The 72,089-nt window shown below is 40.8% G+C and overlaps 2 protein-coding genes across 4 annotated transcripts in view; both read left to right on the top strand.

The window, feature by feature from the left end:
• Positions 1-3,801: 3,801 nt before the first annotated feature.
• Positions 3,802-21,471, top strand: chrd (chordin). Of its 2 annotated transcripts, none has more exons than XM_038692254.1 (21): positions 3,802-4,241; positions 6,350-6,453; positions 6,650-6,776; positions 8,797-8,949; positions 9,164-9,281; positions 9,526-9,613; positions 10,692-10,833; positions 11,110-11,247; positions 11,458-11,540; positions 13,252-13,399; positions 14,790-14,896; positions 15,636-15,915; positions 16,081-16,322; positions 16,426-16,539; positions 17,465-17,656; positions 17,888-17,981; positions 18,152-18,208; positions 18,407-18,510; positions 18,729-18,992; positions 19,926-20,019; positions 20,341-21,471. In XM_038692254.1, exons 1-21 carry the CDS (start codon positions 4,100-4,102, stop codon positions 20,403-20,405), a joined length of 2,856 nt encoding a protein of 951 aa, XP_038548182.1. In that variant the 5' UTR covers positions 3,802-4,099; the 3' UTR covers positions 20,406-21,471. The 2 variants fall into 2 exon arrangements, with proteins under 2 accessions (XP_038548182.1, XP_038548183.1); XM_038692255.1 differs by lacking the exon at positions 3,802-4,241 and adding an exon at positions 4,913-4,980.
• A 39,331-nt stretch (positions 21,472-60,802) lies between these two features.
• The window catches only part of clcn2c (chloride channel 2c), a 174,517-nt gene continuing 163,230 nt past the window's right edge, over positions 60,803-72,089 (top strand). The window contains exon 1 of one of the 2 annotated variants that reach the window (XM_038693408.1): positions 60,803-61,084. In XM_038693408.1, coding sequence (XP_038549336.1) covers positions 61,034-61,084 — 51 coding nt within the window. In that variant the 5' untranslated portion in view covers positions 60,803-61,033. The remainder of the gene's footprint in view (positions 61,085-72,089) is intronic. The other variant, XM_038693409.1, reaches the window with a different exon arrangement.

Raw genomic sequence — 72,089 nt, forward strand, 5'->3', positions numbered from 1 at the left:
CGTTTAACTGATGTCCAATGACCCTGTTAGATGAAGATTACACCTCCTGTAGTGGTATAAAAAAAAAGAGGGATGCAGTTTAGTTCATTTCTCTTGATCTGATTATTTTTTGGCGTCAGAGATCATTTCCCAGCATATTTGAATGAGCTACCTTCTTTAGATGTCTGCCTATGATAGAATAACCTAACCCCAAAATACGCACGCGGAACGGGAAATGCACAATTACAACTAGAGTTTATATCATGGGGTATATAAACATGAGTCAGAAATAATTGGTTCATTAAGACGTATTTCCAGCTAATTAATGCAGGAGAAGGCGAGGGTCACACATACTCTTAACAGAATTTGTTCTATGAGCCATGTGGGAGCATTTCTGGTACCATAAATCCTATTTGAAAGGTTCTCGCACCAGGATTGATCTACCGTCATTTGTGCCACAGGTGTAGAAAATACAGGCAGTCTCTAAATAAGCAGCTGTTTTTTATTTACTTTTTAATAAACAATAAGGCAATGTTAGTCTCACTGCCATGCTCGTTAGTGCAGCAAGCGTCCAAGTTAAATGCAGAGAGAGAGAGAGTGAAAGAGAGAGCGAGAGACATCTGCCGGTCTATCATAGCTCATTGACTGAATATTCACACCTCCCAGTCCGACCAGCAAACAGGATGCGGTCCCCTGTGAGTGTGTGCTGTAGTCAGACAGACAAATTAAAGGGTGGGAGTGTGTGTGTGGGGGGGTTGATACTGTTTTAAACAACCCCCATTTGTGACCCGCAAGCCGGGGCGTCTGACAAACGAGCAAATACACAGCGCGGTGATGGAGAGTGAAGTACCCATGTGTGTATTCATCTAACTGCACCATTATACCATTATGGATGGTTTACAGCCGATACCCCTCTCCCACGCACACACACACACTTCCCAAAGATGCAGGAGAGCAAATTTCGATAATGTCCTTTTAATGATGTCACATTTTGGTCTGTACAAATCTGTTGCTCCATGTTCCTCCCATGCCAGCAGTGTTTCATATCGGGTTATTGCGTTCTCCTCAGAGAGGGTCCTGGACTGTGGAGCGCTGTTATTTAAAAAAAAAAAAGTGTCCTGGTCGGAATCGCACTTTTACTCAGCCAAAAAACGCCTACATGGTTAATCGATCTGTATTGTTTCTGGCATGTTAGACATGACTTCAGACCCTGGCTTACAACTGAAACAGCTACATTTATAAGGATAGGCTGCACCGGGCATGGATATTTTTTCCACGCTTTGAAAGTTCACCATTCTGTTTAGGAGAGGAAAAACAACAGAAAAATGATCAATTCAAGATTGTTTAATAAAGATAAAGCATTTGTTATTTCTAAAATACTATGAATGGAAGCTTACTAAAGTCCAGGACTCTGGGGCCAAATTATACTCCTGCATCAAAAAATGATTTATCTACAGTTCAATGCATTACAAACTCACTATCTTCAACAGGATATATTCATATTTATACGATATCACTATAAAGCATGGCCACTAATATGTAAATGTGTTTTTCTTGGCAATGCCTGATGATAAGATGCGCATGAAAAGTGTGCTATACATTTTGCTTTATTGGAATTGAAAAGTCTGAACTTGGTTAGGATATCTGTTTGCTCAGCAGAAAAGGTAAAACTGCATGACGCTACTACGTAAAACTTCAAAACGGCAAAGAATACTCTTGAATTCGGCATGGTCACACATCTTTAAGAATTACACAGTAACACCGTGTCCCTGTCGGTAAGCTTTAACCAAAAATTGGAGCAGTGTGAAATAACCAAAAGTGGTTCTCGATTGAATTACGGCCTCCTGTGCAGGAAGGATCTTGTATCACTTTTTTTTTTTTTTACAATGAAATAAAGTTTGGAGCCCTACCAGAGAGTCTGTTTCTAAACTGGACGCCTCCAATACACAAAAAGGCTGCCGTCCTTATTCCAGTGGGACTGGAAGTGTACTGGGGTTTGTTAGCTCCAATAGACAATTCACCATCCAGTCTGCCTAATGAATCACCGTGTGCAGCAGAAGAAAAGTGTCGCTTATCACCCTATGATGAAATGTAAACAGGCGATCATCGATTCCTATTGCTGCTGTGGGGTGGGGTGGGGCCGGGGAGAGAGGGCGCGTGAATCCACACACCCGGATGGAAGTGGCTCCCACAGGCCACATAATGTGACACATGCATACAAATAACACCTTGCGCTCGCACCTTGGACTGTACTTTTGGCACAAAACCGATTAGATTTGTGGACTATAGGAAATAGAAAAATATAAAGGAAAGAAAAAGGAGTATGCAGGTGTTGCTGTCCCTCAGTGGTTCTCTAGGTGGGATTTGTGGACTTTAGCAAAATGAGGAACATTTTATTCTCACATTTTGAGCATGATTTCTATTATATGTGACAAACCATAGATGGTGGTTCAACAGGACCACGTGTAGCTACAATGTTGGCAATATAATCATTACATATTATTACCATATAAAAAATCCCCAATAAAAATATTCCTTTATTCCAAACATCTCAGCCACATAATAAGCCTGACCTTTGCTGAACTCTCTGAAATAAATCACCCATGAGCAGCACTACAGTAATGTAAACTTGAACCGCAGAGCATTTGTTCTGGCCCCCAAGGGACCACCATGAGGAGCTGGACTGTTGCTCAACTGCTCCGTTTTGTTTGATGGGAACACTTCCCAGATCTAAATAGGCCCTTATAAATTTCACTTGTAGTTGATGTTGTGAAGCTCCACACAGGCCACAGTAAGTTTGAAAAGTTTTGAGGTTAAATAGCATTTGGCACCAATCCATGTGTGAAATTTAACTAGGCTATAATAAATAGGATTTTAAGTCATCCAGGTAGGCTTAAAGCTAAGCCAAAAGAAACACGTCTGAAAGAGGACAGAGGTCTGCAGAGGGCCAGGACTAATTCAAATGGGTTGCTTTGAGGTATTCCAACTATTTTCATTTGTTTCTGTTAAGTCACTTAGGTCTCAGCTCCAAACACACTTGAAAAAATAGACGGTTCAGCCAGCCACAGCAGCAGACACTTACACATTCCTTACTGTACATGATCTGGAGAGTCACACTTTCCCTCCACAGGAGCGCTGATGTAGTTCTACCTCATCAGTGGCAACTGACTAATGGCCATCTGACAAACAGCCAACCCAGCAAATGAATCAAGGAATCATTTGGTGCCAGTGACCACAACAACATCCAAAATATGATGATGATAATATAGACTAACATTTAGTTTGCATCTTACAGAACTTCTTAAGTTATCAAATAAACTTAATATGTCAAGTGCTACAACCAAGAAAACCCACAGCTGGCCAGAATATGTTAAAGTCAGTTCAGAATATATCTCTAGTGACTAATATCTGTCTAGTTAAGTCCTCACTTAACAAAGGTTTTGTAACTTTCATGGTAAATATTCCCCTCAGCCTATACTTTTTAATCAATGATAAAAAGGGAAAATTCCAACAAAATTACATTAACTAAGGAATAGTATGTGTCCTGCTAATCGTTAAAAGAACATCCTCCATTCTCTCTCTCTTTTTTTTTTTTTTTACCATAACAGACTCATATTTATTTAGCCTTGCTTGTCAGATTTATTTTATAAATCCGGTGTTGTGAAAGTTTCGGTACAAAATGTTTCAGACGCAGGGTCCTTTTCATATCTTCAGTTAATTAATTGATAGGGGCGTCAATTTCCCTTTCCATCACCCACCCACCCCCACCCATCATCATTCCCCCTCCTCCCTGCCGGTGGCTGCTTCAAGCTGTCAGGGAAGCAGGCTATAAAACAGAAAGGGACGGGACTCTGAGGAAGCTGCTGGTACCGGGGTAAGAAATACGGCACAGTCGTCTATGTCCTGTCTTCAGAAAACCTCTGTCTGACTGAAACTCGCATGATTTTTAAACACGGGACTTTCAAACTAAAACTTGGATGTAAGGAGCAAACTTACATTTTTGTCAGGGTGTGTAATTTGCCGCTTCAAGTCGACAGTGGCCTCATAAAGTAGGCCTGCTCGATATCGGAGGTTTGAGGGAAATATTTTGTGCAGAGACAGAAAGAGAGGGAGGATTGGGATGCTGCTTCCCCGCGCGCTCCGCTCCTTGCTGTGCGTACTGAGCTGCGCGTGGCTGCACACCGGAGCGGCCTCGCGGCTCAAGACTCCCGCTCTGCCCATCCAGTCAGAGAGAGAACCGCTGCCCTCCAAAGGCGTGTCAGGTAAGAAAAACCACCATCTTTATTTTAAAGTTCTTACAACTTTGTTTCCTAGAGTTCTAATCGTTTTATGTCAGGCTATATACAGAAGCATTTTAGGCTAGTACATAGAAGAGAACAAGACAGTAGCAAAAATCCGTCAAACTTTTAGGCTAGGCTATATGTGACTGTAAAGTATTTAATGAATTAAAAAGCCTTAACACCTAATACACAAGCAGTATTTATTTTAACAACAACTTTTAGCTATAAAATTAGTTAGCCTTCGTTTCCATATTGTTTTTTTTTTTTGACCCAACACATACCAAAAGGGGCAGTAGCGAGCACAAAAAGTCCTTTAAAAAAGAAAAAAATGAAGGCTGTAATTTGATATCACAATCGGGCCGAATTGCAGTCAGAACACCATTACTGTTACAAGCTGTAGTATAAGTATGACGTGTACCTATGTTTCTCTGAAAAAAAGCTACATAACTTGCCAGATGTTCCGTTGAAGTTTGGGGTGCTTGCGCGTAACGGTGCGAGGTTATGACCTGAGTTCGGCAGCCTGTAAGCTTGTCTTCCAAACTTCTCCCACTGTAATGGCAAATATACACAATTGTCGTGAACGTCCGTATTTTCTTGAAATGTTGCCTGGGTTGCTTCATGTGTAAACTAGCAACAAACATCTGAGTCATAACCGCAGTGAATGCCATTTGATTCATGTGTGAAAGCCCCTGCGTACAAAGCTCATTGCGGTTTTTCTAAGGTAACTACTCTGGAGTTCAAAACTGTGGGAACTCCACGATAACCACTGCCTTAACGTGTAATTCAGTGTTGGAAACTGTAATCAATCGACTTTCCATTACAAGCATTGGCTCCTCTGAGATGATTTATTTCAGCAGAGACAGAAGTGGCAGGCAAAGCGAGCTGCTCAGTTTGGCTCCCTTTAACTGGACTGGACTGTTTAAAGTGTGTTGTCACTTTAATGAAAGAATAATGTGAACCAGGTTGGTGGCAGTGAGCAAGGCTCGCCATCAGCTCCAGTGAAGTTGGCCAGGGGTGAGGTGTGTGTGTGTGTGTGTGTGTGTGTAGCTACACTCAGACAAGGGAGCTCACCACACACATTGCTTACAGGCAGTTATCCTAAACCAAAATCACTATAATATTCCTGTAGTAACACAGCGTGACTAACACTCAATTATGTTTTTAGTATGGTAATAATAACACTAAAAGCTATTTTTATCTCCTGTAACATCAATATGCACTGCAGTCCCTATATATTAGAACAGTGGTGTGTTTTTTATAGTTATGGCTCCACTCCAATCTCAAGTGAAGCAATGATTATAATGTGATGTCTTTCAGCTTTGAGGGTGTTCACTGTTCACATCCCCATTGGGTAAGGAATTGTAGTCCTCCTTATCTTTGGGGCTATTGTCAAAATCCACAGTCATTGTTTCATTTAAATTATTATATGCCGAAGTCCAAGACCAAATCTTTTTAATATGTATGTATACAATGTTAGGATGAGTTTATTGGAAACTGGATGCACTTTTGGTATTTCTTACCTCATATTGCTTACTTTGCTTACTGTCACTCTCACTTTATTCAATTACTCCCTACAAACTTTTTTTTAACAAGGTTTCATTCTCAATATATTTGGGAATCTGATCATCTTTCTGTGGAAAATTAAATGTCTCCCACGCCTGCTCATGGATCATTTAGATGAACAGCATGCAAGGTTGAGTTCCAAAACTCATGAGGCATCCGAACAGTTTCACTTGTCTCCAACATGCCTGGGCAATGAGCTATTCAAGATGTATTTGTTCCTAAATCTGAAAATGGGACTAATGGCTCAGTCTGAAAAGTTTGTCACTCTACATGTCTGACACTTAACACAAGCCTTGCAGATGCACTGTCTCTTAATTTTAAACATCAAGAACATTCTGAAAGTCAGCTCGGATCTTAAAATGCTTGTCATAATTACTTCTAGCAAAGTTAAAAAGGACAAGCCTCATATAGAAGCATATCATTTCTTCTGGTTTCAACACTGCCCTTGTTTTGGAAAAAAAACTTGTGATCATACCAACTTTGAACCTGAAGATAACCATGTATAATCAGCAGTGTTTGTGTTACAGGATGCTCATTCGGAGGTCAGTTCTATTCCCTGGAGGACACGTGGCACCCAGATCTGGGGGAGCCCTTCGGCGTCATGCACTGTGTCCAGTGTGACTGCGAACCTGTAAGTTTTGTCTCAGTGTGACCTCTCTAGATACGTGTTTCTCTCACTCAGTATCTGTGCAGGCTGAACTAGCTCTAACTCCAGATGAATTTGTAATCAACTGTTGCCCCAGAAAGGCAGAGTTATTTACTGTGTGTTCTCAGATGGGATTTCTTGAGCGACTGATGTGTCTGTTTCTCTGGTGTTTCTCTGGCAGCAAAAGAGCCGTCGTGGAAAGGTGTTTGGGAAAGTAAACTGTAAGAACATCAAAAAGGACTGCCCTGCTCTGGACTGTGATAATCCTGTGCTGCTGCCTGGGACTTGCTGTAAAACCTGCTCTAAAGGTAATAATCTGATGACCCATTCTCATCACACAGTCCTTTCTTTTGGTTCATGCAAGGCTTTTTCTTTCTTTCTTTTTTGTTCTTGTGATCCAAATTATAGCTATAGTCAGCTGAGAAAACAAGCAAGCACAGTTTAAATTAAAAACCTTATGGGGTAAAAAAAATGAAATGAGTTGCTGTCAGTTCCTCCTCTTTCTGACACAGACAGCTTCCTTTCCACTGTATTGTTTATTATTTGTTTGAGTCATACCCCTCTCTTTCTTCTCTGTTTCCCTCCCTCTCTATCTCCATCCCTGTTCCCAGTAACCCCCGCCTCCAACTCGGTTAACTGGTTAGTCTCTAGAACAAATGAGCAGGTCAATTGATTTTCCATTCAGCCGCATCAAATGGACATTTTCTCTAACCAGCCACAACCCACAAAAGTACTACCCATCTATTTAGCCTCAGTCACACATTGCCACTTACCTTGTCTACACACTGCTGTGCACACAATTCCACCTTATTAGAGAATTAGAGCTCCCCTGCATATGCTCACACAAACACACGCACGCACACACACACACGCGCGCACACACACGCGCACACACACACAGGTTGGGTCTTCATGCTGCGCTGTTATTCAGCAGATTGGGTGTTTTTCAACACTGTGTGTCTGGTAATGGAACGGAAAGTAAAGGTAAAGCGTCAGTGCGGACAACACTGAGCTGTGTGTGTGTGTGCGTGTGTGTGTGTGTGTGTGTGTGTGTGTGTTGTGGTCAAGTTTTAAGGAAAAGGTTGAGTGTGTTTGTCTTAGCATTGGCACCAAAGCAGCTAGTATGTTTGTTTAAGTGATGGAAAATGGTGAGTGTGTGTGTGTGTGTGTGTGTGTGTTTAGGTGTGCGTGTGTGTTTATATGTGTGTGAAATGACTGGTGCACCTGAGGATACAGTATTGCTAAGTGGGGAGAAGTGAGAGTGACACTACCCAGAAGCCCTCGAGCATGCCCAGTGGAGCAGAGGAGTGACGGAGTGGGAGAGGAATGATGAGATTTGAGATTTGTGTGTGTGTGTGTGTATGTGTGTGTGTGTGTGTGTGTGTGTGTGTGTGTGTGTGAATCAGACACCAAGAAAGAAAGCAGAGAGTCCAGCCGAGCGCCTCAGAAATCTGCCTTGGAGAAATAAAGTTTGGTTGATTAAGAGCCAAAGACTTTCTTTCTCAAGAGCTTGTCAGTGTGGCTGTATAATGGCTGGCTGAATGAGCACCGCTGCACATGTCACTGTGTGTGTATGCGTGTGCGCAAAGCAGTGAGGTCTACACATTAAATCAAGACACACAGCAGTATGTGTAGAACAGCGGGTCATTGTTGGGATCGCACGCCACTGTCACTCCCAATTCTCCTTAAGCTCTTCAGCTGCAGGAGACTACCCTGGTTAGTTACCCCTGGCCGAGAGAGAGAGGAAGTGAGCAAGACAGAGAGAATGCACTGTGTCCTTCAGCACTGGGTTGATGTCTGACGTCCTCTTAGTCGTTCTGTCCTCCCATCTCTTCTATATCTTCTGTAATTTCTACCTGTCTTTCGCCCTGGCTGTGTATGCCCACACATTGCACACCCTTCAACCATACTGAAAAACGTTGATGCATCTGTGCACCAGACTTTGAGAACGTGAATCTGTATTGAAATGTTTGGGTTCACTTGGTTTATCTTGCCGCATTCTGAAACAGTTTCAAAGGCAGACTCTAAAAGTCTTTATTAGAACCAGAATACAACTACTGCTAATAATCTATCAGGAAATAATAAAATAAGGCTCCTGTTTGAAGAAAATTTGATCACAATAAAAGTGATTTAGGCCAACATTCAAAGACTAATATTAGCCATGTATACAGGCAGACTGTGTACATATCTTTGTACATAAACGTATACAACTCTTCAGTATATACGTCTAACTATAACATTTACTGTACTTTTCAGTATTTGTTTTATAAGCTCCCCTGCAGTTTGTTTTATTAACTTTTAACTCTGTTTGTTTTTTTCCTTCTACAGGTGAGGATGACAAGAAACAGACAGACTCTGTGCTGGACAGCTTGGAGTATTTCCATGAGAAGGGCAAGGGGAAGGAGGGTGACCTCCACAAATCTTACAACGACAGATCCTACCTGAGCTCTGAGGAGGTGGGCCCCGGGGAGAGCCGAACTGGTGAGTGGAAGCACCCATAGACAGATGGACAGACCACCAAGCAAGTTGTTGGGCCTGCATAAACATGTATAATTTACCAAATATAGCTTGAAAAATATACATTGTACATGGCTCAGAGAGCACATCCATGCAGGACTCACGCATACACGCATGTAGTACAGTGCAGTAATGGCATGTGTTAGTAATACCAGTCTATCCCTCTCTCCTTCTACAGACTTTGTAGCAGTGTTGACAGGAGTGAAGGACTCGTGGCTGCCCACCTCCAGTGGTGTTGCCAGAGCTCGCTTCTCTCTGACCAGAACTAGCCTGGCCTTCTCCATCACATACCAGAGGTAAGACACACGGTCTGTCACAGCTGAAATGTCTACTTCCCATCTCGTAGCTGAAGGTAGTGCTTTCTTATTTTTCTCATCGACCTCAGAAGCATTACTGCTCATCCTTTCTCCTTTTCCACATCTTCTCCTATATATCCCAGATACACCGAAAGTATTTAGATTAGCAAATAGAAAACACGTGTGCCTGTTCTTTCAACCGTATATCAATATCTACATACATTGATGTTCCCTTACCTTTCAGAATGGGCCGCCCCAGTAAAATAATCTTCCTGGATTCAGATGGAGCCACTGCTTTTGAGTACAGAGTTCCCAAGGAAATGTCAGACATGGTAAGATGTCACATACATAGAAATTATTAAGTGTGTCTGTGTGTTTCCTGAGAAAGAGAGAGAGAGAGAGAGAAAAAGACAGAAATTAAGTACCGGTATGACAGATGCTCACACTCCATGACTGTATGCTCAAACTCTGGCTTTTCTCCCATAACTCACTCTGGAATAATAAACGATAAACACACTCACAGACACACACATACATACATGGTGACACTTCCTTTCTGCTTCAATGCCGCTTTGTAAACATCATAAACTCAGTCTGATTGCAGTAAACATCTGCATACACTCGCTTGCTCACCCACTCAAAAGGTAATATCAGGGAGAATCCACCTCCAGGTCAGAGGTGTACATGGCTGAGTTGGCCAATATTACCCTGATAAATCAGTAAACTGATATGTTGGTGTAACAGTAGTACCCATGCATGCATGTCCACGTACTCCCTAAGCTCGATCACAACACATCATTTCCTGCCAAGATACACACATCCCCTCATTCCATTTTACATCCAAACACTCTGTTCAGCTATGCAGGAGCCCCCTAAATACAGGTCCCACAAATTGGCCTATTATTATTTTTAGATAAATGTCAGTGTCAAGCACCAGAGGATCTTAGAGAAAACACTCCAGCACAAAAACGGAAAGGGGGGGGGGGGGGGGGGGGGTGAGGGAGTTTGCTGGAGCAAAACTTTTGGAAAGAATATTTCACATGTTACATCACTGCTTAGCAGGGGGACAGAGATGATCGCTAATTAAAATGGAGATTACCCCTGAACTTGAAGTTATGAGGTGCCGGCACACTGCCACATTTCTTCCCCCCGCTCTCAGGAAGAAGTAGTGGTTTTATGAAGGTTTGCAGCCCGGGGTTGAGAGTAAAATCACATGGTTTGATGTATTTAGCAGATGTGCGTGTGTTGTCTGTTTGTCTGTTTGCCTATGTGGCTTTTTCAAGACGGAGAGATATATGCAAATGTTTGGAGTATGGTTTGATATCCATATACAATTCTATCTTTACTGCAACGGTACTGTTGTGTGTTGTGCTTACCTGTGTGTGTGTGTGTGTGTGTGTGTGTGTGTAGATCTGTGGAGTATGGAAGAACCTGGCTAAGCCTCTAATGCGACAGCTGCAGTCTGAGCAGATGCGCATCAGCATTGCCACATCGACAAGCAGACGAGAAGAAGTAGCGGGGAAGATCATCAAACACCGGGCGCTGTTTGCTGGTGCGTGTGAGATATTATAGCATTCTGATGGGTCATTATTTTTTTGTAATGTTCCTTTGGACATGTGTATGCCTTGGTCTTTGTTTAGTAGTACACAATAAACCCAATATTTACAAAGTAGTGGAATTGTATACTTCTCGTGTAATCTTAAAAAGCCTTGTGTGGATTAACGTAGCTAAAATGCCTGGGCTTTGTTTACAGATAAGTATTTGTATAGGAGTCCTGTAAGAGAATGCAGACACTCAATATGGTAATGTGCATGTGTCTTGTGTACAGAGACATTCAGTTCAACGCTGACGTCGGAAGAGGAGAATTCAGGCATGGGAGGTATTGCCTTGTTGACGCTGAGTGACACAGAAAACAACCTCCACTTCATCCTCATCCTCCAAGGCCTCATCAAACACAAAAACAAAGGTGAGAAGCAAGACAGAGAAGGAAAACAGAGTCTGGAAACTAGAGGTTAAACAAAACCACGGAGACAAGGATCCTCTTTTGGGATCATTGTTGCCATTTTAGTCATCAGTTTCTACTCATTTTACTTCAGTGTGGCAATCATCCTAAATCTGGAGAACACTGTTGAATGGGTGACAGACATTAATGAGAACACTGTCTCTCTCTCCTCAGAGCCCCTTTTGGTGCCCCTCCGAGTCCAGCTTATGTACCGCCAACACATCCTGAGAGAGATCCGAGCCAACGTCACCTCTCACGTGAGTGATAACACACATTAAAATTAACACGGGCATTGGCTGAATATTTTGTACCAAATCTTCATGTTTGAAAAACAGAAAAAAGCAACTTTGGAAATATTGTCTCAAATATGATTTGGAAAACAATCTATCAAAAAACCCAACATTCAATGTGAAACAAGTAGGCGGTTTTAGGGAAAAGTGTTGAATTACTGGGGTGAGCAGTGTTGTTGTCAGTTAGGAACATATGACACAGCAACACAGTCCTGGTCCACCTCCACCCCTCTGCGCGGAGACGGATGTGGTGTGGTCACCACATCCTAGTGCTTTTGTCGCTGCCGCTCTGATCACAGCTAACTACCCTGAGACATGACAAGAAAAATAGATGGAGAGGAAGAGTTAGGGGAAAACAAGAGACGAGAGAAAGTGTGTGAGAGGAGCTTTTGCAGGAGACAGATGTGAGCAAGGGATGATAGACACAGGAGGTTGGGGGGCTGGGGATGTAGAGAGGATGGACTACACACTCCTCACACATGTCAGTGGTTAGTGGTCTGTGGGCTGAGATGGATGGAGCGAGGAAGGAGGGAGGAGGAGTGATGAAAGGCGGGTCTGTTTTGAATTCTGCCAGGAATTGCGTGAAGGGCCGATGCGCCTCTTTCGAGCCTAGCGCTGAGAAAGACTGTCCGTGAAAATATGTTCTCAGCAAATGCCACATGACCCCTCAGTGTCCTTGAGCTAGATGCTGAAACCCAAACTGCAATCTCAATTTGAGTCTAGCTGAGTAAGAGAGGCAGATAAACAACATAGGGTACATCCTTTTTAGCGGAACAGGATTCTTGCCTTTATTTTTTCGCCTCTAAATACACACACAGACAAGCAAACACATCTGATTTTTAAATGTATGAAGTCACTTTTTAATGGGCCAGTAATCCTGACAGTTTTATTGCCTGATTTACACAAGACACCCAATCTACCCTTTTGCACCTTACTTTCCCTCATTATTCTGGTCATTCAGGTTCCCTAATGTAAGTCCCCTTCCCTCTGTCCGGCACCTTCTCTGTTCCCACTGTGTTTTGGCTCCTCGCTGTGTGGATTTATGGTACATGTATATTTATATTGAACTGAGGCCCTGAGGTCATAAAAGTAACATTTCTTCAACACGCTCATACATCTGTCCTATTAATCTAACATTTCTCAACGTCCTGACCAACTCCCCCCGTCGTCCTGGAGTCTAGTCTGCCTGCTTGAAATTAAACTTCACTCAGAATGAAACATGTTAAGGCAAAGCAAGCCATATTTTTGCCTGGGGTTTCAGTGTGAGTGGGGTGATTTAAAATAATGTGTTCTTAAGTAATGTTTGTGTCCTTAATGGTTTCTAACTTTATGATTACTGGATTAAGGATTAAGGAGGGTTTTTTATTTTACTGCCTTAGGATCTGCTTTGCTCTGTGTGCTCATCTCATCTTTGGAAAGTATAAACTGAAAGGGATAAGTTCATTTTAAATTGGAAACATGTCACCACTCTGTCTTTTGTCTAAATAAGTTAAGGGTTTGGTTACTCCGGTAACATGTTAGTGTTGTACTAACATCATGTCAACAATATCTTAACTGTATAACTGCATTTTTATTCCTGGTATTAACACAGCATTTGTTTACATTGGAATATGGTTATATATTTATCCACTTTTTGACCACATATAGCAACTCAAGCAAACTGTTTCAATCTGTGCAGGATCCAGACTTTGCGGAGGTGCTGACAGACCTGAATAGCCGCGAGCTGTTCTGGTTATCTCGTGGTCAACTGGAGATCGCTGTGGCGACAGAGGGTCAGGATCCCCGACAAATCTCTGGCTTCATCACGGGCAGGAAATCTTGTGACAGTAAGTGTCCCCGCAATCATACAACGTTACACAGGGGAAATCAAAGCTTCCTTTTTTATTTCATGTCTCTCTTCACATTATTCCAGCGGGGTGGCAACAAACTCGGCAGATTCAACACGTACAGATGTTGTAAGAATGTGTTTTGTGTTCTAGATAGTTTGCTGTTTTTGTCATTCTCCTCTATAAATACTTGTTCTCTTTATTTCTGTCTCCATCCTTTCAAGTCTTATCGCTGGGGGGAAACCATGTTTATAGACCTTCTGTTTGACTTGGTGGCCCACCAAGACTGTGTATGCATGTCTGTCTATGTGTGTTTGTATCTATGTGTGTGAGAGACACAAAGAAAGAAGGACACACAACTTTTAGGAATGTCGTGGACGGCCCAGTTGCCTGAAACCATTAAAGCATACACACATGGTCTTTTCATGGGACGCACAATTGAACATGAGCATCGAACATCAAGGTGCCCAGCACTTTGGAACACTTACATTGTCTTGATGCACAAAGTCATGCGCACAAGCAGACACAAATATGCATAAAGACGTATATTTAGTCCAAGTTTTACACACTGACACACAGTGGTGCTGCCAAGGTCACAGTCTGCTGGACCTGACTCTGCACGCTGGTGTTCCAGTGCTGTGATTAACAGCTTGACGTTATGTGTGAAGAATTCAAACCCAACACACTCCTTTCCCTCACTCTCTTTCTCCTGCTTCTATTTCCCGCTCTCCTTCTCTTCGTCTCTCAGTCTCTCCCTTCGTGTCTCGATCCCGTCATTCAACTGTCCTCTTTGTGTATCTTTGTATCTATCCTCCTCGCTGGCTTTTTTCTGTCTCCGTGTCATTTTCAAAATTGTTCTCCACACTTTTCTCGCCCTTCTCTGTTACTCATTCCCTCCTGTTCTTTCAGCTTAACCTTTTTAAGCCTGCTACATTCAACCAGCGTTACCTCACTCTAAGGCTTAACCTTGGGTGGGTATTGTGTGTAGTGAGCGTGTGTGCACCAGACAGTGCAACAACATGTATGTTTCTGGCTGAAGTTGTTGCACACAATTACATGAGCAGACACGCCTCCAGATTAGTGGGTCAATTAGATCTGTCCCCTCAATGACTCTTGCAGGGATGACATTATGGGTATGTGGCTTCTATGTGTATGTGGTTGCAGAACGTGAGGGAATGTAATGCACCCCTCTTTCTCTCCCTCCTTAACACCAACCAGCAAAATTCGAACATAACAGAAATCATTGCCTCATCTCGCATGCTGTCAGGCTCTACTATGGTTTAAGGGAGGGATACTCAGAGGGGAAAAGTGATGGATTTAGATAAGAAATTTGAGCAGGAATGTGTGCAAATGTGGATTTTTGACATAAATCTGTCTTTGTCTGGCGCAGCTATTCAGAGTGTGATGTCCAGCGGTGATGCATTGACCCCGGGGAAGACAGGAGGAATGGGATCTGCTATCTTCAACCTCCATAATAATGGCACACTAGACTACCAGGTATTCATTTGTCCACTACGAGGGAGCTTGTTTTTTTATGATTACACATAACTTGAATCTGGGGATGTACTACATAACAAAAAATGTTACACAGTTACAGCAAAGCCCAATTAAACAAAATGAATGTATTCTTATATGTTGTTGATATGGTTGATTATAGTAAAACACCAAAACCGGCACTTGTACTGAGGTTGCAAACCTCGCTTACGCTGCTATTCTAACATGTTCATCTGCGTTCTGGGTTGTACCTGTCCAGTTTGGCGAAATTGAAATGTTTGTGATAGTGTAAATTGGATCAGAAAGGAAAGAAGTGACTGACCCACCAGCCGTACTTCCATCCAGTGTCAAGCTGAATTTCACCAGTCTTACTCAAATGAGATTAATTGACTCTTCTTCACACCAAACCACAACAAAAACAGCTATCTTTTACTTAACAATCCCCTCCAGAGATGTTCTAAAACATATAAAAATACTCTACTTTTAATAATAATGAGTGTCTGATGTGATTTTTCCACCAAAAATGTTATAATACCTCATTGAAAAATCTTAAAATGATATCCCTTCCTTCTCGTTGGAAAATCGAAAATAATAATAAACCCACATTTTATAAATTACAGTATTTTAATTGCTGGACGCAAGATGCTTCCTACTTAACTGACCAAGTGAAGTAAAAATAAGCAAAACATGTTTTAGTGTGGAATGGGATTTTAACCATTTCTCCCCGCTCCTCTTCCTCCAGGTTCAGGTCGCAGGTCTCACCAGTGACTTTGTTGGCCTCACTATTGAGCTGAAGCCGCGGCGGCGAAACAAGCGCTTTGTGCTGTATGACCTGACACCGGAGTACAACAAGGCCACAGGCCAGGCGCAGGGCAGCTGGAGTCGCCTGGAGGCTCGACACATCCACATGCTGCTGCAGAACGAGCTGTTCATCAACGTGGCCACGGCACACAGCCAGGAGGGGGAGCTGAGGGGGCAGATTAAGGCCCTGCCCTACAGTGGCCTGGAGGCACCCAGACATGGTACGGATCAGTGGAAGCAGAGGAGGGAGAAGGGAGGTGTGGCAGTGGTGATGTGGGGGGTCATAAAATTCATAATACATGGAAATACATGGTATTGCTTTTTATATCACCAGTGTTTTCAAGTCCCAGACGCACGCTTTACTGAAGCATTTTCCCTTCTTTCAGATTTGCCCACCCCTCTGGCCGGCCACTTTGTGTCTCCACCAGTAAGAACCGGTGCCGCTGGCCATGCCTGGGTGTCAGTGGACAAACAGTGTCACCTGCATTATGAGATTGTTGTTGCGGGCCTCAGCAAGGCCGATGACCTCATGGTGAGTGCCCACCTCCACGGACTGGCTGAGATTGGAGAAATAGATGAGAGCAGCACCCCTCACAAGAGGCTGCTGACCGGCTTCTACGGCTCACAGGTACATAAGTGGATACACTCAAATGAATGCACATATGTGCACACACAGGCAGAAGTATACACTCACACAGAAACACACTCAACCACACTCTCCTCTCCTCCAGGCTCAGGGAGTGTTAAAGGATATCAGTGTTGAATTACTGCAACACCTGGACCGAGGAACTGCCTTCATCCAGGTCGCCACCAAGATGAACCCCCGAGGAGAAATACGAGGATGGGTATGTAACGAAAAGCTACAACTTTACATTAATTTCTCATTTAGATTTTTTAAATTCAGTGTGAAGCAGTTTCCTCTGTCAAAAACAAAATGCCTCTCAGGCCTGGGAGTTACACATTTTTTATATATTTCTTTATATTAGACATGTTCAACCTTGAACTGAAAGACCTCTAAGAAGTAACGGCCTTGTCAAAAAATCATTTGGTAGCTGCAAAACCTAAGATGCATCAAGTAAATATGTTAGTTTATATTAAGTATATTAAGTTTCTATACTTTAGCTTTTTTAACAAAAACACAAGAACACAAGAACAGTGAGTAGTACAGTCCTTGGGGCCTCCTTTAACCATCTGAGTGTTTATGTGTCTGTGTGATTGCTCACTTAGCGCTCACTAGCTCACACAAACACACACTTTCACAGGCAGGTGTTGTCTGCCTGGAGGGACTTTATTAGAAAGTGAACATTTTATTGAGGTTCAGAAACACACAAACGCAGGCCACAGTTGCCCACAAACCTATTTGCAGCTTCGCAGGTGTAGTGGTTGATGAGTTTGCCTGCCAGGTACTTACAAAGAAAGTGATGACACACACACACACACACACATACACACAACAGCAGGGTCCAGCTATTTAATAGCAAACAGGTCCAACACATAAACAGCCATCTGCTTGGGAGCAGAGAAACGCTTCATTTAGGAACAATTAACAAGGCAGCTTGACACCAGCCCTGAGTCAGGTGTGGCCAACAAATCTCTGACCTAACATACTTTCTCTTTTCTGCCTCTCTTTCATTTCCCCTCATTTTATCTCAACACATTTCACCCACCTCTACATCTACCTCCTCTGTGCTGTATTCTTCTTTTGCTTTCATGCACCCCCACCTCCCTCTATCCTTTCTTTTTCGTTTCCCAAATGTTTCCGCTATTCAGGTCCATGTGCCAAACCAGTGTGAGTTTGGAGCCACGGGGGAGGTGGAGCAGGCTGAGTTTGACGACCTCTTTGTGAAGGACCCCGAGGAGCTGAGGAAAGACCCCCATACCTGCTTCTTTGAGAACCAGTACCACGCTCACGGCTCCCGCTGGACTCCAAACTACGACAAGTGTTTCTCCTGCAGCTGCCAGGTACAGACAACAAACACAGAGGCAGCAATTAAATGTCTTTGTTAAAATAGCTCATTGAATGTTTAATTATCCAGGAGGCATGTTTTGGCACTAAAATCTTAAAGCATTTGATGATAAGCTGGGAAATGAATTGGTTTGGAGTCTTTGGGAAGTGCATGTTAGGACTGAATGTGTATTATCATCTTGTGTCACAAATAAAACGTGCTCCTCGTCATCTTTCTGCCTCTGTAGAAGCGGACTGTGATCTGTGATCCAGTCATCTGTCCGGTGTTGACCTGCTCCCGCACTATTCAGCCAGAGGACAAGTGCTGCCCGATCTGTGATGGTGAGACAGACAGATTTTGGTTGTACATCAGATATATAAATGTATATGTAACATTGTGTTTAATAGTGGTTATGCTGCTTTGAGTCCCTGGTTGTGTGCAGATTGTTTTCTTTGCTTCCCAAAGAACAATAATTCAGTTTTTATTTCCCCATTTCCTTTTTCCTGTTTAGAGAGGAAGGAGCCAAAGGACATGAAAGCTCCAGAGAGGGTGGATGAACATCCTGAGGGTAGGTTCTACCTCTTCTGTCTCCAACGTATCTTCTCTCAAACTACTTTCCTTTATTTGATTTTTCTCTTGTATTGTGTATTTCTCTTTTTCTTTCCACGTGTACTGTATTTAAATGCCTCCAGTTAAAAGTTAACTCATTCTGGCGTGTTCTTGCTGACTGTCCTCAGTAACCTTGTTTCTCTTTCCTCTCTCTCAGGTTGTTACTTTGAAGGAGACCAGAAGATGCATGCACCAGGAACCACATGGCATCCCTTTGTACCTCCCTTTGGTTACATAAAATGTGCTGTCTGCACTTGCAAGGTAAATACACATCAATGAGCCCACTCACATCTGGCTGGTTTTACTCTCCAAAATCCCTTAATGGATCATTTATCTTGTATTGGACTCCAAAGAAGCTGAGCATAAATACATTTCTGTTCAGGCTTTTCAACAATTTATGTGGAAATAAAAGGCAATCAGTCAGCTGCATTTTGTGCTGGAAAGACAGAATGGCTGCTAATGCTACATTTTATCCACAGGGATCTTCAGGGGAAGTGCACTGCGAGAAGGTGACGTGTCCGGTGTTGACCTGCAGTCATCCCGTAAGACGTAATCCCTCTGACTGCTGTAAGGAGTGTCCAGAGGAGGAGAGGACACCTGCAGGCGTGGAGCAAAGCGATATGATGCAAGCAGATGGCCCGAGGCACTGCAAATTTGGCAAAAACTATTACCAGAACAGTGACAACTGGCATCCCTGGGTACCGCTGGTGGGGGAGATGAAATGCATCAACTGCTGGTGTGATGTAAGTATTGTGACTGCCAAGAAATACGACCCAAGGGAAAATATTGGTACTTTGCTGAAATTGTACTGAAATGTAAGTAAAGTTAGTGGTTATGAAAGGTAGCTCATTAAAACTGATTTATTCAACGTAAGTTAATTTGTGGAGTAGTATATTCAAAGAATCGTTTCATTGCAGTACTAAAATGATGAATCACAGTTTACAGAGTTCAAACTAAATTCTTTTAAAAAAATAAAGTGCTCTGATAATGATCTAAAACCAGTACTTTATCAAATGTGTTGTACTTTTGTATCTAATTAAAATTTAAAGCTGCTCTAATCAATAGTTTTATATGATAAATGGGAGAAATGAGTAATGTGAAAGGGTTTGCTTGTAATGGCGAACCCACAAAGAATTATCGGCCAACTCTACACTTCCCCTCAGCTCTGCGGAGCGCTTTAGTTTTCTTTCAGCTCGTTGTTTTGGTTTTACGGTCTGCAATTTTACTGTTCTGATTCACTCTTTACACTCTCATGGACAGTTTCCAGATGCTGCAGGCAGATTTTTGCCCACCAACAAACTGCAGACAGTTAGCAACTAGCGGTGAAGAAAGTTGAGCATTTAGCAACTAAAGAGCTCGGAGGAGTTGGAGACCACAAAAACTGAACTGAAATGACAGTTAACTAAAATGAGAGTGAATATTGGACTAACATTTATTAGGTGATCAGAAAAAGTATGCAGAGTCTAACAAAACCATAGTCTGTACTCCCTCCCATCTTGACATTCCTGCCATGGTGGTGGGAGCGTTGTGATCTTGCATTAGGATGCGTTGAGTATCCCTCCTCATCTCACGCTGTGATCTACATCCTTTCATACCTCCTTGACTCTCTTTCACCTGTAGCGCTACATTTTGCCTCTTTTCACCAACCCTCCATGTCCCTCTCTTATTCTCCACAGCATGGTGTGACCAAGTGTCAGAGGAAGCAATGTCCAGTACTGAGCTGCTCCAACATCACCCGCAAAGAGGGCTCATGCTGTCCTGAATGCCTCGGTGGGTAATGAAGACCCGCAACAGCAGGGACTAGACTGATATATGTGAACATAGCATTCTTTGCCTCCAATATGACAGAGACTCATGCCTGGCCAGAAACACATGCATGAAATCTCGTTTATACAGTGATTTAAAAAGTTGCCTTCAGGAGCCGCTCAGCTGGTTAAAAAACATGCTTGTGTTTTGCTTACTTATGATGATTGAAATGCTGCTTGACAGTTTTCTCCACCTTGTTAATATCAAACCTCAAGCCATATCAGTCAGCCGTACTTCAAAGATCCTACTTCTTGTGTGCTAAATATATGTTTCTGTTCTCCATAGATTCCATAGAGGAAGACGACCTGATGATGAAAGCTCCAGACAAAAGCCGGACCTGGAGACACTGACCTGTGGGGACCCACACAAACAACACCAGACCCTCCTCCAGTCGTTTAACCCATCCCCTCCCTGATGGACCCAAAACCCAGAGCTGCACACTGGGCCTCCCCACCTCCTCACCTCACGCCCACCCTGTTATCAGCTTCAGGATTGTAATAAACAGAGAAGAGCAGAGACGAAGGAATGATACAGTGGAAACAGAAATGTTCCAAAGACTCGATAAGTGACGGGATGAAGCTATGAAGAAGCCCAACCAGACTTTACAAACCTGCTGCCTTCCACTTCCTGCCTTCCATTTTTGCTGGAATTTCTTTTTTGCTCAGTCTTTCAAAACCGCTCAACAGGACAAAATGTATATATGTAGAAACACCGTAGCACAGCTGTTCGATGGGATTCTTTTGCTGCTGATCCAGCTTTGTTTTGAGTGGCAAGCTTTGGTAAGCTTGTGCAAGTTGTATTTCATTGACAGGGCTTCTTTTTGAAGTACAGCCGTTGTACTCTCACTGGAAAGACAGGGAAGTGTGGCTTAAATCAGCATGAATGTGAATACAAATGTGAATGTGTGTGAGTGTGGTTGTGGTTGTGTTTTTGTTGTTGTTTTGTTTTGTTTTTTACCAGTAAAGAGTCCGACTAATCAGCAATACAGAAGCGCAGTAAACTTCCTGGGTGGCAAGACAGGGTTAAAACACTGTTAAAAGAACACAGTGAAAACCTGGAAAAAGTGTTGTTCCTCATCTCTTGCCAGTCTGCAACTTGCATTTGTTGGAGGATTGTGTTTCCAGCCAGTATCCACCGTGTAGGCGTCCGAATCGGTGCTGTTTCACCAGGAGAGAAGCTCAGAGTGGCTCGGCCGGTTGTTATTTGAGCGTAACACTTCAACAGACCCGAGCTTTGCCTTCACCTCCTGTTGATCTCATTGCTTCTTTGCTTTGGTAGTTCCTATTTCTGTTTCGAATTAAGTAATATTTTATGAATTTTTCTACCATTGTCGTTCATGAAGATGAAGCTGGTTTGTATTTTGTATTTATTGAATGGTGTGGAGAAAAAATAAAGAATGTTTGTTGGTAACGGAGAGAATGTCTGTGGCTTTGTTTTGGACGCTGACACTAACCAGCTCCCCCCTAATAATCCCTCCCTTGTTCCCTTTTTGCATTTATATCTTCATTTTTCATCTCGAGTCCTTGGGATTTTAGTTTTCCACGAAGTTGGTTTCTTTCTCTCTCATTCCCTTTTGTTTCTTTTTCCTCACAGTTTTTCACATATGGAGCTGGAGGGATGAGAAGCCAGATTCACCCGACTTAATCCTTCGCTTTTTCTTTTTCTCTCTATGCTCTATATCTGCCTTTTTACACTCTATTGATTCCCTTCATCGTCTTCGACACTTCTCCCCCTTTTTCCGTTTGTAATTTTCTCCTCTGTTACTTTCTTTCTGTCCTTGTTAAATGGCTTCTCCTCTGAACTCCTCCTTTCTCGTCATTTCATTTCCTGTTGTCTTTTTCCTATTTCTCTCTTTTTACACCATATTTCCCTTCCTTTTTTCCCCTTTCCTTTCATTTCCTCGCTTGTTTTCCTTCTCTGACAGTCACCACATGTGCTCAGCGCTGTGTGTCCACTACATACCTCCCCGTGTACACACACACACACACACACACACACACACACACAAAAGGTGCTGCCAGGCAGAAACCTAAACACATATTCAAAGATGAACACATGTACAAACTGAATCAGGAACACACACAGACATTGCCAAAGGGCAAGCAGAATTCTTTCAAACACACTCACACCTAATACTGCACTCTGCTGGCCAAAACACATTATTACACCAAAGGTGCCTCTAACAGCCAGCTGGCTCACAGTGCTTCTGACAGCACCTGTTGGCCTCCTGGAGTCACAGAGCAGTGTGTGTGTGTGTGTGTGTGTGTACACAGTAAAGGCATGTTGGAAAGTCATCATCAGGCCAGCAGGGAGAGGTGATGTGGGGGATGTCAGAGCCGGATGGTAGAGGTCAAAGGTTAAGCATTCTGAGCTATAGTCTGTGGCAGCCTGTGAAGGAGCATGAGACGTGTACCAGCCTGAGCTCTGCATCTGCAGATGTACTGCTGTGTGTGTGTGTGTGTGTGGGAAGACATTACATCTGTGGCTGTCACATTGCATTCAGTCTGAATGAAACGAGTGTGTGTGTGTGTGTGTGTGTGTGTGAATGACCAGTCAGTCAGTCATTTGAAGAGTACCAAATACAAAAGAAACAGAAAGAAAAAAGTCAAAAAGAAACGACAGAGGCCCAACAACTAACATGAAACACGTAACGAGCCCTGAGCAATATTCTCTCCACTCTTGTAAAACAAAAAAAATTGACACGCGCTAACAGTTTTGTTACGATTTTCTTTCCATTGTGGCACATATACAAAATTATTGTTTTTTTTAACATGCCAGAGATGCAAAAAATATATACAGTACATATATCTTAATATACGATGACACAAAAGGTTTGCTGATAAAAACAGGCTGCGCTTTCCATGGCTTCTTCTTGGTCTCTCACTGACACCTCATCAGATATCTGTTTGGTCTGTTACTGATATCAAACATTTTACCAGCACCAAGAGTTATTCATCTTATTTATTGCTGTAATAACATTTAAATCAGAGCCACATGTAATGAACTGGACTCTGGTCCTTTTTCTTTTTTGTGGTTAAAGAAAACACTACACTGTTTTATTTAATATGGATGTCACTCTGTTTTTTTGTTTTTTTTAACTTTCATTATCATTTTGTTTTTTGCTCTCTGTTCTTACTCTAAATCTTTATTTATTTGTTGATTCAGTTATTGCAGAAGGACACAACTTCATAATTACTCTTTGGATCCAAAGCGCCTCATAAATCCTGGCGTCTCCGCTGGTTGCCTCAAGGTGGTAACAAAACTCCAGAAAGTCTCTGCGCCCAGCCAAGAAATGGTCCAGCTCATGACCCGTTTTGTGAAAAATTTAGCTTCAGATTTAGTGTGCAGAGTGTGGTATCGACCTTCTCATATAACTCTCAGCAAGAAGACTCGAAAGCACGTTACTCAACATATTGAACAAATTATTTTCAAAGCTTTACTTTGATGCCTTGACATGCTGACCTTTAACTGTAAGACCACTTACATGGGTGTGTTCAGTAAAGATGTTCAAAATTACACAGTAAAATAGAAAACAATATTATTATTGGAAGAGGAGGGAATTTTACTTCTCTTTCAGGGCTTGGTGATAGTATATTATCCTATTAGTCAGAAAATTGGAAACCTTAACACGTAAAACGTGGATTTCTAGGCTGCACCAACACATGAAATGAAGACTGTTTGCATTTTTGTGCATCGTTTACTGTAATGCAAATTTACCCAAACCGTGACCTGCCGTATTTGGCATATTTCCAACGCTTGGAGCTTCAAATAAAAGTTAAAATAACCTTCTGAATTAATGACTCCTCAGCTCATTAAAGGGGAAACTAGTTTGAATGAATACAGAAAAGTAGACTGTAAGAATAATGCAGATGGTGTCACGAGAGCGGTCCTTCAGAGGTGAGAGGAGGATGGTTTCAGAGAAAAGATAGAGGGTGGTATAGAAGATGAGGGAAATAATGAAGTGAGATGCGGAGGAGGAGAGAATGCTGGCCTGTTGTGTTGGTGTGACCAGGGTTATTTATCTTTATTTATGTTTCACACGGTTGAGAGAAACAGGGGAGTAAACTGTGTGTGGTGGTGGGGGGTGAGAGAGAGAGCGAGAGAGGGAGATAAATTAAACACAAATGAATTGCAGCACTTTTAAGTCTTGTTGCCATTTTTTTCCTTTTTATATGCCGAAGCAGCTACAATAATACATGTCAGCAAAACGAAAACTCAGCACGGTTTGAAATGCACTGAGGGCAGAGGATGCACTGTACACAGATACATCACGCTCACTCACAGACATCCTCATTTGTTATGTATTGACAGTAGAGGTATAGTGTGAAAACAGGTTTCAGTCATCAGAAGGTCTCATCTGTCTCACACACACACACACACACGCACACGGATTCAAGGATTCAATGTGTTCATTGTCAGATGTTCAAGTTTGCTTGTACACTGAAATTCTTAGTTTGCTGTCCACATCAAATGCCTACAATACAAATAAAATATATGTATAAATAAAAATACAATTAAAATTTGATAAATAGAGGTATAAAATAAGCTTCAAATGTAAAAATTGTAAACATCAGATGTAAAAAAACAAATATATACACCTTGCTGTTGTGCAGGCAGACAGATTATAAACAGTTGTGCACCTGATGAATTATATACATGTGGAAGTTGTGCATGTAGCAGTGTGCAGATGTGCAGTGCAATTAACAAGGGCTTGGTACAGTTTAGAGATGGGCATGATTATGGAATCCACACACCTATTAACTGTTTAGGACTCTGATGGCAGTGGGGAAGAAAGAGTTTGTCAGTCTTGTAGTCCCACATTTCACACTCCTCTGTGAACAGAGTGTGAACAGCTTGTGTTGGCGGTGAGTAGGTCTCCTTGATAATGGAAGGTAATGGAGTCCTGGTGATCTTCTCAGCTGTCTTCAGCACTCTCTGTAGGTGTTAGTGGTCCATAGCAGTAGTGCTGCCATGCCACACAGTGATTCGGCTGGTCAGAATGCTCTCGACAGTGCACCTGTAGGATCTTAGGTGACATACTCACACACACACACACACACACACACTATCTATATCTCTGACATTAAAAAACAACTTGTTTCTTTGGATCTGTTTTCACCATTTCTTTTGGTTTTATTCAGTGTTATTCGGTGATCACAGTGTTGGAAGAAGCTCATTTACTGAATTAAAAGTAGTAAAACCTGCATTCAAATTTTTTACTTAACGTGTGTCACTTTAACGTTGTAGCTGGTAAAGGTGGGGCTCGTTTTAATTACTTTGTACTGTGTGGCTTAATCTATAATAATATATCATTTTATTAGCTGATATTTGTTTTAAAAAATATACAGTAATTTGTAACAAGAAATGTCAAGAAAATGTAGTTGAGTAGCTGTACAAAGCAGTGTAAAATGTACCGTGTCTTGTGCTTCACATAAGACACATTTCCCTGAGTTCAGTAGGCAAAGTTTGAACAATGTTTGGCTTCCCTGCACGAGTTTGTAATGACAGACTCAACAGCAGGACCGTGGGATTGAAGAGGATACATTTTTGCCTTATTAAGTAGGAAGTAAAAGAAATGTTAAATCTTTTATAAAAAAATTTATACTGTATGTACTACTTTGAATGGCATCAAACACAGTTATTTGGGATTCCCTCAGACACGCTGCTCAAATTATACTACAGTAGAATGGGAGAGAGGGAAGCTTCATCATTATTTCATCTCTGCTGCCCTCTGCTGTGAACAAGATGAACTGACATTTTAAATCACCGTCAAAATGTCAAAATGTTTAACAGACCATGTACACACACAAGCTCTGTATAGCATCATAAAATGGTTCTTTAGGCTTGTACATTTGCTGCCGCAGCAGCCTTTATGGCGCCATAAAGAACCTTTTCAGAACAGCTCTGATGTTCAATCTGCCCTTCAGTCACTGAACTTTCACACATGCTCCACTGGTACAGCTGCAGGGGTAAATACCTTGCTCAAGGGCACTGTGGCGGAGACTGCTCAAGGAAAAAACGAAATTGCAGAAAAGTGCAGATTGTTTCATCCTGGCCAGCTGTCTAACCTTCAGGCTCCTTGGGCATGCACACATTTTTTTATCATATCAAAAGGAATCTGACTGTAATTTTCTTGGAAATTCTCCTTTTTGTTGAGCCTATGCCTGGGGCAACAAATCACTCTCGGGGGTTAAGGATGAAAGTAAAGCACTTTATGCTTTATACATGGCCAAATATTATATAAAACACTTTGTATTACAGAGAGTTTGCTTTTTGACTTTCTCCCTTTGTAAAACTTCTACTTGAGGATGAGTTTTATACTGCAGCAACAGCAGCCAAGGTCAAACCTGAAAAGGTCACTTCCGCACCATCATTTTGACAGATCTTCTCTGACATTTGAGATTTTGCGAGGTTATGTCTCTTTGCTATATAAATGCCGTATGATATAAAGTTACTTTTGAAATTAATTTTGGAAAACCAGGACTTCAAATCAAAGCAAAACAAGGCGAGTTTATTTGTATAGCACCCTTCAACAATGAGGTAATTTGTAAAGGGTTTGAATAAAACATAAAAAAGGCATTAACACAAAAGTAAAAGAAACACAAGACAATATTAAATACACATATAAATAAGATTTCGAGGGGGCAGAACAAAACAAAAGTTAAAGAAGCTTAAATTTAAGGAAATGGATCAAACAGGAGACAACTGCAGACATTACAGTGCCATTCCACATATAATTTAACAAAAAGATAAATAGAAATGTTTATTTAGTCTTGATTTAAAAGGAAAGGTATGTTGTGCATAAAAACCGATGCCCTGAGACCTGACTAAGTTTTGATCATATTTTTAGCCCTAAACCTTTCAGTTTTTGGCAAAGCAATAGTATTACTTCAAAATCAATTCCTCTACATGTAGTAAACCAATTTAAATATCTGAAAACTGGACTGACGTGGTCCACTTTCCTGATCCTGGTCAGTCATGTTCTGAGTCAGCTGCAGACGTCTGATCCACTAGAGGATTGGCCAGTGTTACAGTAATGCCATTTCATATTGAAAAAAGTAAATTATTTTAGCTAACTGTAACTCCTCTGCAGAAGCAGCAGTGATAGGTCATTAACCACAACATAATATGGTGCCAGCCAAGTTAGCATGCCCATAGTGTCTGCTGGGGATGGGAGACCAGCGGTTGATTAGGTTTTGACTGTGGTTTTCTGCTGACCTCTGACCTGTGTTGGGTATTTTTGTGGGATTTTTAAGCAAACATACAAAGACCAGCACTAATTTGCATAGAAATATTTTACAATATGTAATAAGTGAACCAACAGGAACAGTGTGTACTGAGCTGGTAAGTGGTAAAAACAAAAACCTATGCACTGTTTGAGCACTTTTCTTTGTCACATGCCTGGTTGTATGTATACAGCAGTAAAATGTGATTTCAACTACTACTGTGCAAATAGCAAAAGAAAAGTAAAACAAATAAAGCTACACACATGGCATAGTAATAGAATATCAACATAATTAAATAACATAAAGCTACGTACAGAATATCAGAATATCACAAACACTGTGATGTACACAATAAAAATTATTGTAAAAATACAATATTTAAAAATGAAGACAATAAGTGGCAAATTAAAAACTTGTAGTGTGCAGCCAATATGCTGTTTGCGCATTTGCAGTGAATAGACAATTTGCATTGAAGAGGTGCTGAGCTGCAAAAAGATGCAGAGTGCAAAGTATTATGGTCTGTATTGCCTGCCAGCACTGATGCTCAGTGTTTAGCTGTTACTTTTGATGCAGGCTTGAATCCAAGGGAAAAGCTAAAGGTTCAGTCTCTAACTCAAGGCCAAGCCAGGCAGCAGACATGTGGAGTGCTAGATTCTTCTCTCAGGTGGCCACTGGGTGAGATTTATGCGCTACACATCCTGTGATGTTTCTCTAGTTACATCAGCCAGCCTGTCAGAGGCACCCATCCAGGTTTTCCTTCATCTTGACCATCAAATGATCACAAATGTACTCCAAACACTAAATTCATTCTAAATCCTGCTTCAGTTTTAATCTTTTTACCTACATTATGTTCTTCTTCGCATTCTCTGCATCATTTCCCTCTTTCTGTGCATAAACTCCAAAAGAGTTCGCCCCCTAAATCTTTTATTCAAAAGAGCACAAATCATTAACTGTTTATCAGTGAGTACCTCTGAAAAGTAGATGAGGCTACCGTCTTTCATTCTTTAATCAGTGCATTGATGGGGATTATTACATTTGAGACTCTGAAGCATTGAAAGGTTTAATATTATCCAGCACCCACTGTTCTAAGACTATTATGTTATGTTGTGTCATGTCATACTGTTATGTTATTTCATGTCATGATATGTCATGTTATGTTGTGTTTTGCCGTGTTACATTACGTTATGTCATATTCCTGTGCCAAGCTAATTTCATGTCATGTCATGCTACATCATGCCATGTTGACATGTCAAGTAATGTTAAGTAATATACTGTGATTTAATGCGATTTAATGCGATATTATCATATTGTTATGTTATGTGGACTATTAAGATGAGACGGGGGATCTGGGGGGAGGGGGCAAGGAGAGGATGATTTACATACAATCTGCATCACCCCAGACCTACACCTTCCACGAGTTCACCAGGAACTCCCAAACCACAAGTAAGTCTGTTTCTCTCTGCCGTTGTTTTTCACAACGGCTGAGTTAAAGTTAACTTTTAACTGGTGTTATGCTGGTCCGGCAGAGGCCCACTGGAACAAGTGCTAACATTAGTTAATACGTGACAGCTAGCTATCCATAGGCTCTATGTGAACAAACAACCGCTGAGAGAAACAGAATAACCTCATCTCATATGTTATGTCATGTCACACTTCCAAGAACACTGTTCTGGACGAAACATACAAAGCTTAACAAAGACAGGTAAAAGTAAACATAGATTGACAATGACGAAAATGATATAATATTTAATAATAATTATTTAAACTGTAAAATATTGAATTTATAATTATTAGTTCCAGTGGATCTTTTGGTGTCACAGGGTTATTGACACTATAGAAATAATGTTAACTGTGCAACCTGTAACTACCCTGTATGTGGATGAATGATAATAAACAAACTTGAACTTGAGCCAGAACTGGACCAGCAGCTCCTGATGCAGGAGGCGCAGGATGTACATCCTCTGCTGGGCCTTTTTGATGATTGAGTCAATGTTGGATGCCCACTTTAGGTCCTAGGAGATTGTGGATCTCAGGCAGCGTTGGGGGGCCCCTTTCTGAAGTCCACTGTCATCTATACAGTTGTGTGCCTGAATATGTTACTTCTCACTTTGGGTTCTTGTGTGCACCTGATGGAATGTATACTTTTCCAGGAAGAAAAGAGCTCTCTTCCCACCTCAAACTCGATGCTGTTCCACTCTCACACAGGTCAGCGGCTTTGAACGGTACAGGGAGCAAAGAAATGCTAAATTTTCCCCACTCTAAGCAGGCTGTAGCAAGTAAATGTGCTGCAGCAGGAGGCAGGATTTACAGCTAGGTAGAATAACTCTCAATTCACTATGCGCAGGAAGCAGAACTAGTCACATTGGTGCAACAGACTGGGGCACATATGGTGTTCACTTCTCCCAAAACCCATGTGTTAATCTGCTGGTGGTCCCAAACCTGGGCAGCAGTGGAAGGTAAACACATCTGAACACACCTGTTGAAGCAGATTTACTCTATATATCATGAAAATTAAACGCTTGCTTTTTTACTTGTCAAATCCCAACTCAAACTACTGTCATGTGACTGTAAAGCTTGCGACAGAAATATCCCTTTTACTATCACCACAAATCATTCTTGTGGAATCAATGTCTTCTTTATTGATGGAAGAAGGATGTTTATGAGTAAGACCAGCAGTTATTGGACACGGTGGTGCAAATTCACAACGTTTCCTCTGCCAGCTGGATACGGCATCATTCATCATTTCCTGCGGGGGTTTATTGCAGCTTGTAACTCTGCTGCGCCCTCATCAGTGACAGCAGGGCCAGATATGGTAATGTCAGACTATCATTACTCCTACTACCTCTATTACCGACATGGCCATTATCTGCTGTCTGAGCAGAGAGGATGAGAAGGCCAGAGGCTGGACAGCTAGAATCGTCTTTTCCTCACGTCTCGCCAACATACTGCTGACATCTGCTGAGACAGAAGGAGGGGAACATTCATGGCAAGAATGATGAACACAAGGTGGTTAGAGATGCATTTCACTGATCTTAATGTTTCCTTATCCTGTGTCTCCCAACTGTTTTCTGATGGACAAAAGGGTTTTTGATACACCAAGAGACAAAATATATATTACATGAATTATAATGTCCAGGTTTAAGTGTGGTCTGCTCACAAAAATGAAAATAGACTGCAAGATTTGCACACACTCGCATAGACTTTATTAGGTACACCTTGCTAGTACCGGGTTGGAACCCTTTTGCCTTCAAAGCTGTCTTAATTCTTCGTGGCATACTCTCAACAAGGTGTTGGAAACATTCCTCAGAGACTTTGGTCCATTTTGACGTGATAGCATCACACAGTTGCTGCAGATTTGTCAGCTGCACATCCATGATGCAAATCTCCCGTTCCACAACATCCCAAAGAGGCTCTATTGGATTGAGATCTGGTGACTGTGGAGGCCACTGGAGTCCAGTGAACTCACTGTCATGTTCAAGAAACCAGTTTGAAATGATTCGAGCTTTTGACATGGAGCATTATCCTGCTGGAAGCAGCCATCAGAAGGTGGGAACACTGTGGTCATAAAGGGATGGACATGGTCAGCAACAATACTCATGTAGGCTGTCGCGTTTAAACAATGCTAAGTTGCTAAAATGTGTCCCTCACATCATTACACCACCACCACCAACCTGTCAAAGCACAATACCTGAAACCCAGGGGGAAGATTCCAGCCACCTTTTTTCACCACTTTCAATTTCTCTCCCTCTTTTCAAGAAGATTTTGGTATGATAGTTGGACACCCCGAGACCCTGGGAGGGACATCAAGCAACCCACCTTTAACAGCATGAAGACCCCCAGCCTCTATTTGATATCCACTTCACCTAATTATATCAGTAGCTCCTAGCCCAATTTACACCCTGTGTGTGTAAATTGAAAAACATCATGGGAAATATAAAATGATGGTTGGATGGGTTTAGATAGGAAGACCAATACTGACCAAACTAAACTAAAATAATTAAGAAAATAAATCTCAGTAAATACAAATACATTACAAATAAACACAATAATGATACTCTTATCATTATGAATACATTCTTTAAAAGCAATTGGTTACAGTGCACTAAAAGGAGAGGAACCAGACATCCAGTAAGCAACATTTGCATTGCAGACTCCATTTAGACCTACAGCGCATTAAGTCTGCTTCAGCAAAAATCAAAATCCACAGCAGGCTGCTTGCAAATAAACAGACCTCCTAAAGCCTAATGAGGGCACTAACATGTTAGCAGTTAGACACATAGTGAGACTAATTCAATTAAATAGTTTGATGCTGCTGCTTTATAACTGTGACTATACTTTACCCTGACCCATCTCGCTCATGAAAGGTGCTTCATTAGTGCAAGAGATCCAGTGATCTTTCCCAAGACACACACCCGTTTTCAGGCACTGTTAATACCCTATAGCAGACCACTTATGATTCAAGCTGTTCATCTCCAAAAGTCCAAACGAGTTGCACTCTATTATTGTGGAAGGGCTCAGTCCCTTCCACTGTGCTTATCGAACCGTGCAGACAGCGAAAATAAGGTCATATCTCCCTCTGGCAGAGGAGAAAAGTAGGAGAAGGCTGAAATATTTCTACCTCCAATATGTATCATGAATGCATGGTTGTATGGACGCAGTAAACAGTTTAAAAGTAGGAGGTGGGGAGCTTATTTTGGTGTTGTGAGAGGTGGCAAAGACAGAGCAAACAGAAAATTAGCATTTTAGTGCCAGAATGTGCCTGTAAAGTTTGTTATAGACTTGGATTTGGATAGTTATTAGTGTAATATGCATTCCTTCTATTTCTTACAGCAATGGGTACAATTATCCCCTACAGCGCTGCTGTATATGTTAATATTGATAATCAAAGCTTTAAAATAGATGCAAAGAAGCCTAGAAAATATTATGCACAAGCAGTTAGCTGAATATAGAGTCAACAGGCTGAAGAAAAGTCAGGTGAGTAAAAGACAAAGAGCTTCTCAAGCAGACTCAGGTGCCATAAATGAGACATGAGAGAGAAGCACAACAGAGAAGCGTACTGTTCATTTGTCTCACCTTTTAACCTTAGACACCCAACACTCTGGGATATTCAGGCTCTAATTAGTGCTTCTAGTGATTCCAGATTCCAATATACCTGTGTGTCCTGATAAATTTTGCAACAGCGTTTCTCTGACTTCTAAAGTGTACAGAGGAATGTCGCTGTGGGATTGCGGCAACTGGGTCGCGGGACAATACAGTTGTGTCGCAAATGACTTTATTGAGTTTTTTACGCTCTCTGCTTCACATCTGAAGAATGGCTGTAGAAGAAGAGCCTGGTATCACAGTGTAGAGAGCCCAGAAACAATCCGTGCCTCAGCTTCACACGCTTATTGGTTGGAAATTCTGCAGCCCGTTCAATGCAACACAGCACACCATGAGATCAGACTCACTGACACATCATTTGTCAGCTGTTCCCACTGGAGGTGTTCATCCTGCTCGTTGGCTAAGTCCTGCCCTACGCTTGCTTTTACTACGCCTGTCAAGCTTTCCATTCTCGCATGGCACAAATGCAGTTTACCGTCATAATGGTGGCAGATAGACTGCTCAAAATTTCACACTGCAGAAAACAAAAACAGGCTTCTCATTTCCCGCCAACAACAGCAGATTTTGTCAGCTGAAATGAATGTTGATAGCAGATTACCTGTAGCTTGCTAATGTAAGCTAATGCTAACACTAAAACTGTAAAACTTGGCCGAAACTCTGTCTGTAGCCAACTTTTAATGTTTCCAAGTGATTTATTTCAAAACGAGAATCCTGTAAAAGCTTTTTTATACAGGACATCATGCTAAATGACTAAGGCTAAAGCTACATGTCCCAGACTAAAAGTCAACATTGTCACCACCCAACGATCCATTTGGAAGAATTGGAAATAAAGGAGCAGCACTGTTGGCATATTGAAGTTATCCCTAGTCTTATGGTACAGTATTATAAATAAAATGTAATTAAAAGGTTATTTATATTTTTTCTAACGTACTATCACGTTTATGGTTTGAAAGTATTATGGAGAAAAACATACAATTAAGCAACACAGTGGATAGATTGAAGCTTTACTGCATGTATTTTCAAACTGCTTCACTTTTGCGAGAGAAAAGGATGTCGCATGTGAGTTTGGGAGTCACATAAAACCTAATGCTTTCTTATTAGGGGACATGTGCAGTTCAGTGGCCTCTAGCTGTGAGGTTCAGATTGCAACCACTACCTTTCCCAGCGTGTGCTCTTGCACATGCTCAAACTAATTAGCAAGTACTTGGCTTCGGCTAAAACAGATACCATGACAAGAGACGGCATCACACAAAATCCTGGAGACTCAGGTAAACTCCCACTGCAACGTTACAGTAATATTTTTATCAGTTTGACGTTGAACTACTCCATGCTGGTCAGTGCTCAGTTTATGATACATGATACATCGGCATTGTGTATCTTTCACAAGAGAGGCTCAGCAATGTCAGCGATGCTAAAATTTATTGGATGATAGTTGATAGTGGATTGGGTAGTTTGTGGAGAATCCGACCTAACTTCTTCAGATAGGAAGCAGCATATCGGCTGTCAGAGGTAACTGAAAAAGCCAGTGAAAGGTTCATCGGGTTACAACCCGTTCACAAATAGGCAATAAAAAAATGATTCATTTCATTAAAGAACTACTTATAGCCAGTTTAATCGCAGTTTAACAAAAAAAGGACCGTATGAACTTTTTGTCAAAATAAAAAGTCAGCCCCCTGCAGTTTCAGTGTTCTCTCCTTGGGAAAAGGAGAAGCAACCCGGCCTGCAGACTCTCTGGGTATTATATCCCCTTTAGGCCACCATCACATTCATTTTCGTTTTCTTGCAGTTTCCAAACGCTCTGCTGAGGTGTTACTTTTGACCAGACTGCCTTTAGCAGAGTGTCACATTTTAAAAGTATAAAACCACTGTAGTGTGCTGATTTTAAACTATGCTCTCATAAGCTTTTTGATGTTCCCTTATACTTTAGATATGTTCAGCCATTAAATAAAGGCTTTATTTTAGAGAACTAGATTATGTTCTGCAAGAGGGTTATAACACCAGGCTTAAACAATTTGATATGGACCTGTTATGCCGCTGTAGTGAACTGTTTAAGAATGGATGAAATGCAAAAACATGTCAAAGCTATTATGGTGCTTTTGAAAGTGTCATTTTTTCAGAAACATTTTCATGTAAGTTTAAACAGTTTATAAACTGCAGCTAATGGCTTTATTAATGTTGCCTGATGTTCTACAGATCAGTTACAAGTTCTACAGATCAGTTACAACCAGGTTGAACAAAATCCTTACAGCAGGTGATTATATCCATTTCGCAATAAGGCACTAATGACGGCTGATAATCCATGTGCTGGTAGGCTGATGGTTATGGCACATACCACATACCAGATGCAACATCCCCAGTTTACTTTCCTATGTAATCCATCACATCTGCAGATGCAAATGTGAAGTTCTTAATAAATAGATTTTGGTCCAGGTAAGTTAAAAGACTTTGGGAAAGCCACACACTCGTAGCTCTTCTTTATTTCAGTTTGTAAAGACCAAAGTTTCGGTGTGATGTAGCCTACTCCACCATTCCAACCAGTCAGATAACAACAGCTGGCCGTGCGCTTCGCCAGTCACTGCTTTATGGGAGCATTGCAAAGAGAAAGACACTCTTGAAAAGTCTCTGAAGTCAGCTGGAGAGCAAAATTGAGCTTTTTGGTCATCGAACAAAGCACCATGCACATCCTCATAAACACAGCGTGAATCATATAGGGCCAATGGGAGCATCTTTCTCTGGAGATTTGTCTCTGCAGCCGGCGCTGGAAGGCTTGTGAGGGTGAAATGAACGCAGCGAAATACAGGGAAATCCTGGAGCAAAAGCTGATGCAGTATGCAAGACACATGCCACTTGGGAGACGATTTGTTTTCCAGCGAGACAATGAGCCCAAGCAAAAAGCCAAAGCATCACAGGAATGGCTTCCAACCAACAGTGTTTATGTCCTGGAGTGTCTGAGCTGGAGCCCAAATGTGGAAAAAAAGGGTGTTCACTAATGATCCCTGTGTAGCCTGACAGAACTTGAGCCGTTTTGCAAAGAACAACAGTAAGTGTCCTGCTATGCAAAGCGGATATTATTCAGAGACTAAAGGTCATAATTGCAGCCAACTACTAAATACTGACTTGAAGGGGGTGAAGAATCATGCAAATCTGGGTTTTGTATTTTATGTTTGTAATTAATTATCTCTGTGGAGTATCTGTTTTCACTTTTTCTGTTCAGCTGTGTCAAAAAGGGACTTTAAATGTACTTAGATTCCATGTTGTAAAACAATAAAACATGAATAATTCCATGGGGGGTAAATTCTTTTTATAGGCACCATAACTGATAAAGCATCAGTAACTCATGTATTAAAGATGAATAAAGCCATTCTTGTATGATTTGTTTTTCTTCCCAGATCACTAAATCAGGAGACAAGACAAAGAAAACGCATCCAAATTTATGTAATGCAATTTCTGAAAGACTCATTTTTCGTTCTTAAATGGGAGAATTGGTATTTAAATTGGCTTTAAAAAACTCAATGGTACAATGCGCAGTATGTGTAACAGTCTATATCCAGCTGTATCAACCCACAGCACTTCTTCAATGATTTAACTATTGTGGACAAGCTGGTGTGATTAACCAGAAGGAAATTAGATTGGATTCAAATTCTATTGTTTCTTGGATTTACTCTATTAATCCAAAAAACAACTGGTGCCGCACCTTGGCGCGCCTATGAGACAGATGTTCCTCGTGTGTTTGTGACTCCCTGTCTATCTATGAATTCACAAAAACCTCCTACAGGTAGCCACCTCTCCCATCCAGCTCCCCGCGTCGCCTGCCTCCCTCAGAAGTGCGCACTCCGCTCCATCCCCACCGCATCCGAGTCTGTCCAGTCCGCTCCAGTCGCTGGCAGCCCAACAGCTCTGCACATCTGGAACAGCAACGGGGAACCGGGGGATGAGACGGGAGCACGCGTGTTTTTTTTGCAGCGGTAGCACCCGCATTGCAACACGGGAGCGATGCTGAGGACCGGCTGTTGAATGTCTGAGTAGCATCTCTCACCTCTTTTCATTGTTTTATTTGTTTATTTGATCACAGCCAGCAGTGAATAGACAGACCAACAGCGTGTGCTGGTGTCAGCTGCTACATTTCTCTTGACAGAGAGGGTGTGATTACTGGATATTAAATGCGTCTTGGAAGTTGGGCTGTTGCAACCAATAGGATTTGCATCCAGCCTGGCTGGGGTGGCAGCGTGAAACCACAGGATCCGGACTGGGCTAGTTGGTAACATCAGAAATCTTTGCAGCAGCAGTCAAGTTCGCGTGGAGGATAAACTGTTCCAAATCCAACTTTGTATTTGAACTTGCGGGATTTTGACTTCCCAGACGCCTCCTCCTGAATCCCCCCTCCTCGGCCCTCTGCGCTCGGAGGGTGAGAGATGGAGAGCTGCAGGTGACTGACCGCTCACCGCCGCTTCAGGACGCCTGCTGGGGATTTACTGGACATAGTGGGGAAACCCAGGGGCTCCGGGCAGGATGGTGGGTAGGCTGCGCACTGCGCCTGATGAATGTTTGTTTTTGTGTGTGTGTGTGTGTGTGTGTGTGTGTGTGTGTGTGTGTGTGTGTGTGTGTGTGTGTGGAACAGCAACAGCATCAACTGCCTTTCATCTGGCCTTAGCGGCTTCGAGTCGACTCAACTTCCTCACCTTACCCTCACCGCCACAATTCCTCACACACGCGCACCCCCGCATGCATGCACGCACACACATGTGTTTCGGTTTTGTCACAAGACAGATAACGATATCTGCACATCAGCTGCGGGCTCCCAAATCACAAGACGGGCTCTTTGAGTGGCCCGGCGCGTCACACACATTATCTGTGTTTTAATGGGCGAGTGATCATGTGCCTTCTTTCGGGAAATGGCAAAAACTCCTCTGATTTGTGAGGCTTGCATCTTCGGTCATGCCTCCCCCATACACACTCAACCGCACGCACAGTTGGCACAACGCTGACTTAGCCAGAGGGGACCAAGTGTCTTTGACTTCCTTTAAGTAGAATCAAAGGCAACGCGCTGGCCTGCAGCAGAGAGCATGAGCACTCCACAGGTCCTGGTACTGAGTAAAAATTATGTCTGGATGGTCCCACTAGGGGGCCCAGAGCAACCGTGTTGCGGGGCCTCCCAGGGTGAACATGCACTGAAGCTATGCCAGGGATCACCAATCTGTGGTGCTCTGTGAACTTTTTGAGGTTAGCCTTTTTCTTCAATGGTACTTTACCTCTTGGTTTCCTTTACTGTATTTCTCACAGTGAGATAGGGCATCCAGCAGTATGCATATGGTGTAGTATGACAATGAATGACAGTGGTTGTGACATTAAGAGGGTGAGAATTTTGTCAATTGAGAGTTGTGTCCCTCTTCTCAACAGGTATTGAAATTGCTAGTTTGTCAGTACCTCTTCTATTTTTGTGGCAAAGCTTTTGGTCCTTAATGTCTAAGTTTTGACAACAAAATCTGATTTGTCAAAGAAACATTTTGTACTGAGAAAATCCCGCTGGATGTTCTGGATATACTTAGACATAGATGTAATTTCAAGCTGCCTTTTGATTAACTCAGTAACCGTGGGGTTAGGAAAATATCACAAACATTGCTTTGAAAAGTCAGATGTTGACCCACACTCTAAAAAATAAAACATTGGGTCAACAAAAAAAAAAAATGTTAACGTTTTCCACTAGAATTTTTAAGTTAAGACTGCTGGCAGAATTACATTAATTCAAAGCAATGTTTTGAGTATGGTGAATTACCTTTTAGGCCACAATAAAACTAATTTCTAAGTAACATGAACTTAATAATTGTTAGCATGAATGCAAGTATTTAAGTTGATCCAACATAATGTTTTAAATTAGGTCAAGAAGCTTTTTGGCCACAATAAAACACCTTTCTAAGTAACATGAACTTAATAATTAAGTTGATCTCTGCAAGAGTTAAGATGTGTGTTAGCGAGTTATCATTAGCATTTCTTCTCATCTGAACATAGTCTAATCATGTCTAGCTACTTGTAGTTTATAAACGTAGCTAGCCCACATGCTAACCAGAGCGGTGGCTAATGGGTAATCCCATATTAAGTTAGCTTGCCAAGACGTTTTCCCTGGCTGCCTGGCCAGCTATTACACCCGTGTTTAAGCCTACTCAATCAGTGACAGGCTACAGCTACTAGCTAACTTTACCTCGGCACACAGACTGTACTATCAACACTGCTCAAATTTCAGAGTAAGGACTTGCAGATTTCGGTATTTGGTTACAGTAGGCTATCACCAACAAAATCCTGAGCGAATATGTATAATTAAGCATAAAATTACTTACCATTCAACACATTACGCTTCAATGAGTTTAAACTGTGGCCCTGTGGTCACTCGTCTGCCTTGAACATGCCCGCACATGCCAAGACAAGACAGGTTCGGAATTATTTAAATAAATAAAAAATGACTAAGAGCTACTCTAACAGAAAAGAGCAGCTTCATGCCCTCAGCCTTTTATGTTGTAAAGGACCAGTCTAGTGTCATTTTGTGTAAAGGTGACACAAAGTCCCAGTTCCCATTCTATATTTTCTATAAATTTCCATAAACTAAAACAGTTTGCCACTTTGTTTTGCAGGTTACATCTTATCGATTGATATCCAAATATCTTTTTGGTAATGAGATGCAAAGCGCAGTATGAAGTCAAAAAGTACTCATCACAACTGTGGCACTGATGGTCCAGCCAGCATGTTGCCAGGTACCATTACTGTAAACAGCTTTTATTATCTCATCTTAGACTTTTAGGAAATAAAGTAGGCTAAGTGATAAAAAATTTGCTGCCTAGTTCTGTTCCAGTGGCACATATTAACTGTAGACCAGGGCTGCAACTAACGATAATTTTCATTATTGATTAATCTGGCGAATTTTTTATCCATTAATTGATTGTTAGGTCCAGAAAATTATGAAAAATGTCGATCAGTGTTTCCTGAAGCCCACAGTGACGTCCTCAAATGGCTTCTTTTGTCCACATCCCAAATATGTTGAGTTTGCTGTCATTGTGGAGTAAAGAAACTAGAAAATATATTTCACATTTGTGAAGCTCAAATCAGAGAATTTGGAAATTTTTTCTTTTAAAAAAGGACTCAAAGTGATAGATGAATTATCAAAAAAGTTGGCGAATTAATTTAATAGTTGACAGCTAATCGATTAATCGACTTATTGTTGCGACCCCACTGTAAGCCATGTTGTTTTAGTCTCATCAACATCATCATCATCATGTCATCAATTGATTTGCTAACCACCAACTGTTTTTCCAGCAGCCACAATATAGCTGCCACACGAAAGATGCTTCATCCATGATTCCCTATAGACAATTTAAAAGAACAAATATTTAGGAAAATGTTATTGTTAGTGTGTTTTATTTTTAACAAGCATGAATGTTTCCATCATTTTTAATGAGAATGAGCGTAGCTGCTGCTGTTTGTCATGTGTTGACATCCCAAACTGTAGTCCTGTTTATTGAAATTAAGCCATTTCATAAAAATAAACGACAACATTTACCCTCAAAGAAAATTACTGCCTCAAAATTACTAACATGGGGCAGGAGAGGGAGGCAAGTCCTTACTCTTGAGGGGCTACAACTAGGAAATATCTGTGTAGTCTTGGGGTCTGGATTATTCTAGGACACTTTGAGAGGTCACTGATGTTGTTAATCTTTGCTTTGCTATTCTTCTCTTTTTCATGTTTGATGTCTGAAGTGATCAGGATCAGATTTTACTTTAGAGGGAGGAAAATGAGACTAAAAAAACAAAGTAAATCTCCTTGGAAATAATTCATAATTCATTGTCTGTAAGACAGTGATCTGGGTGGGTGACATTTTTTTTTACCTGCAGTTGGATTGCGATTTTAGTGTTTTGTTCTTACAAACTGATGACTGATGCAGTGCTCTGACATATCTGCATGTATGAATAAAAAAAATCTCTCTTTTATGAAACTTTTCGTGCTTACATTTCAGTTCTCAGACATGATGATGATTCTAATCTGATCACCTAGGGAACCTGTGCTGAGGAACAATGTCTTTGTCCTGTCTTGTGCTTCAGTTACTGACTGAGACTAGGTTCATATTGGGAATACACTGCTCTTGTTCTGTACAGTAAAACGTCTACATTTACTCATCTCCACCATGGGGCTATTTAGACCCATACCGTTAATGCTGTCGTTGACGTTTTTAAGTGTGAAACAATTAGGCGAGGGAGCAACCAAGTTGGCAAAGAGCTACATATCTGCAGGCCAGAGGATTTTTCTTTGAGTATGAATCAGTCCAACGTGTCCACGAGACTAATAGAGGTGTCAACCACCAAATAAACACCAAATGTTTCAGCAGACGTGCGGCCCAAGGCGTGATGGATTTTTCTTTTAAGTTAACCCCTCGACAGTACCCGACTTGTTGAGACAGAAGGAGAGGAAGGCGTGAGGTAGGGGTGGAGGCAAAAGGAGGCAGTTGGGGGATGGAGTGTCGGAGAGCGGTTGGATTGCACCCAGTGTTTAATATTGATCTTTGAATCTTGCTTCCACTTTGATGGCATGAGAGGGAGCCAGATCAAGTGTTGGAAGATGCGACGTGGGGAGGAGATCAAATAGCCTGTTTTGTTTTCAACTCTTGTCCAAATAAAACTACTTTTGCTGAAAACGGAAAAGCAATTTTAATGAATTTAATCCATTTCATTCTGTGGGTGGAGCTTTAGAAACAACGGCTTAATTGAGATCGCCTTCATTTCCATGTTGCTCTCTAAAAAACTCAGTCAACCAACAAAGTTTGTGTGTGTATCTGCACATTCATGCATGTGGGTGTGTGTTGTGCATCGCTACTGACATTTTTGTTCAATTTGTGCTGGATAATCGTTTCCCTTGATTGTACACTCACTGGGGGACAACTTGGATGGGTCGCAATGTAGAGAAAATTAGTTTTTCTGTTGATGGGACACTGATGGTAATGTAACGACATGCAGCAGAGAGACACAAACAGAACGGCAACTGTGTGTGGCCCATCATAATTAGCACTTTTACATGCAGCATGTGGTGCCCACAGACTGAAACAAATTCATGTTAAAACTGTTTTGGAAACGGTGTTGAATTGATTCCTGAAAGATTTCACAAAATGTACAAATGTACAGGTAGCAGCTGTGAGTGACTATGCCACTCATCTCATGATTTCTAGTGTTGTATCACATGTAAGACCACCTAAAAACCCTGTAAGCTCTTGTGCAGCGGCAGTGAAAAAGTTCTTGTGCCAGATTCAGACTACAAGATATCGGCAACAACATCGGTGGGGTGTCAGGAATGAAAATTACAGTTAAGATCATTTAATCTCATGTAATCTGTCATAGTGGGAGAAAGCTGACACAGCATCTGGGACACTTCATGGCATTCAGATAAAACAATATTTTGGTCTCCACCAATACTTGAAGAAAATATCTGGCTCTTAGCTGCTAAATGTATTGTAAATATAAAAATATTGCTGTTATTGTACTGTCCAGCGTACTGTTATTCACTGTGTCCTGGTCCTGTTGTGTGTTAAGAACACTGGACTTTACACAATACTCAAGCTAGCTTTGGACCACGGTCTGGATACATTATTTACCTATTTTAGCCAATTCTGGCTAGTGTTCGGCAAACAGGAATGCTGGATTTAGGCCCTTGATAGTCACCTGGATGATTCACGTAAATCCTGAAAATTACATGCAGGTTCTGTAAATGATTCATGGAAAATCTCAAGTACTTACAGTCTTCTTAAACCAAGACTATGTCAAAACAGAGGAAAATATCAGGTGAGACATACACTAAATTGTAGACGACCAGACATTAGTCCAGGCAGTCTCATCAGCATTTCACTGTCAAAGCAAATAAGCAGAGTACTTGTAAGAGATCCAGACAGATCGTGACCACATCCAGACAGAGTGTTCACAGTCTGGCCAGAGAGGAAGGACACTACAACAAGTCCTTTCTTGTAAATAGAAGGAAGATGTTTTTACAGCAAGAAATATGACATAATGGCTTGTGTTAAAATGTGATAAATATCAAAATAACAAACTAGTTAAATTCATCCGTCAGACACAGTGGGCAACTGTAATAAAAACAACAATTTCTGCTAAATACTTGGCTGCACAAAATGTGAATGTGCATCCCAAACTGAAGGACAGGAGGGATAGGAGAGGATAGGAATAATAATTTCTTATCTGATGAATGATTGGGTGGTTATATTATCTGGCTTTGCCTTTATTGAACATTTTTACAGTCATAGTGTAAGTATGTGGAATTTGAATTACAAAAAAACGGGTCAGCTGGTCAATGATATCTGATATGATTGACATGAGACAATTTGTTTTTATCGAGTTATATATATTTTTTGTGCATGTAATCGGTTTGCAAAGTGAAAAAACCCAAAGTCCAGCCCAGAGGGAGTTCCCATCTCACACAGAAAAGCTCTGAACTGCCTGAAAACAGCTTGTTTGTAGTCCAGCTGCTTCCCTTTCATCCCTGTGACGTCACAAGTAAATACGTGTCATAATGCTTGCCAAGCAGCTAGTCCGACACGCCCTCAAAAACACCAGTGGAAAAACAGTGAGCTGCAGCACACCTCTCCTCTCCCTTCCAAACACTAGCTCCCCTCCAGGCAGTCAATGGACATAAAGTTGTTACTGTGATGTAGAGACAGAGCTCGGTTAAAACTTTATGGATGAAAGATACTTTTGTTACAGATTAACTCACCACTCTGAAACTCTTGCTCCAGTTCATGTAGCTAAGCTGGTAAGGGGATATAAAGCTAAACCAAAGCAGTATTTACCGGCTTCTCACGACCCGCCCTTCTCTGCTTCTGATTGACTAATAGTCATTAACTAGGAACTACACATGTGCAACTCCCAACAAATATCTTGTAGAGGTAAGATGTATCACTCTATAGCTAAAACGAAGCCTTCAACACAGGGTGAAAAGAGGAGCTGCAGCAATGGGCAGTATGACAAAAAATATGGTGTTTTTTGAAAATTAAACCATGTAAACCTTTTCTGGTACAACCCCTGAATAAGATTTTGAACCTGAAAATGAACATAATATGACCTCTTTAAAAGTTGTATGTCCCTCTCCTTTTACCATAATACAAAAATTCCCTCCCCAGTGTTTAATAAATAATTTGCATTGCAATTCATAATAAAACAGAAATCTCTCCAGGCCACTAATACATAAATATTGACATTCATCTGGTTCCTGTGTCATAATATGTGTAATGTCGATCAGACAACACCTCCTTCATCCTATAAAACATATTAAATTTAAAGCTGCCACTGATGAAATATAAAATAAAGGTTTTGCTGCTGCAGCACATCCTAATTAAGCCCAGCGTTATCGTGACATCATTTTGTGCCAGAATCTTCTCCCCATCACCTTAGGCATCTTCAGACCTGTGGCTTCCCACCACTGGCGCTCCAAACCCGTCTGTTCTTTAAAAAATGAGCCAGTGCTTGTGGCCTTTCTTTTTCTCCTCATTCCCTGCCTCAAGGCGAAAATCGAAAAGAGGCGCCTCCACCAACTCAGCACTGAGACGGTGTGTGGAAGAAAGACACAATGAGAGGCACAGGAAAAAAGAGAGAAGTGAGACTTGGTAGAAAAAAGTGCCCAGGCTGCCACATTTTATGGAGCATTTTTAATATTTAAACGCTACTGACACCTGAATCACCTAGATACCAGTCGAATGTGCTCCCTGTGAATGGTTGTAATTAGGTCCATAGTGTGAGGTACGACGATCAGGCTGTTTTTGTACTTCATCAATTCCTGACTTTAAGGAAGTTAGTTCCCAGGTGCAACAGTCATTACTCCGATGGGGTTTAGGGGAAAGTGCAAGAATTTATGGGTAGAACTTACCTCCCAGCATATGAATGACTTCCTTGTAAACATCAGTGCAGGCGTTGCAGAGAAATTAAGCTTTTTTTCATCTGGAGAGGAACCTTTTCATAAACTGAGCATTTGCAGGTAGACGTGCACACAATTCAGATAATATACACACAAGGCAGTAACACCTGAGAGGGTGCTTCTCTGACTAATGACAGTGTATTCTTGCATATATACACACACACACACAAACACACACACACAGACACACCTAGAGAAACACACACACTTACTGATAGCTCAGAGAGTCTTTATTTCTTATAATTGAATCATCTCAAGCCTTTTAATCCCGCCAGAGACCAGTCAGCACGTACACTCAAGGTCACTATGAGATGCACACACACACACACACACACACAAACAGATGCATAAAAATACAATGAATGCATACAGTCTCCTGGAAGCATGTTCACATGCTCATTAGTCACCTGTTTGCCCTGCCAGCGCTGCACTCACACTGAAACAGGTGCTGAGAATGACAAGACATATTTTTTTGCAGATTGAAGTCTTTGTTCCAGCCTTTGTCTTTGTAAATGACTTAGACCCAGATTCTGCTGACACACATTTTTGACTGTTTAACTGATTAAATGGCTTAAGTACTTTACTCCAAAAAACAAACAGAAGTGCTGTGAGGAGAGAGGACATCCTGCTGCATGCAGTGAAAAGGTTTACATTCCTGTTTTTGGAAGCCAGTGACATCCAACAGAGGAGCAATTTGAATGGAAAATTTACATGAAGGTGTTTTTACATTTGATTTAAATGGAAAAGTTTTTGTTGATGTGAAATGATGCCAAAACTAGGGGCTGAAAAGCAGACCTGGCCAGATGAACAGCGTAATTATAGTGGGTGGAAGTGATTTTGGACAACCTGAGAAGCTTGTAAAACATTATTCCCACCAAAACCTCAAAATGTAATTTCTGCTTTTACACCATGTGTAAGATAAGCATGAAAACATGAATTACTGTTTTAGTCTTAAAGAAGTTCTTAAAGATGTGTAACATTTCCCTCACTGTGAGAAATTTACAATATCAACAGGGGGATTTCTGGGGAATTTGCAAACATGAAATGAAATGTGATGCTAAAAAAACTAATCAATCATAAAACTAGCAAGAATGACAACGATGTTCATAATACTCTTGATAAAAAAATGTGCAGAATGATCAACAAAATGTTTTTGTTAACCAAAATATTAGGGATAATGTTGAGTAAATCTGAAACAAAAATCACATGAACTTTCTAAACATTAGTATAGTTCTTAACATTAGTATCTTGTATAGGTACCTTTAAAATGTTTTTGTTTTCGTTGGATTAGTGAGTTAAAGGTACCATGAGCAGGTTTTGGCCATTATTAATGCTATAGAGGTTTTTTCTGCCACCACTTTCATTACTATTCATATGATATACTGTTTGTTGTAGGAAATACACCAAGGAAAGTAAAAATGTGCCAACAAAATCCAACTAGTTAGTAGCTTTAGCAAACGTGGACGTAAAATGACATAAAATTTAAATCTCTCTATGAAGGAAATGCATCCAAAGCCTTTGTTTGACCTCAGGGTTGCGCACACCAATTTTACACATCAGTCTGTTGTGGAGTACATCTGTATGTGTGAAAAAGAGTTGTATAAAGCCCTTTGTGGCTACATTAGCCACTACTAGCATAACACACCCAAATCCCAAAACTGTCAGTGGTTGCATTGTGGGTAATGTAGGCGCCATGCTTTGACAAATAAGAAGAATGCATGGAATAAAAAGGATGACATCTCTTGTTCTCTGGTTCCTTTTTTTTCTAACTGTGCATCGTGACTGCAACAATGTTACAGGAGTGCAATGCTAAATAACGGTGTTTGTTTATTATAAAACTCCACAGGGCACCTTTAGTGAGAACAGCAAAGGCTCAATGTCAAGGAGTCACTTCATTCACAGAAGACAAAAGACAAAACGTTTTCTGCCATCTGACCTTCATTAACTCACATAGACATGACACAGGTGAACCCATTTAAGGTCATTAGAAGTGGACCAAGGCAAGACAATCCAATCAAACCCAATAGCAAATGTACTACATATAACACCTTCATATGTAGGATATTGACATCCATACAACAGAACATACTGTACAACAGATAATATGTAATGTGCAACATAGTTCCACCTACATGACTGGTCTCACTGAGGATGTCTCCTTATGTTTCTGTTGATGAAGATTCTTCATCTTCTAAACTACGTCAATAACTGTCTGACCTTTCCATACAATGCAACACGTAGGAGCATCCCTGTGACATGGCAGTGCGGCCCCGTGGAGCTTTGCTTATAAGCGTGTGTGTGTTTATGTCCTCAGGATGTTGAGCATGACTGACAGAATAAGACTGATACCAATTATCAATACTTGTCATAACGTACTGCAGATGGACAGCTACCTGCCGTTTGTGTGTGTACTTGCATGTATTAATCACATTGTAGACTGTTCACAGAGTTACATAACAGTGACTCACCTCCCATTGGGGAGCACAGATGGTCTCCTTAACGTTATCCATCTAATTTTAGGGTTCTGAAGTTGGTTGGTAGATGTTAGGGTTAAAGCTAGTGCAGACTTAACAATAGTTCTGAAATGTTAGAGTGCTTAGTATTGCAAAATACTTTTTTGTCCACCCAGTAGACTAAAGATGACATCCATATCTCACAATTTACTTCCAATGCCAACTATCAGTGCCAATGCAGGCCATAGTGTGTCTTATATGTAGTGAAGAGGGTGTGGAGAATACTACAAAAACGGTGTACATTTAGGATGATTAAATATTAATATACTGAGAATAATAGAGGTGTCACAAGTTCACTGATTGACCCTCGCTGTTCACTGTCCCTACAGTTATCTAGCTAGCTCAGTGTTTCATTGTTCAGTAGTGTTTCACACAACTCTGCTGTGAAGAACACTGGACACTGTAGTAATGTTGCACGATCAGGGACTTCTTATTTCTCTAATGCGAACTTTCAGTAACAATAATGCTTATCTAGCCATGTTACGGCTGACTAAAGTAACTTCACTAGTGTTATTCATTATAGCATGCACTTTGCTGTGACTGCAGCAACATGCTGGCACCAGGAAAGACCCCCTGCTCACGACCCACATCAACCTGCTATGTCACATATCAGGGCTCAGGTGACCGACAAGGCCGCCTTCCTTAAAGGGGTGCTGGTGGCGTTTTGCAGGAGAGAAAAGTCAAGCTGTTGTTGTAAATTACCTTCTGCCACCTAATGACTCTTCTTGTTGTTTAACTGTTTGTTCCCAATTTACTGGTGAAATAAGTTATTGTTGTTACATTTTAAATAAATGATCTAAATTTGACTACATGGCTTTAGAATGGTACATTCTCCCTGAAAATATGGCGGTTATGTCACCATGTAGCCTGTCTAAAGAAGCATTTGAAAATGAATGGACAGTTGTCAGGACATAAAACAAATGATCTTTGCAAATCAACACTCAACAGTCCAACAATGCCATAGCCTGGGAACCAGACAAATCTGCCACCTCAGGTTTTACGTGATTGATCTGATGTGGACACTGAGCAGTAAGTAAGTCTTGAAGAAGAATAGTGGATTTATCCTGTCTGAAAGATATATAAAATAGGTTTTATTTTATTCTGTTTGAAAACAGAAATTTATTTAAATTAGCCAGTAACTTGGAGAAAACCTGGGAAATGAGAAAAGAGGCTCTCATAGATTTCAATCTAGTAACTGTTCTTTGTTTTATTCAAAAGCATGTAGTGTGGTCATCCTCTTATTGTCCCTCACCTTAACCATACTGTTGTTACTATTTGAGATATTGAGAGATATTTAGTGAATGAATGAAAGAATGAATGAATGAATTCCAGCGTTTTGCAAAATCACTGTCAGTATTTACATTCTTGTCTCGCAATAAGGTTGAACTGTTTTCGTGTTTACATGGGGATGAAAACCTAGAGAACTGATCCCAGACAAGGTGTACTGATTTCCAGTTTTTTATTGGACATAGTACAAATGAAGAAGCGTAAGAAGTCACTATATGCCTCCTTCCCTCCCCGCCTTTGTTTGTCTTGAGTGAAGAGATGTAGATGCAGACATGATGAGAATAGAAGGAAACTGAGACAGATGTGACAGAGAGACAGCATTTTCATTGTTTTATCTCTAAGCAGTCCACAATTGATTTTCAAGGTTCTTGGAAAGACAGTGGCCCTCATTCATCAAACTATCAGACTCTGCTTGTTACACTGCCAAACTCCATATTTATCAATTCAATCTCTGTTGGAGCCGTAAACAAAGATCTGACTCATATCTGCTGAGGACATGGCTCTTCTCATTTCAAACTGTATTTGTGCTGCACATAGAAGACTATTGGAATTGCATAATGATAAAGATCACCTCCATGCGTTGTGACAATGTTTATGGCCATATTTCTGAGTGTGCATATTTTGCTGTGCCAGGACTTTCTTTAAAGAGGTAAAGTATCACATAATTAGTGTTGATCATATCTAAATGAACTCTCAAAAATTGATTTGTGCTTATTTTAGTTCTGTTACAACGTTTTATTAATCTTTCCATAGTACATCTGGCTCTTTTTCTACTATACCTTGATGAATAAGGGCTTGTGTCCTTAAATGAATGCAAAGTTTTGCTGAGATTTAGTCGGCACAATTGTAATGGATTATATGGTCAATGTGTTTCAATATTCAGCATCCTTTAGAGGGTTTATATATGTGATTTTGATGTTTGGGTGAAGACTGAAAAAGTGAATAAAGTCTGGAGGTCAGATCTTTATATTATGAATTGCCATGACCTCTACATTTATGAAGTACTGATAAAAACACAACACACCACGAATGCGAAGTGTATATGAAATGTGTTTCATTATAAAAGCACATCACAGTAAAAATTAAATGTACTTGGTGTGAAGTTTCTCACCACCTCATAACGAACTAGCACTGAAAAATGAAGACATGGAAGCAGTAAGGCACTCACTCTGTCAGCTGGAGCTGGAAGTGCAGGTCAAATATTTAAAGTAGGATACATAGCAATAATCAAATTTGCTGAGTGTAATGGGATCCTGCCGGAACAAGATCCGGGACCTTCTAGGCTGGTTCCCGCACCGATTTGATTGGAGCAACCTCCTTTGTCAGTATCAAATCTACAAGCCCCACATATAGCCTACCTGCATTGTATCCTGGCAAGTGGTTTAATGCTTTTTGGTGTCTAATATTTTTTGCATATGACTACTGTAAACCCCAAGGCTGAGCAAGTGGGCGTTTGTGTTGTGAAATGGTGAAATTGAGTTTGGCTAAATTAGGGGGTGCGTGTGTAGGCGCGGAGCTGTCCACAGTGCTGAAACGAAGCGGAGGGGACAGGGAACTGGGACACGTCACATATTCGATGCTACGTTGCGCCGTTTTTTCAGTGAGAGGCGTCTTTTTCCACCTGTTTTCTGACAGCAGCGCTGCTGATGCGCTCCGGGCGCCTCCACACTCGGAGATACTGCGCGTGTGCGGGAGCTCTCTGAATGCCCAGAGCTGCAAAAAAACAAACAAACAAAAAAAAAAACCTACTCAGAGCAGAAAAGCGCCCGACGTGCTTTGCGTTTTCCTTCTTTGCTTTGGTGGTTGTAAGGGAGTGTTCGTTATCGGGGGATATATTTTTTATTTGGCAAAAGAGGAGAGCTATGGGCCTACTTCAGATGGCTGTATTTAGTATTTATTTAAAATACGCTTTTTCTTTTCAAAATATATGTTTTAAACTTGTATACCTAAACCTCATTGAACCTCACGCACCACTTTTACCGCCATATGCGGGTGGACACTTCCCTCTCTATCAAATCTGTTGTGTCTGATAATAATGTCAGAGACTATGCACAGCATATCGATCACCTCCAATTGGTGAAGAGGACGCGATCTGCACGGTGAGAGGACAAAAAGGCGCTTACTGGGGGCTAGTCTTAAGGAAACTCCCCACAGTCTACACAGGAAAGACACCAGCGTCTTATTTTTGTTTCAGAGCTGGACTTGTCATCGGTGACTTTTATAGCACTATAGGAGATGACACAGCAAAGTTGGGCTGGTATGGTTGCTTCCTGCAATCTTTCCACCTGTTCATACCGCCATTAAGAGATCTCTCCAGGGACATAATCCACTGTCTGTGCAAAAAGATAGCCTATTTGAAAGTGTATCTGAAGTTAATGTGAACTTCAATGGATCAAGATATTGATATAGTTAATTTATTATTATACAATACAGGTTGTACAGTGAAAATGAAAGTTTGTAGTCCCTTCAATCTACACACATAGAACTTAAGATAATTAAATGTATATTAGGTAATATGTAAGATTTAATAAAATATATATAGCCTGCATTAATACACTCAAGTACCCAGAAATAATTCTGCTGTGCATTTTTTAATTTGCATTTGGTGGAATGTAAACAGCAGTAACAAGATAGTGATGATTATATGGTTTTCATCTTCACATAAAAAGTCTGACATTTGGGAAATAGTGTCTATTAACTTTGACTGTGTTTGAGCACCAAGCACCATCGTTGATGATTCATAAAACACAGTGTCCACCTCCTCTCATCTTGCCAGAGTCTTGCGCGTTGACAGTTCAGAACGCCCTCTGCCCATCGAGTCAGTCAAATCAAATGGATATTTTCCAAAGTTGCAGCATTTCTTATCACCAAGCTCTCATTTTTCCCCTGTTGAGCTGCAGTGAAAGGCTGGTAAAGAGTCTACAGCCACGCTAGCCGCTCTGTGAGGCTGTAGCACAGTGGTGCTTTGAGTTAAATACGAATGTCAGCATGCTAACTTGTTCATAATGACAATGCTATTAATCAGGTATGGAGAGCCTAAGTATCCCTTTGGACCACCATGGGACAACCTTATATTGGGAAAAAATTGTATGGTAGTAAACAATGAGAGACAACTAAATGTTAATCCCATTTGAATTGTCCACTGTCAAAGTAAACAACAACAAAGATAATTCAAGTCAAGAAAGTTGCAGTTTGTCGTAAAATGTTGAAGTATAAGACTGTGAAAATATGTAATTAGAAAGACCACAAACCCAAAACTACAAATGCCATCCTCACTGTGGCATTGGAGGACAAGTCAGTGAATCATTAATCATGTCTGCATGACTAAAAAGAAGGAATATTGTAGAAAAAAAGACCAAATTTGGAAGATACCCACTTGATTTATCTGATTTGAGTTTGGAGTTTGTTCCCTATAATACATTGCTTTAATTGCTCTCAGGATTTATATACTCAATATGTTTTATTTAGATTTCTTCGGATTCTGCACTGTTAAATGTCTTTGTGTTCTGAGTTGACAAAATGATTAAATATAAAATGTTACAAAAATAACACTTCCTGGCTTTGGTCTGAGATTCCAACAATGTGTATCGCTGAATGAGCCAAGGCTGGAGCTTGTAGTCGATGGGCTGCAGTTTTCTCGAGCTTCCAGATGGTCAGTCTGCTGCTGCTTCTACTGGCTTATCATGGTCTGAATTATTAATTTCCTCCAGGATGGAGGTAGTGCTGTTTTTCCCGTGGGTCCTGTTACACAAAACGTCTTAAACATAACTAAATTAGAAAATCTAAATCTTGTGTAGTACTCTGTAGATATCCTGTGAATTCACAAAAAAGTAAAACAAAAAAGAAAAGACATAACCAATATAAAGTAGTTACTTTTTTTTACTTTATAATTCTTATTGTTTTATTTTACAAGAATCACAAGTGCTTTCAAACAACATATAGTTTGCCAAGTTTGAGTGAGAATTCAACCAGATGCCATCCAAATTAGATAGCAACCGCCCATCCCAGACTGCTGCTAGTTAAGGTGTTTAAAATGAAACAAAGCGCCACGCATCGCAAGTCTCACTACTATTTTCCAACCGCCGCAATTGTCATTTTCACACCCATGTTGTGTAAGTAGCAAATGTACTTGTGCCCATCTGCGTGCCCATGGCAGTGTTGGTCTTAAAATGAGTTATGGTCATGCATGTTGCTATCATGAGACAGCAGAAAGTGATTTTGCCATTTACCAATTTTTTTATTTTTATCAATTGATGGGTTTTATAATTGAAAATTCATGGAATTCATCCGCCATTTAAATAGCAGTGCAGCAGGGGATGACACTCTCAAAACATATGATTAATTTAGAGACTAAATACCACCCCTTTCCACCCTGTACCTTACTTTGTGCCCAGACTGAGCACCGTTTAACTAGCAAAAGGGGAGTTGGACACACCCTAAATGCACTTGTGCCATGCACGCTAGAGATCATTTAAGTAGGGCCCACAGTCTCCAGTATCCCACCACTTTCATTTCCTGTGGAAATATAAAACTTACTGTGGTCCCTGCTGGCTCAAAATATCCCCATTTGTTTTTGTTGTTCAAATGCATATTTAATGTGAAGCGCCAGATTTAGCAATTTAACTCCATCTTTTGAAGTATTACACGCCATCACTCAAAACTGAGGTATGTTAATGCGTTGCATGGCAGACTGGAGTCAAAAAATCTTCCAGTGACACATGAATGTTTTTTATGTCTGTGTTATCATCTCATTACAGGATGTTCATCTCCCACCTGAAAACATGTCAGGGAGTTTTTACTTTCAGCCATTTTCAGTCATTTCAAGTCAGTTGTAATTGTTGCCCAACAGCATCACATCACACCACTGTAAAACTGTTTAAATGAATTGCAGAAGTGAAAATCTAAAGACAAGACACGGTTGAGAACATTGGGGGAAAAAAGTCTCCGTGTGTGTGTGTGTGTGTGTGTGTGTGTGTGTGTATCATGGTCTTTCATCTCTATTTCCACACGGTCCATTGGCCAACCTCAAAGCTGCAGCCCGATGTCAGGTAGGATTCACATATCAGATCCCGAACCCCCCCTGAGAAAACTTTTTATTCTTTTATTTCAGCTTCCATCACTGTGTGAATAGAAATGGAATGCGCACACACACACGCTGACATTATGTATGTGTGTAAGTATGCCGATATACACAGAAACAAGACACACACGTGTACACACAAATATGCATATAGAAAATATACACGCACAGCTATATAAATACAAATCTATAAAACGGCAGTCATGTGGACACAGGCGGCCCAGAGGAAGATATGTGAGATTCTGGATGTCCATAGTTGATGATAAGGCTGTTAATGTGTAATGGCCTCAGTGTATAGTAGCGTGTGTTAGATCTATCTATGCTGACACTGTCCGGACTCACACTATTCTTCATTTGAGTTTACCCTGGGGACTCAGACTGCCAATACACATTCCTCATTCAGACATCCATCCCAGGGCACTGTTAATTCTCTCCATTAACTTTTTTTGTGTCCATATATGTAATACTATGCCATTTGAATGAATGAATGAATGAATGAATGAAACCTTTATTTGTCCCACAGTGGGGAAATTTGTAGATTTGATGTGATCATGAGAAATGATTCTGATGACGTAATTTTTTGTTTGCAGAGAAATAATTAGCACAGTCCATGTGTTGCTGTAAACCAAAGGATTCTGTGTGCTTGGATTGCATCTGTGTGGTAGCAGCGGGCATTGCTCTTACCATGTCTTCTCTGATGTTACCACTGCATGACAACTAAGTCAGACATTTTCAGTATTCTACACATTGTATAGTAGTTGTAATAGACAAAGAAGATGTACTATACAATAGAAGACAAAGTAGAATATAGCTTTTATGTGTCAGGGAAATAATATAATAATTCACGAGTCCCTAATAGATTCTCAATAGTTTACTCTATAGTCAGCAGTACATTTTTGGACACTTACTAATCATCATTTTGTGCCATTACTGACAGGTGTAGTATGACATGATTGGAAAGCACTGTGGGATTGTAAGCAGAAAATAGTTTACTTGCCATGGACACTACGGACTGTTTTTGAATCACTCCCCTGTTCACTCATTCACTACTCCCTATTTAATCACTCAACAGTTTTCTCAATAGTAAGCAGCATTTTTGAAGGCACTATTAACAGACTCAGAATTTGGATCTCAAATAAAATGGTGAACAGTAAATGTAGTGTACTATATTGTAAATAGGGAGTCGTTTCAGACACAGTCCAACCCCTAGTTTTATCTGTCTGTCTGTCTGTCTGTCTGCTGTTGGCCTCAGTATCTGGCTGTTGTTTGTACGCATGCTCCCTTTTTGAACTTGTTTGCCTTCACTGACTGTTCAGCTGTTGCTTGTTTCATTTAAAATGCCTTTTAAACTTGTCTACTCTTATGCATCCTGCTTTTGGGTCCACACAGCACTCAACAGATTTGCTACAACTATGCTGAATGAAGTGCTGACATGTAATATAATATGTCTATTATTTTTTTGACAATAAGTGACACCAATTTTTTGTCTTTTGACAACAGTAGAATGAATGTCAGGTTGATCTGTCAAAAAACAAAATGTTATCCAAACAAGACAATAGTACTCATGCTATTGCAAATAAATGGCGGTGGTGATGAGACACGTGCCTTTGGTGTGAGAGATCCGGGTTTGAAAACACTGTGAGACACCAATGTGTCCCTAAGCAAGACATTTACCCCTAGTTGCTTCAGAGGCGTGCGACCTCTGACATATACAACAATTGTGAGTCGCTTTGGATAAAAGCGTCAGCTAAATGAGTAAACGTAAGCATTGCAATATAATTTTGAACACGTTGAGTTACTCCCCAGCACTGCTTGTTGGTTTAACATGTCCTTGGCTAAAGACAGCTTCTTTGGGTGCCATGTGCATCCTTGTAAACCATTCTGTGTGTACACAATGTGTACTTTAAGAGATACTGTATGTCAGTGCGACAGCAACAAAACAATGTGAACTGACATTGCACACACCAGATCTTACAGCAGACAGGTTTCCATGTGTAGGTTTAGTGTCTGAAGCCCACGGGGTGTGTGTGTTTGTGTATACCTACTCTATCTGGAATATCTGTATATCCAACAAGCGGGGTCAGTGTTGCAGAGTGGAGTTGCCACTGTGTGAAAGAGCCTGATCAGAGAGTCAATGGCTTGTGCAATTATTTCAAATGCTCTGTTTGTCTGAGAATATTTGTGAACTGCGATGAGCATCAAAAACCACATAGTTCCAGGATATTTGTGAGTTCTCCACATGGTGCGAGAAGGAGGAGGAGGTGAACGCCTCAGAGATTGCAAGTTTGATTTTAGGTAAGATAAATAAACACACAGACAGAATGAAAGTGCCAAGGCTGAAATAAACAACATCACATGCTTTAGCAACAAGTAGCTTCCCATGGAACAAGCACAAAAGAGTACACTGACATAATGTGTGTATGCACACACTAACATACAAAGACAATCCAGGATTATATAAATTAAGTAGTGGAGGTGGGATAATGACCGTATAACATCAGAAAAGGTCAAAAGTTGAGCAGCGTAGAAGAATATTAATATTACTTTATGGGAAATATCACTGGTTAAAGGGACTATATGTAGTTTTTCAATGCAATCTGCAAACTTTTACTTCCTTTTTGTCAATGGACTGTAGACTCACTGAAGCACACTCCTGTTTTCTCTGTTGCTTGAACAGCACAACACAGACTCCAACACAAACAAAACAACAATGAAGTTTTATGTGCTAAAGGCCATCAGATTTATTGTGGTTTTACCAATTTTCACGTACACAGTTTTTCCACCTCTCAGTGCTGTAACTAACGTGACCCACATGATATACAATACTGCAACAAAATGGCGACAACAACACAGAGGAAGAGCTATCCACTAACACTACAGTAAAGTTACTTACTGCGGTTTAACTGTTTAAAGTGTGGCCACAATCTCAGTTATAATATTCAGTCTTGCTCACTAACCATTTCATTATCATCCAGTACATTTAGCTGTGCTCACATTGCTGAGTCTCCGGTGAAAGACACACAGAGAGGAATATTAGTTACTGAAAAGCAGCAAGCAAGCTGACGCAGATGTATCACGACGGCTAAATGCAGTAAATAGAGTCAGAATAGAGTCTGAACATTTTGGTGTGAAAAGCCACAGCCGGCATGCCGGTCTTTCCACGTTGATTGTGGGATCTCTGTATGAAAGCGGTTGTGTTTTGGATTATGCTCGCTCATGAGTTTGTGTACGAGCACATGCCCGGTTGCAGTCTTAAAACTGCACTGCTAGTGGCCGTATAGCCCCTTTGAAAGGACAGTGTCCATGTTTCTGTGTGTGGGACACGTGGACAGAACAAATATGAAAACAATACCTACTGTCTAGAAAGAACTACTGATAGAAATAAAAGATGCTAAAAGTAGCAGCCTCCTCAGCTGTGAGACATGTGCATACCTCAGCGAACCACTCAGTGAGTGAGACAGAGCAAAGGGGGGGATAATAGTTCATTCAAGATAAAAAACAAAACAGGTTTCTGCAATGCACCACTGATAAAATGAACTCTATCAAAGTTTAGTTGGTTAAAGCTGCAGTGGCCCTCCATTGACCCTTGACTTATGTAAATATGTCCTCCTTTTTTAAAGTGTGGTTGAAATTGATATATTATGTAGCAAACAAAAAGGTATGCTTGACCAAAAAAAACAAATGATTGGCTTTCAGAAATCATTATGCCATTGTAACATTATTATTACATTATGTTTTATATGTATTTTCCGCCATTTGTTTTAGATGTTTTCAATGACAACATGGCGATGAATCAGGGACATCTAGGATGGTACTGCTAATACTGGTAATTTGACAGATGGCAGACGCCGAGCTAGCCTTCTTGCAGTTGGACTTGTAAGTAACATTGCTGTGTCTTGTGCTGTCGCACTTGCTTGATGTTTGGCTGTGTTAGCAAAGTATTCCACTTGCTAGTTTTTGATAAGTAATTTAGTCATAACAAATGCACTTGCACAGCTGTCCTTATTTACAACAGTGGTGAATTACACTCTGAAACGGTAGGGGCGCCAAATTGCACTTACATAATGTTGCTTTAAATTAAAACAAAATGCACGTTTGCTGTACATGGACATCTGAACCGCTTGGTAAAGACTCATAATTAAAACAAACTGTGTGGTTAGTTGAAATTAAAGTGCTTAATGTGCAAAATAACCAGTAATTTAGCTTGAGTAAATATACCTTCCACCACTGAACGGGATAAAAAAAAACCCGACCCTGTCCCTGGCTACTAGGGAGCAGACAGACCTGCTCGAGGATGTCAGATGGGTCTTCCACAGAAATCAAAAGAGGATTAGAAATAGTGAACTGTAGTGAGCTTTTCATTCAGCCAGACTGATCTGTCTTGTCAACACAGGCCATGTGAAAAGGAATAATCTGGCCCCAGAGCAGGGCAGTCACAGCTGAGCGGCTCCTGTCAGAAAAGGTGATGGCCTACCTCTCACACACACACACACACACACACACACACACACACAGAGTCACTGCTCCAGCCTCTCTTTCTCATTGACCTCCATTCTTCCATTACCTTTCCGGGAATGTGCCAATTCCGTTGTGCAACACACCCCATCATTTACTCACTGTTTGAATTAGCTAATAGTTTATTGACTCTGGAATGCTGAGTGTCCCATATCATATTACGGAATGTTTTCTTTGTGAAAGTGGCTCTGAAGAAGAATTTACTATATAAAAACTTATGATTGAGACACACAGACATGACACATACTGTATATACAGCACAAGTGAAGAGCTTATAGAAGAGAAATGAACATCAATCCACCCCACTGCTGTCAGCTGTCTAATTTGCCATTCTGTAGGTGTGTTTACCCCTGAATCACTGTCTGTCACACTTGGCGGCCTCCAACAAACACACTGTCATGAAGTCAAGCAAAAGCCATTGGCTTTTATATTAGGGCTGCTGATGGATTGCCTTAGCCTTAATATGGGCGTGACAGACACTGTTTTTGTGTGTTGAATATCAGAGAACAAGAGAGTGCAAGCAAAGGAATATGACATTTATGTTTATCCCAGGGCTACTACTTGAGTCTGGTATTAACAACGACTTGTCTAACAACATTCGTGTGTCATTTTTTGACTTGGTTTCCTGGTCTCAGTGGATGTTATAAAAAGAAAAAATCACACATTCATTCTTCTCTGCCATACTTTAATACCTCAAACACTTTGAGTGATTACATCTGTGTGGGACAGACCTCAAACACTGATTAGTTAAAGACTAAAGGTAAGAACCTCTGCTTGTACTTCTGTGTTTCTTGAAGAAACTCATCAAGCACTGTCATTATCTTAGTGCTGGCTTTTCATGGTCAGATCTAATGCTTGTGTTTTGTACAAGTGTCCACAGGTATCTGTCCAAAATGGCTTAGCAAAGAAATACAGTCTACAGAACTATGCCTAACCCACACTGCTGAAGCCTCATATTAGCTCTGGCTACATTTTGCACAGAAAGAAGGATATGGATTTTCACAGCCAGTATGGAGAGGATGGATGATTACAGTTGCCTGTAATGAAAATGGTGGATTTTTCTCTCCAGCTTGGGAGCAAGTGCTTGCCCCTAAACAAGGTGTGGGTTCATGAGCGAAGTAGGGTTTAAATGTGTATGCTGGTGATGTGGAAGCATGAGAAATGGTGATCCATCATCTCGCCCTCCAAACAATCACGCTATGCAGTACTCCTTTGTCGCACTGGACAAACTCAACAGCGGCAGCATGGATTCAGCACAGCCACTCTGATGCACTTCCATCGCTCTGGATTTGACGCCATTGTTGGGTGTCGTGTTGCAAGTGACGTAAAAGACACAATTTGATTTGAGCGGTCCAGACTGTAGAAATCACATTTTAATCCTTGGTTGTAGTAATAATAGCAATAGTAGTATTTGGGGGTGGCAAAGGTGTATTAGTATTAGCATTTTTCCTTTTTGTTCCCCTGTGCTCCGCCTTAGCTCTGCACCTCCCTCTCTCCCTCTCCCGTCCACTTTATAGACTACTTCCTAGTCTGACAGCATGGGACACAGGAATATATGCAGACATGCTAAATCAGCACAACAGAGCAGCTGACAACTAATGTCACCTTGTTCTCTTGTTGGATGGACTTCTGTTAACTGTCCTGTATTTATTGTTTTGTTTTTCTTGTGTTGTCCAGTCAATGTTCTGTCTTTTGTCTTGCAGTAAAACATAAATAAAGACTGTATGGCTGGGTTTCCTTTAAAAAAATGTTTTAGCTTGCTGCAGTCACCACCCAGATCCGGATAAGTGGCTTAAAATGGATTGATGGATGGACATGTTGATCATCAGTGTTTTTGCTTATCTGTACCTCCAGTCATTTTCCATTGGGAGCAGCTGTCATGGGTATCAAGAAAGTGATCTCTAACACAGCCTTGAAGAGAGCAGTTCCACAAGACAGCTAGCGGCTCTGTGAAGCTGTACTTAGGCACATCAGTGCTTTGAGCTGAATCCTCGGGTCACACGTTCACAAAGTGGTTCACAATGACAATGCTATGGTAATGTTATAACCTACCTTGTTACACCCTGTGCCTTGCAACTTACCTCAGCATTTTAGAAAGTGGGGTGTGGGCACCACCAGGGGCTTCAAGAGGGCTTACAAATGGCACGCTCTTGCTCCCATCTACAGTAGCACAGTCTACATGTCTACAACTTTCACAGCATTAATAGGGGTTGAGTCACTCCACTGATTTAGCATTGCACTCCTATAGTGAAGTAATGAAAAAAAGAGTCAAAATCGATGCAGCAGAACCTGACATATTGTGTTTTTCATTCCATGCATTCTTATTCCTTGTCAAAACCTACATTACCCACAATGCAACCGGACTACCACCAGTTTGGTCAGGTGTGTCATGCTCATATATATGTGTGTGTGTATGTATGTATATATATATATGTGTGTGTGTGTGTATGTATATATATATATATGTGTGTCTGTGTGTATGTATATATATATATATATATATATATATATGTGTGTGTGTGTGTATGTATATATATATATATATATGTGTGTGTGTGTGTATGTATATATATATATGTGTGTGTGTGTGTGTGTGTGGTGTGTGTGTTTAGGGCCCATAAGAGGCCTGGGCAATCTCAGAAGTGTTTAATTTAAATGTTGTTCATATTATTTTGCCTATAATAAAATGAAGTGATGTCATGGGAATGGTTTTCAAATGAAAAACAACATTGCCACGACAGTAGTCTGATACAATAGATAGGACTAACAAAAATTCATACATTAACCATTTAATTATTTGCTCTAATAAAAAAGGCTATAAGTAGGCCTATCTAATCATCAACATCCAGGCCTGCAGTGGAGGATCAATCAACCTGGTCTCAGGTAACTCACAAATTTCCACTTGATCATTTATTTTGTTATTTCCATTTTATCTCTGTGCCTAAACTGTCAAAAAAGTGCCAAAAGGTGAGAAAACCTATTGTCATGAACAACAGAGAGAGCATAAATCCTTCTGGCTTGACTGACAGTTGGTTCCAGATGGGAGGGTCGATTCCGCTTCAAACCCCGTTAAGTCCCGCCTCACTGTGAGTATCTTGCTGGGGACTTGAGGATATAAAATGAAGGAACTTACTGTAACCAGGGCGCATTATGTAGTTGGAGTTCCCTTTGTGAACTCCCACACAGACATTAAAGTCAGTCCAATGCTTTAATCACCGCGCACACAGAGAGATATCGCTGCCGGCTTCCTCTCACTTGCAACCTGAAAAGATTTCATCAAGTCGCCGGGTAGAGACAGAGCAGAGCCATGGCAGGGGACGGGTCAGAGCAGCGGGCGCTGCAGTATGAACAAACTCTGGTAAGTTTGAGTTGTTGCCACTCTGAACTTTGTTCGCTGTTCCCCACAGTACGTGCAGCTCTCTTGCATGGAGAGGGAAGCCAGACTCCACTGACAAGTCTTTCAACTCAACGCTGCCTTTACACGTCTGGTAACGTTAACGTTACTAGCTAACGTCAACGATAACGTTACATGAAAGCGAGCAGTGAGAACGAATTGTGGTCCAAAGTTGAATTAAAATGAAATAAATGCGTGTTGGTGTAATATGTGTTCGCCGAATCAACCGCTGTGTCTCTGTGATTCGGGAAGTTTCTACTGGAGTGTGTGTATTTGCCGACAACCAAGGGTCAACTATAATCTGTCAGATTTTAAACGAAGTTCAGCCCCCCTGTAAACTCACGTGAAAATGAGCGATGTTTGTGGTATCGGAAGCCGCGGTGAATGGCTGAAGTCCGCAATTGCCCTGTTAAATAGGCTACTTGTGAAATAAGTAATTAAGGACACGTTTCTAAGTTATCTAACACCACACGTTGGAGGGATTTAGCTACTAGCTTTACAACAGCAGGCTATAGTAAAGGGAATTGTTGTCCTAACATCTGGATTTGGCTATCCCGATACAGGTAGTCTTGTCTCCTGTATGGGAAATGTATGGCCAAACTCCATTGTCAAAATTACATGCGCTTTAAGAAAGCTGTGTTTATTGCCTTAAACGCATCTTAGAAAATTACTTGATGCCTCTTTTGAATTTCAAACACGAGCTAATAAATTCGGAATATACATTATTTCATCCAGCATGTATTTATGTATAAAAATATCAACTTTTCCAGCCGGTTCGCCTTTGCCACACACCGTCTAGGTCCAACCCATGGTGGGCGGTAGCGAGTAGTGTGAAGCTTTAAAAAGTTATGTATGAACTGAAGTGCTGCTTGATTGATTAGCCGAATGAATTGCAAAAGGTCAGGAGTCTTGTTTTGTAAGGTAGCCTATGCATATGTGTCAAAAAGCTGATTAGCTGTCCCCTTAACAGATTTTTGAGTGTAATGAACTGTGCATTCAGAAACGTAATTTGGCAAATATCCTAATCTGTCTGCCATCATGAATTAAACCTACTACATGCAAGCAGATGATGTCATCTTTTCACAAACAGTACTGTAGTCAGTGGGGTTAATGTATGTGTCAGGACCTCAGCAAGTGTAGGCTGCACTGATATCCGCAACCACCATCCAACAATAGATCAGTTCATTGTTGTTATGCAGCTTGGGTGCTGAGAAATGCGCCTGTGTACACATGGATGTGTTGTGGGATGAGATGCATCTAACAGTTGTGCAGGTGTCCAGTGCTATGCCGTCTAATGTTTATGCAGGGCCCCCGTGTGTGAGCAGTGATTAAATATGAGCTTAGACTTTACTAAGTTACTCTATTACTTCATAACCTTTACCTATGGTAATGTTTAGCTTGCATAACAAACAGGCAGTTGTTGGGATTCATAGATGGTCTGCGCAGTTGAGCGAATGGTTTGAGATTAGACCTGTTTTATACAGCAGGGGGCTCTCAAACATTTTTATGTCACAGGCCCCTACAGGTCAGGGCACATTGACACCCACTTAACAGTTTGTTCTTGGGATCTCCATAAGGAGTGTTTTAAATTAATAATTAGTAATGCAATTTATTATGTAGAGATAACAGTGGTGAGGGAGAAACAAATTATTACTTTCTGATATAATTCTTATTCTCGTGTGTGTGTGTGTGTGTGTGTGTGTGTGTGTGTGGGTGTAGGTCTCTAGTTGAACTTTTCCTGACAAACTTCTGTCAAGCCTAAAGAATCTGCTATTTGAAGAGACAAGTTTTATAGGCCAACTGGACCCATTCAGTAGCAGCGAGGCCTTAAATTAAGAAAAGCCACAACTGTAACACTTCTTTGGGCCTCTGTTTCCTTTTTTCTTGAAAAAGTACCCCCCCCCCCCCCCTCCCCACTTACCCCGCTGCTCTCTGTGTGCTGTTAATCTGTGTGTTTGTGTGAGAGATTACACAACGTGCGACCCGCTGATTCAGCGCTGGACGCTGTGTCACGCTGGCGGGGTCTCGTGCTCGGCCCTCCGGCTCTCTGAAAGGAACCTGCAAGCAGCTCTCTGCAAAAAACTTCGTCCACACTACCACCTGTCGCAGCTCACCCTGCTGTGCTTAGATGATTGTTACATGAACTGGAATGTGAAAGCATCTAAATAGAATCAAATAAAAATAGCAACATTGTGAGAATAACCTCTTTTAACATAAATGAGTTCTCTCTCTGACCCCCATCTCCACGCCGTGGGTTGTAGTAACATGGTGTCTTTGTGTGATATTGGCAGTCATGGTGGTTGTGTGGGTTTGTTGTGGGCAGTGGATGCTCAAAGAGGCCAGTGTAGTTTGGCTGTGAGAGAGGCTTAAAGGCTGGCTACAGAGATGTTTGCAGGGCCAGGAGTAAGGAGCATTTGCAAAATAAAACCCGCCTCAACATATTGTCGCTTAACATCAGACTAGGGCTGCTCAATTATGGCAAAAATCATAATCACGATTATTTTGGTCAATATTAAGATTGCACGGTAGCTCATTGCATTTACTGAACTTTTAACGTGTGTGTGTATGTGTGTTTCATGTTTTTATATCCCGGTGGGGACTTGCACACTAACCAATGGGGACAAAAATTGAGGGTTAAGGCTTGGTTTTAGGGAGGGCCAGGAGCCACCACTGTAAAAGAAAGGGGTGCGCTGGGTTTATAACACAGACCATAGAACGTGAAGTCAGATTTGTGCTTGTCTCTTTAAATGATCTGTTAAAGGATATATGCAAAAAATTATTTCTGCATACCATTTACCTCTATGCTAATCTGCAAAGTAGGATTAGATGCTACAAGAGTGATCATTATTCTTCTGGGTTTCATGATCACCTAGGCCAAAATATTGTTTCAGAGGCATTTTCAAGGTTACAGGATGAAAGAAGTTTGGAAAGAGAATTTTTTGGCGTTGTGTCATTGGCAAAGACGTCCCTCAAAGAGCCCCAAATATCAGCACACAGCAGCGACGGTCGGAACATTTTAGTGTCGGCCGTCAACAATGAATGTCAGGGACATTCAGCAGTACGCCTGAAGAGGCTTGGCACGAGTTAAAGGGTAACTTTGTGATTTTTTTTCCCAACCTATTTTCCCATGCTTTTGTGTAGTTTTAAACTGAGTGCGCTGCAGTGGCCAACAAGCAAACAGGGCTGCAACCAGGGGTGGCTGGCCAGTAGAGGGCTTAGGGCCTAAAGAAAATACAACAACTTCTACATTTTATTTGTAATTCTCATTATTATTATTTTTTAAACGTTTTAATTTATATAAATTTTCAAGACACTTTGTCCTGGCTATGAATAGCATAGTCCAGTCAGTACAGTGCAAGTCATGTTCTGTGGAGTACTGTCAGTATACAAAGAAGATGTGATGAATTTTGTTGCTCAGAGTATTTGACTAAAATATGGTGGATGACAGACACAGGACTTTCACCTGGGAGATTGGGGTTTGGTTCCTGTGTGACCCTGAAAGTTAAATTTTGTGAGTAGCATGAATGGAACTACAGTCTTCATCTCATTATACAACTGTGTTATAGGGCTGGACAATAAAACAATAACAATAATTATCGCAATACAATTTTTTTTTTCAATAACAATTTAACAAATGTTCAATAAATCAATAAATATTTGACTTTATTCACTTGTTTTATTTTGTTGAGGGAAAAGGACGGGAAAAAGCTTTTACTTAATTTTAACCGTGCATATTTGTTGACAAAGATTTTATCATAATTGTTTTGAATGTTCTCCCTCAGGTTTGTGAAGTGATCCACTGTTTGACATCAAGTATTGACCATAAAGACGAGTTTAAACCACATTTAACCATTATTCAACTTTCACTCAGGAGCAAACATCATACTTTTTATCGTGATAACACTTTTGGCCATATCATCCAGCTCTACTGTGTTGTAAAATGACAAATAATAATAATAGTAAAAAATATCTCTCTGTTCAAATTCACCAGACTCCCTTGACAAAAACACTAATTGTACCTCTCTGGTCTACCGCTGCCTCAATCGGTTGGTTTGTTTGTGTTATTATGTCAGTTCAAAAAAATTGATCCTGTAAGAAATCAGTGTTTTTAACCCTTTTAAAACACCAAAGTCACACTATAACACAAACAAACGAACCGATCGAGGCTGCAATAGACATGCAACTCCAGTGTTCTGTGAGGCAAAATAACAGTTATACAGAAGGTACCCTTTTAAAGGTACCATACAGACCTGTCTTTACTGTTCACAGCAAATCATTTGCGGATCATTTTTCTATGAACCATAAGTTACATAATGCTGTGTGTAACTCATGCTCATACTCATACTGCCATACAGCAGTTGCATGTTGAAATTCTCTTTTAATTTTGGTGTGGTATGTTTACGTAACATAGTATCCATGTGTCATTAAATAATAAATGGACTGTCTTGTGATCAAAGGTAAAGTTTTATTAGGTGTTCTACAATAACATCAGTTGTGTCCCAACCACAAGTGAGAGTGAGATGCTAATATTTATGACATTTCATGTAGCGTGGAAGGATACAATTTATTACTACAGATTTGTAATAATTAACAGGATAATAATAATGATCCCAAATACAGGGTTTATGCCTAAATAATCTGTAAGGCTCTTAAAGGGGCACTCCACCAATCAACATCACGGACCACCACTGAGCCTGTGAAAACAGTTGTGTAATGTGTTCTGTTGCTCTGGAAGGAGCTTTCCAGAGTCTGGAAAATAATCAAATCAGGGTTATCTTGGATGGGGCTTGGTGAAGACAACAAACGGATGACAACAGAAAGCCTTTGTTACAAACTGGAGGCGAGAGTTTAAAAGATGTAGGCACTTTCCAGAGAGGGAGGGGCCAACAGAGGATGATTCATCGTGTGGTCAATAAAATGTCAAACCATTCTTCTCTTAATATAAGTTTATGCTTTATTAAAGTGCAATATTTAATCACTGGAGTGTCCCTATTTAAAGCTTTGTCTTCTCATTTATGTTCTTTATCCATAATGCTAAAAATATTAGCTGGACTAACCTGCATGCTTTAGCTAAATGACAACAATAAAACACCCCCAAAGCTTTCTTTAGAACAAGATGTGTGTGTGTGTGTCTAAATATGGATAACATACAGCTAATCATTAGGTGAGCAACACTGACAAAAATGCCGAACCCTGAGGTGACACTGCAGCCTGGGATGGTCCAATTTTCCTGATTTATGTGGAATCGCAGCACTCCAACATCAGATTGAGCTAATTATCTATGACATGAGACATTTTGCAAAGTGGTGGTTGTATGTATACAGTATGTATGTGTGTGGGAGCCTGGGGCATCGTTCTGTCCCTATGTCCTGATTGTGTCTTTAGGCCGTGGGAGTCTTGATGTGTCGCATTTTATGTTCCTCCTCTTCATCCCATCCCTGGTTGAAAGACATGAATTGTCACCTCCCCTTTTTCTCTCACTCGCTGGCTTTGATGGCATGTCATTTTTATCACCAGGCCACATCACTGTACTGTGTGTGTGTGTGTGTGTGTGTGTGTGTGTGTGTGTTTAAGGTGACATAGTCTGTCTGGAGACTCATGATCAGATATCCTAGAGCTTGTGATGGTGTATCAACATTGCTTTTGTCCCTTCTGGGTGGTGTATGGGTTGAGCATGTAGAGGATGTTCAGCAGCTCAGTTAAAAGTCATAAGCTGAGCGATAAGGTGCGACAACTGTATACATGACAGAAGTGTTCACTGCGATCTGCTGCAGTTGGTTACAGGCTGTTTCATGTTGAAGAAAGCTAGGCCTATTTTCTGTCTGCAGGATGTCAGTATCTTGTCGTGGTTGATGATTGGGAATGTGTCAGTATTTAAATTATGACTGTAGACGTTTTGAACAAAGTAACGGAAGTGAAAGTGTTGGCTGGAGAAGTATGGAAATGTAATACTTGTGAGTGTATATTTCGTACTGTGTGTGTGTGTGCTGAGGCCTTCTGTCTTGCTGTGACACAGGGTAACCCTGTGTTGTTCGCCTTGCTGCGGTAATTAGGCTTTATGTAGCAGCGGCCATGTCCGTTGGATGTCTGCTTACTTCTACTTGTAGAGGTGATTCCCCTTTACTTGCCCTCTCCACTCCTTTTTATTTCACTTTTACATCACTTCATCACGCCTTTTGGGTAATTTTATTTTGTTTTTGCAAGACAGGTCAACAACTCCTTGACTCCTTGTTTGTGGAGAAAGGACTTCGTGCATAGCTTTTGTTCATAACAAAATTTTCTTTCACCTTTTACAATAGATCAACCTTTGCTTTCACCTCCTTTTACTTTCTGGACAAAGTCTGGACAAAGCCATGATGGATTTCCTCACTGAGGACTCTGTGTGGCGGGATCTTGCGCGCCACCTCGGCTAATAGCGGATTGTTACAAACAAGCCAAAACGAAAGCTGTCTGTGTGTCGTCTGTTTAGCTTTGTTTGCTACGTACCTTCAAGTTCGTCAAATTCTTAACTTAGCTGCTGGCTGAAACCAACCAGCCGCTCCTCCTCTCTACCAGCGGTACTTGCAGACAGAATTAAGAAGAAGAATTAAGCCACACATGAAGGAGCTGTTCATGGTAACTGTGACACTCCACAAGACCGAAATAGCGTTTCTGTTGTTGGTAAAACCAAAAGTGGAATGTGTTTGTGTGGCTGTTTGTTCTAGGATGGATTGATCACACGGGCTGGAGTTGTGTTGATAATCAACCACCGAGAGATGGTGAGAAGGAACGTGAGAATCTTGATTAGTGCCATACAATTATTTCTTCCCCCTCGTGTCTCCTTAACAAATATGGATTAGAGAGTAGATGATAAACAGAACACTAAGGCAAGTAGATGTTGGTTCAGTGATAACCTTCGATAAGGCTGATTAATAGATTACTATTCAGCAGTGCAACATCAATACAGGGCTTAAAGTATAGAGCAGAGTGGAAAATTAGATAAAACATGAAAAAAGTACACATGTCTTTATGGTAAAACTTATTCTGTCAGCTCTGAATGAAATATCCACTGGACTGATTGACATTGTAGTAGTAGAGCTGTACATGACATAGTGTCAACCAGTTTCTAAAGCGTACCATAATTCTTGAATAAATATTACTACATTGCACACAGCCATTGGTTTCCACTTATTTGAGAGAGGACCAACTTGCAGTGACTTGATCCTTTTTTGAGATCAATAATCCCTGTCCACAGCCAAACCCAAACCACCACCCAAACACATTCAGTAAACAAAGAAAAGCATTAAGCCCTTTCATTTGAGAAAGATGACTTAATTTATCAATTGATTATCAAAATAGAAAATTCATTTTCTGGTTGTTGTTGTTGCAGCTCTAAATTTAATATAGTGACCAGACTGCTTTGGTTTACAATAGTCAAATCTGCAGTGCTTTTGAAATTAAGCATCGATTTATATAACTTGAATGCTCAACCTGGGAACCTCCAAGATGGTTTTGTTCCTTTTTCCCTGTAAAACATATTGTTTTTAAAAAATGTGTTTAAGCGAACTATCTCATAAAAAGTGGAAAAAGAGTTTTATCTGCTTTTAGTCTACAAACTTGGGAGCCCTGAAATGTCCAGAGCCATGACCATGTGTTTGTTTTTAACCACTGTTTAAAGTATAAGCAAGATAATGAGGAAGCAGTGATTGATCTCACATATCTGTCTACAATGACTGTTTACAGAAATGGTCCTCTGTTAACTCTTTCTATTAGAGAATGAAAGTGTTCCTTCCATTAAGAGCCACACATTTTTCTTTTAAAGAGGAACTCCACTTTGACTTATTTATTTGCATTGTATCGCATACTGTTGATGCTAATACTGGTGATTTCTCCAACAAAACACACAGACAACTTTTTCTGCTCAAAACTGGCCTGTCTGCTTGGATTGGTTCAGCCAAATTACCTGTCCCCTCCCCAGCTGTGACGAAACAGGCAAGACTCCGAAGTCTGTTCCGTACATAATAAACACAGGTTTTTATAATGATCCTTTCTATTATATAAAAATGAGCTTCACAGCTGCAAATATTTGCCAGCTTTTCCCCTGAAATGGCAAAAATTTCAAATGTGTGGAGGCACACATCAGTGCCTGACTGCTCTGCCAATTTCTAAACTGTCACAATCAGAAGGCACCCACGCAGCAGAATGTGAGGACCTGTCACAAAACAATCGATGATGATGATAAACTTTTCTAAACAAACCAAATTGACATTTTCAGTACTTTAACAAATTTGCATCAATGTTAGCCACAATAATTTAAAACTTAACTTAAATATTTCTTGCAATTTCAAACAAGTGATAAATCATGAATATATAATACACTAGTATTTAAAAACTTGCTCAGTAAACTACAGGTAGCATAGTTAACATGGTAAACATAAATGTAAAATGTAGATTCCCTCTTTTTCAAAGAAATAGAAGAAAGACAATAGAAGAAGGGAAATACTGTTTTCGCAAGCAGTTCTTGAATATCAGCATGTGAGTCCAGTGTTTAGTTTTGCCATGCACATCTGTGCTTCACTTTTGACTTTCTGTTTTCCCATTCATATTTTTCATTGGAAAGCAAAAGGCCTGAGATGTGGCAGCATTTCCATTTATATGAGATACACTGTGGACATTCCCTTCCTCTGTTATTTCACACTTTGTTATATTTTCAACACACCAATGGCCAGAGGCTACCGTACAATAAGCCTTGCTTAGTTTTTGCGATGGATATGAACAGATAAATAGGATGTAAGTCAAAAGAAGGTAACATAAGTTGGACAGTGGCTATCACTGCACAGAGTCAGCACTTATCTGATTGAATAGCTGAACCCTGCCCAGCTACTTTTTCTAATCACAGATCAGGTTCCTCTAGGGATGGGAGGAGTGTGTGTGTGTGTCTCTCTCTCTCTCTCTCTCTCTCTCTCTCTCTCTCTCTCTCTCTCTCTCTCTCTCTCTCTCTCTCAACCATTGTGTATTTTGTGTTTATTTCCACAAAATTCACATAAACACACTAGAACTTGTCATCAGTCGAAGATATTTTCAAATAAAATATACAATTATACCCCCTGTCATTCTGTGGGAAACACTAAGGGTTATGTCAGTTAGATATTTATGAAAAAGCTCTGTCCAGTAGCCTAACCTGTAATTTTGAGATGTGTTTGAGTGAGAAAAGGTCTTGTACCTTGATGCAGGTTTAAAGTAAATATAGGACTTTAGTATCCTCAGTATTTTATTATGAACATACAGTTGAATGGGCCCCAGGAAGAATAGACAATGCATGCTGGTGCTAATGGGGATCCTAATAAAGAAATTTTCCATCTTAAAAAAAGTTAAATGGAAAATGTTGGTGTATGCTGTCAGCTATAGGTATCCGTTGACATGTCGGCAGTGTGGAAGGGGGACAATTGTTGCAGTATGAGAGTCCTACCTGAAGAGAGGCTGTGAAGTCTTCATGTTGGACACATTTAATTTACTTTACCGGACCCTCTCGGTCCTCGGACCCACCCACCATAGTCTCTCCAAATCCTGTGGGAAACACTGAGTCAAAAACACATTTTGACTATTTAATCTATGCAGTGGTAAAAAAAAGGCAAAATAAATGGAAAAAATGTGAAAAACCTTGTTTGGTACTCTGGAGAGTTTTTCATTATATTCAATTTTGGCTTCTGCCAAGAATTTTCATTTTGGTGCATCCCTATTTTAAACCTTTCATCCCGTCCACTTCAGAAGCCAAACCTATGCCCTATGACCGAGTTGCTCTCAGCTATCACTTCATCTCAGCTCGTCTCCAAGCAATCATTTTTGAGATAAATTACTATCAGCCACTTTTCTCTTGTCACTGTCTGTGTGAGCTCAACGTTTCTCTTTCTTTAGGAGCTCAGCTGGTCCAAACAAGTGAACAGTATGGACAAATACAGCCAAGTCACCTTGACGTGACTGTGTGCCATGATAAAACTACAAAGTCAAAGTTGACACATCAGCGGATGTTCAGTTCACTATCAGCTGTGTGTGTTTGAGTGCGGATGTGTGTATGACGTCTGCTATAGGATGTTCCATTTTTAGAGCTGCTCTTACCTGAAGCACCTTTTTTGGAAAAGGTGATCTTGTTGATGTATCAACTGCATCTCATGGAAAAGATCCAGATGCACGAATGAATCAACCTGTCACATTTACCTTGGCTGTTAAAAAGGTTCCACTGTGCAGCCATCTTCTTTTTAAATGCCCTTCACCCTGTCTGAATGATGTGTCTGCACCTGGTGCTGGTGATGCTTAAAGAGCTGCTCAAGTGTCTCTTCCTAATTGTTTACGTGTGTGTGTGTGTGTGTGTGTGTCTCTTCCTCTGTCTTTAATAAGTAGAAAGCTCAGTAATCAATAATGGTGATCTAAAGAGAAAGGGCCTGTGGCAGTAAACTAAAGATTTAATGAATTATCCTTCATTATTTTCTGTCCTAATGTCTAATGTTCCCATATTAAATCCCCTTTGTGTCTATTCTATGCCTTTAGTGCATGTTATTTATATCTTGAAAGAAAAATTGTGATGCACATTTTGAACACTTTTCTGACACCCAAAACTTAGCCGACATAGATCGATATTTTATCATTCTAGCTCCAATATGGATACAATCCATTGTACATGAAATGATATATAATATTGACTTTTATTAACTTCTGAAAACTCATTTCTGAAAACAATTTCAAAATTGTCAGTTTTTGGTAATCCAGAATTTAATACCAGAAAAGTGAAGGTCCTTATTAGAAATAAAGCAAAAATCACACAATGTTGTTTATTTGCAGTCCAAACATATCAGAAGCAACACTTCACATGCTCTTAATTGTTTAACCTTACAAACATCCTGCACACAGTGCCTCATTTAGTGGCTCTAGTGGGTGGCTGCAGGAATAAACTGGCTTAGTGTTGCTCATGCAGCTGTGTGTCACAGCAAAAAGG

This window comes from Micropterus salmoides, unplaced genomic scaffold (genome assembly GCF_014851395.1).
Source record: "Micropterus salmoides isolate LMB-PRFRI ecotype aquatic unplaced genomic scaffold, ASM1485139v1 Ms_hic_scaffold_3, whole genome shotgun sequence".
Classification (NCBI taxonomy): domain Eukaryota; kingdom Metazoa; phylum Chordata; class Actinopteri; order Centrarchiformes; family Centrarchidae; genus Micropterus; species Micropterus salmoides.

Bases quoted from the DNA above. Each gene is read 5' to 3' on its own strand.
- chrd (XM_038692254.1), top strand. From the start codon at position 4,100: ATGCTGCTTCCCCGCGCGCTCCGCTCCTTGCTGTGCGTACTGAGCTGC. The intron at 14,897-15,635 runs GTATTCATTTGT...CTCTTCCTCCAG, and splicing joins ATGGCACACTAGACTACCAG to GTTCAGGTCGCAGGTCTCAC. The intron at 16,323-16,425 runs GTACATAAGTGG...CCTCTCCTCCAG, and splicing joins CCGGCTTCTACGGCTCACAG to GCTCAGGGAGTGTTAAAGGA.